The sequence below is a fragment of the Oculina patagonica genome, chromosome 14 (assembly GCF_052425735.1).
Source record: "Oculina patagonica isolate OP01 chromosome 14, crgOcupat, whole genome shotgun sequence".
Lineage (NCBI taxonomy): Eukaryota > Metazoa > Cnidaria > Anthozoa > Scleractinia > Oculinidae > Oculina > Oculina patagonica.
Window position 1 is genome coordinate 14,057,453 of NC_135771.1, and position 70,743 is coordinate 14,128,195.

At 38.3% G+C, this 70,743-nt stretch overlaps 6 protein-coding genes across 6 annotated transcripts in view; 2 read left to right on the top strand and 4 right to left on the bottom strand.

The window, feature by feature from the left end:
* Positions 1-256: 256 nt before the first annotated feature.
* LOC144638465 (uncharacterized) lies at positions 257-15,585 on the bottom strand. The gene is made up of 2 exons (XM_078497664.1): positions 14,856-15,585; positions 257-1,616 (listed from the first exon to the last, which is right to left on the bottom strand). The coding sequence occupies exons 1-2, from the start codon at positions 15,471-15,473 to the stop codon at positions 1,194-1,196; spliced, it is 1,041 nt and encodes a 346-aa protein (XP_078353790.1). The 5' UTR covers positions 15,474-15,585; the 3' UTR covers positions 257-1,193.
* A 44-nt stretch (positions 15,586-15,629) lies between these two features.
* LOC144638464 (RNA 3'-terminal phosphate cyclase-like) lies at positions 15,630-23,437 on the top strand. The gene is made up of 11 exons (XM_078497663.1): positions 15,630-15,769; positions 15,885-16,002; positions 18,925-19,051; positions 19,280-19,403; positions 19,891-19,949; positions 20,369-20,510; positions 21,159-21,283; positions 21,677-21,735; positions 21,919-22,013; positions 22,385-22,489; positions 23,285-23,437. Exons 1-11 carry the CDS (start codon positions 15,674-15,676, stop codon positions 23,372-23,374), a joined length of 1,140 nt encoding a protein of 379 aa, XP_078353789.1. The 5' UTR covers positions 15,630-15,673; the 3' UTR covers positions 23,375-23,437.
* Positions 23,438-23,495: 58 nt separating this feature from the next.
* On the bottom strand, positions 23,496-25,223 carry LOC144638466 (calmodulin-lysine N-methyltransferase-like). Its single transcript, XM_078497665.1, has 2 exons — positions 24,065-25,223; positions 23,496-23,687 (listed from the first exon to the last, which is right to left on the bottom strand). Exon 1 carries the CDS (start codon positions 25,191-25,193, stop codon positions 24,291-24,293), a length of 903 nt encoding a protein of 300 aa, XP_078353791.1. The 5' UTR covers positions 25,194-25,223; the 3' UTR covers positions 23,496-23,687; positions 24,065-24,290.
* On the top strand, positions 25,167-36,916 carry LOC144638462 (ankyrin repeat domain-containing protein 13C-like). Its single transcript, XM_078497662.1, has 19 exons — positions 25,167-25,378; positions 27,641-27,682; positions 28,139-28,243; positions 28,846-28,931; positions 29,203-29,248; positions 30,159-30,225; positions 30,571-30,653; positions 31,108-31,169; positions 31,992-32,038; positions 32,870-32,954; positions 33,118-33,185; positions 33,288-33,327; positions 34,347-34,403; positions 34,517-34,596; positions 34,867-34,936; positions 35,045-35,073; positions 35,449-35,549; positions 35,730-35,833; positions 36,133-36,916. Exons 1-19 carry the CDS (start codon positions 25,267-25,269, stop codon positions 36,160-36,162), a joined length of 1,314 nt encoding a protein of 437 aa, XP_078353788.1. The 5' UTR covers positions 25,167-25,266; the 3' UTR covers positions 36,163-36,916.
* A 7,609-nt stretch (positions 36,917-44,525) lies between these two features.
* Positions 44,526-47,699, bottom strand: LOC144637446 (uncharacterized). Its single transcript, XM_078496505.1, has 3 exons — positions 47,542-47,699; positions 46,184-46,328; positions 44,526-45,289 (listed from the first exon to the last, which is right to left on the bottom strand). Exons 1-3 carry the CDS (start codon positions 47,578-47,580, stop codon positions 44,892-44,894), a joined length of 582 nt encoding a protein of 193 aa, XP_078352631.1. The 5' UTR covers positions 47,581-47,699; the 3' UTR covers positions 44,526-44,891.
* A 9,748-nt stretch (positions 47,700-57,447) lies between these two features.
* The window catches only part of LOC144637976 (AP-3 complex subunit delta-1-like), a 41,553-nt gene continuing 28,257 nt past the window's right edge, over positions 57,448-70,743 (bottom strand). Inside the window, exons 36-46 of the mRNA XM_078497067.1 lie at positions 70,666-70,743; positions 70,150-70,200; positions 69,907-69,968; positions 69,263-69,338; positions 69,007-69,058; positions 62,240-62,328; positions 61,926-62,011; positions 61,712-61,769; positions 60,488-60,557; positions 59,048-59,133; positions 57,448-57,906 (exon numbers count right to left, since the gene is read on the bottom strand). The exon at positions 70,666-70,743 is cut by the window's right edge and continues 120 nt beyond it. Coding sequence (XP_078353193.1) covers positions 57,811-57,906; positions 59,048-59,133; positions 60,488-60,557; positions 61,712-61,769; positions 61,926-62,011; positions 62,240-62,328; positions 69,007-69,058; positions 69,263-69,338; positions 69,907-69,968; positions 70,150-70,200; positions 70,666-70,743 — 804 coding nt within the window. The 3' untranslated portion in view covers positions 57,448-57,810. The remainder of the gene's footprint in view (positions 57,907-59,047; positions 59,134-60,487; positions 60,558-61,711; positions 61,770-61,925; positions 62,012-62,239; positions 62,329-69,006; positions 69,059-69,262; positions 69,339-69,906; positions 69,969-70,149; positions 70,201-70,665) is intronic.

A 70,743-nucleotide genomic window follows, 5' to 3' on the forward strand; every position in this document is an offset into this window, starting at 1 on the left:
AGTCGCACACAAACCTGTCTAGTAAATTGTAATAAATCAATGTGGTGTTCCACAGGGAACCATTTTAGGCCCCCTTTTATTCTTATTGTATACCAACGATCTACCCAACTGTCTATGTCACTCGCAACCGAGAATGTATGCTGACGATACCAGCATTACTTTTGCGAGCAATAGTGTCGAAGAAATAAATGAATGTATAAATTCTGATCTAGAAGAAATTCGATTATGGCTTGCAGCCAAAAAACTTACACTAAACTTGACAAAAACGGAATTTTTATTAATTGGATCTAGACAAAGGCTATCTAATCTACCTGAGAATCCCTCAATCAAAATAAATCAAATCCCTGTTGAACAAGTATCCACTACGAAATCTCTCGGCGTATATATTGATCAAAATCTAAATTGGGAATTTCACATAAAGGAAATTTCAAAAAAGATTGCCTCAGGTGTAAGCGCCATTAAACGCATAAGGGATTTTGTTCCACATGAGATACTTCTCACCGTTTACAATTCATTAATTCAGCCTCATTTCGATTACTGTAGTGTAGTGTGGGGATGCTGTTCAAAGGGACTCAGAAACTACAAAAGCTACAGAACCGTGCTGCGCGTATCATAACCTTCTCTAATTATGATAGAAATACTGATGAACTCTTACATAGTTTAAATCGATTATAAAGTATAATGCTGTGAACAACCCGACTCCGAATTATTTGAGTTCTCTGTTTTTCCCGCGTAATGAAGCCTTGACATACAATCTCAGGAATACTGAAGGAAAGCTATCCATACCACAGCCGCGCACTAATTATTGTAAACAAAACTTTAGCTACAGCGGGGCTGTGTTGTGGAATGGCTTACCGAATGAAATAAAACTATCCATCACACTTAACGAATTTAAGAACAAATTGAAAAATCACAAGTTCGGCTCATTTTGCATTTAAATTATAAGTACACGGCATCCTTGTAAAGCAGGTTTTTGTTTGTTTGTTCTTACTAGTAGTTAGCCTCTCTTAGTTAGTTTAGTTAGTGTTTTATCCCTTGTTCCTTTTTTATTATGTATACCTGAATGGAATTTACCGTGTTTTTAAATAAAGTATTACCTACCTACCTACAGTCGAACTATGATGACCACAGTCATCCCAACTTGACAATGGCAAATATCTACTAAGAAACAAGTCTGATAATTTTGTGACAGCTTATCTTGCACCAATATACAATATTGAACGCCTAGGTACTTTCACTTCTGCCATGAAATGAAATCCCTCGTCATCAATATGCTGGAAGTCTGCTTCCAAAAAGTCCTGTTCATAAAAGTCAGGCTTCATTGTCCATACAAACTGTGAAAACAACTCTACTCCTTCACAAGCTAGATGACTGAGCATGTGCTCATTTACTAAGCTGTACAGTGTTTCAAGAGTGGTTTCATTCTCGTGGTATCTCTTCAAAAACTCTGACACACCAGCAAGTATGTGCTCTCTCCTCTTGCACAAAAGCTGAGAAAGAATTTCAGTCTCATTCTTGATAGACTGTGTTGCTAAAGTAAGACGACCTCCAGCTTCTAATATTTGTGAAACCAGAGAGCTGTTGGCCATTAACTCCTTTATTCTTTCTTGAGCCATCTGCAAAATATCAGACATTATTGATAACCGGTACCCCTTGCAACAACAAAATTAAGGGTAAATGGAACAAATAATCTGCAATGCAGACGTAATGGAGAAACTGTCTAGAAATATTTTGACACTAGCCCTTCTTTTACCTTGTGTTTAATATTACCAGTATTAATACAGACTTCCCATGTCACAAGTAAAGGGGTATTAGATGAAAGAGAAATCAGTATTTTGACCTTTGGAACATTACCTTCGCAAAATAAGAAAGTTTAAGCTCATTTCATTAATACTACATTGTACATCCTTACTGTGCATAATGTTTTGGGGCACAATAAGCGTGCACATTATTGCATATAAACAAGTGCTGTTGCTCCTAAACAAATAAAAAATAATAATTAAAATAATAAATACGAATTTGCAGTGGTATTTCCACAGGGTGACTCTCATTCCACTGTTCCCAATTCTTGGTTTGCATGTGATGTCATAAAATTCTAAACTCAAAATTGCAAGGTCTCCTCAATTTTTATCTACACTAGAATGAAGATAACCTAGTGTCTTTCATTTTGAAAATAAAGCATTTTGGATTTCAGAAGTTTGACCTTGTCAAGTTGTGTGACACAAGGATAGTGGCCTCGAACAAGCTGTCTGAGTGAAAGGGGGTTTTCTCTTAGAGTTTTCAGCACTTTAAAGTCTTCAAACTTAAGCACATGTATACTAGCTCACCGACAAAGAAAAAGGGCTTTCATTGTAAAAGGGAATTTTAGATAGTTTGGCTGATTTGCGGTCGCCATGCATGTTGGTGTACCAAAGTTGTACACCAATATGGCATCAAGCTCTGTTTATTTGTGCAAATGTTTCAGCAAATAACTCAAAAACAGGCATATCACAGAGACCTGTGTTAGTCTTTTATAACATTTCCTTTCCTTGGCTTCTTTCATTGAAGGGTTTCCAATTTAATTTTTTTATGACGTGGCTGCAGTGCAAACCATCAATTGGAATTTGGAAGTGTTGGTTTTTGTGGAGGGGGAAAAATTAAGAACCCAAAGAAAAACCCTTGAGCAAGGACAGAATCAACAACAAACTCAACCCACAAGCGAGGCTCGGTCCAAGATTTGAACCCAGGCCACATCTATGGAAGGTAAGTACTCTCACCACTGTGCCAATGGCCTCTCCTTCTGCTCCTTCCCAACCAAGTATGGGGACCCCCATTAAATAAGATTATACATTTACAGCGCTTCTTACAAAAGCATGAACACTTGAAATATGTCTGAATGTTCTTTGTGGTGTAACCAATCACAAGTGAGAACTTCAGACCACAGAAACCACAGACCATGAATGGGTTTCCATCCGTCACGGAACAATATTTAGTTCTCATTTCACTCCAGTTTACAAGATAACACTAACTGCAGTTCTTTCCTTTTTGAGACATTCCCCGTCCTACTGAAGAATATGTTTGAGCAGCTTTTTATTGAAAAAATTGAAAAAAACTGATGGGCCCGACGCTAGGATTTGCCCCAGTTGCCACTGATTTTCAAAAATGCAACACACGAATTTGTATCTGCAGTTACCGTTCACCAGCAAAACAAGGTGATGGGAAGGAATAGCGAAAATCTAACGATTGAAGTGTTTACTTTGCACCAATCATGCCAACATTTTGAACAATTTTCATCTGGAACCTTTGCAGTTTGCAGTCTTACAATCACAGAACCTCTAATTGCCCAAGGGTTAAAATCGTTTCCCGAAATAAATCGAATCGCTCAAGTGTTGTACCGAAAAATCAACAAGGTTTACAAACAGTAACAAAAATGCAAACCGGACTGTCAAAATAATTCCGGACACCAAATTAATAAACGTATGTACGGTATGTAACGTATATTATACGTAAAAATCGTGAAATGTCAGCTTATTTTTCATATCCAGTGTCTCCAGTGTATTTCTGAAGAGCGCGCAACTTACGGATAATAAACGTTGAATTGTAAGGATAATATACGACGTGGCTATGTTCCCAGGATAACAAGGACAGAGCGCAAAAACGGCTGGACATGCGCAGTGTGCGTCAAATGCTGCCCGCGCCATGACTCCCGCCATTCGATTTTCAAATGGCGGACAGCGAATCAAAAAAGAACACGTCGCGTTCAAAGCGCCGCGCTCCGTCCATCACTATTGCAGTCGCACACACAGCTGTTGTTCATGGAGGACGCATCTAGGCATTGTGAAGACATCGACGAAAAAGTTCTGCATAAAAAGGCTGCCATTTGTGACTCACTTTTGAGGCGAAAGTTACGCTCTTGTTTTTGTCGGGACAAGTGTTTGGCGTTTATTAAGGTCACCGCACCAGTAAGAGGAAAGAAATGTTGAGAGGACTAACCAAAACTTCAAAAATGACTTTTCGTATATGAATATAAACGCTGTTAAAGGAGGACTTCTCTGTGAGTGGCGATGTGTAGAAAGAGAGAAAAGGTCTGCCCGCCGAGAGAGATGAGTACGAAATCGTTGTTTTACGCGAGTTTCTACTCCTCGGACGTAGGAAAACGCAGGACATAGGACTATCTGTTGCGAAAGTCGAAAGTGTAACTAAGGAGAATGAAAAAGATTTGTTCCTGAAGTCGTCGTAATACTTGCATTATCTTGTCTTTCTGTGTGGTGCCAAGACTGCACACGCCATATTTCCCCCCAAACCGCGGCTACAAATCGTCCTTCAAGGTCATTTGCTAAGTGTAAAGAAGCAGCAATGCACTGTGTAAGCTCCCCGAGAAGGTGAAGCGGCTGGGGTCGACTGGTAATGTGTCCCTGACAGACACAAGCACGGGCCTGTGGACAGAAGTGACGCGAAAACGAAAAAAAAAAAAGAAAGTGCCCACCAAGAAGCAGCGGTCCTGTCCTGGCGACATGCGGTGTGATAGTTTTCAACACCATCCCACATCGGTAAAGTGAGAAACAAGCTGGCCGACGAGAGAAAGAAGCACGGGGAACACCCACCTAAAAAGGAACAGACAAGAAGAAGTGAAGGAGCAATCACCAGTCACGCCCATAGTTTGTTTTAATATCGACCGCGCCCAAAGTTGAGGAAAACCCTGACAGGGAGAGGGAAGAAAAGAAGACCCGAGAGGCAAAAAAAAAAATTGGAAGAAGGCCAAAGGAAAGTAGAAGATAAGAACACAATGTTGTTGAACAAAATTGAAGGTAGTTGACCAAGCATTTCATGGCTTCCTAGACATGAAGTTGTCTGTGAAATACTGTAAATTACAATAAATGATAATGACCATACAAATAACCTCCATTTACAGTCCCTTTCCCTAGGTATAGGCCTACAACTAATAGTATGCCCAAGAAAAAGACTGCTAAAAATACTTTTAGAGAAAACAGAAAAATAAAAATATAAGTAGATTCTCCAACACTGATGTATACAATTACCAAGAAAAAAAAAAACAAACACAAAACCAAAAGGTAAAAAACCAATCGACTAGGAAAAAGCAATCACGAGGGTACAAAGAAGACAGGAAAAGTAAGGCATCAGCGATAAATGGGAACACCCAACAAACTCAGTCACCCAAGCAAAACCCAGACAAAGGACCAGAAAAAGAAAGAGATGACAACTGAGTCAAACAAGCGGAAAAAAAAAAGAAAAAAAACCACTGCACAAAGCACGAATATGTTGCCCCACAACACGGAAAACAAAACAGCACAAAAGAAAAAGAAAAGAAACAGGGAAAAAGACGAAGAAGAGAAAAGGCCAAAAAGACACGGAAAAGATCACCAAAAAAGGCAAAGAAAGCGCCTCAACTAAAATTATAAAGAAGACATCAGGCAGAGTGGAAGCCCCCCCAGGTGAAGAAGGGAAGTGAATGAAGTACCCCGACACAGAGAAGGAAACAGCCCCAGCAGCCAGGCCAGAGAGAGGGAACCGCTCCTGCGAGGAGGCAAAGGGACACAGGAGCAGAGCAGAGAGAAGCCAAAGCCCGGCATAATGCCACCAGCGGGAGAGAAAGGGCGCAGGAGACGAGAAAAGAAAAAAGGACAAGGGACAGCATTGCCAAAAAAAAAAAGGAACAAGCGAGAAGCGACGCCAGGAGCACGCTTAGAAAGCAGTTGTGAGAGTGGGAGAAGGAGGACGAAAGTGGAGGCGACAGACTGGTCCTCCAGCTTTTCTTCTGAACCAGGATGATAGAAGAAAAGCGCTATGTGCAGATGGACATCGAGTAATATATGTATGTAGCGTAATAATAGAAAGAATCACTATAGTAGTAAGAAAAAAAAAGTTGTAGCTGGAATGGAAGGGTGGGAGAGAGGAGAAGGGGGCCCAAGAAAGAGGACATAGAGGGCAAAAGGGCCTAAGGAGCCTAAAAAGAGAAAGAGAGAAAAGAAGCAACCAAGACACATAGATATGGCAGGGCCAGTAGAGATTGTAAAATAAAGAATAATTATAGGAAGTCAGAAGTATTAGCTTGAGAGAGATGAGGAGATTAAGCTCTTACATTTGTGAAGCTGTCAGTAGTAAGGGGATCCCCGCGAGAAATGGAGTATCTCCTGTAGAGAGATAAAATTAAAATAGATTGAAATAGAATAAAAAAAACAATTGTGGGTCGGCAAGTGGAGAGAAATGACTGCATGAGAGGGAGAGTGACCAAGAGAAAGGAGAGAGTGATGTAAGAAGGATGAAGATCCAAGTCAATAGCAGAAGGGACAGGGTTCGACAAAAAATATTGGAGCAGAAGAAAGAAAAAATGTGTAAAGTCCAGAGCTTCTAATGATGAAATGGACAGCGATCGCTCAGGTTCTAGTTGAGCCGAAATGTTTTATCCACGAATGACGAACACATGGAGGATGTCCCCGCCACCTACAAGAAAGGAGAAAGAGCTCTTTTCCCTACGAGGATAAATGTTAGGGGCGATCATGGAAGCGATGAAGCGAAGGTCGAATGACGACAGGAACATTCACAACTTGAGGAAGTGCGATGAGGGAGGATGAATCTCACCAAATACGTGCACAATAAACACGTGTCGCTCCAAGAAGACCGTCCGCGACAGCTGTTTCCAATTCGCTCGTCGTAAGCCAGCTGAGAGGAACAAAAGAGACCCAGTGAATCAACCAATCCGAAATAATTAGTAGTCTGCAGGTCACAGGCGGCCTCCCACAAAAATAAAGAAATCATTTTCTTTGATTTTCGTTGAAATTTTTGACCACAGTTCATTAGTTCTATCATGTTTCCCTTACACGCGGCGCTTCGCCGATCCGCATATTATCAATGGAACACGCGAGCGCAGTAAAGGACCTGCGCATTTTTCCTGACCAATCAGCCGTTTTGCGCGTGATAACAAGCGTAAAGGTAACAAGTTTATTGAATCATTTTCTATCAGCCGCCATTACGCTAGAAAATCTCAAGGGCTAAAACGTCTAAATTAATTATGTTTTCGGGCCAAAAAGCAGTTTTGTTAATTGATTAAACCAGAAACCATCATTTCAGCGAGTCCGCGACTTATCTTTTCATTAAACGACCGATATTTTTAAACAGTTCGACACGAACTCGAGATCGATGCGAAGCCATTCGACGGCACTTCACCTACAAGACGTGAGCGTTTCGTCGATGTGTTATTTTATTTCAAAAGAGCTTTTCCCACAGCGAAAAATACTTTATAGTCTTCGGAAAAATAAAACTGGAAAAAGAACGATTTATTCTTCGGATTTTACGTTGCTAAAATTCGCAACGAAACTAGAATGAAGCGAAATCGACTTCACGGTGACAAACGGCGCGAATTTGTCATTCAGTGGCCACTGCCGTGTCACCCGCGTTCGTCGAAAATAGAACAGATTAATTGGTATTCTTCGATTCGGAGTTTATGTTTAAAAGACTTCTTTTCATTTTAAATACACAAGGAAAATATTTAATTGCTTTCCACAACTACTAGTGAACTAGCCGGCCGGTGGTTTGGGTTTGTTTTTCACGGATTTCAGATGGAGACGAAACCTAATTGAAATGAAATCAACAACTTCGATAATCGCAGCAAAGTCTGATTTACTCAAAACATTCGCGATCAAAATTCATAATTTTCAGTCGGAAAATGGAAAAAGAAAAGTATGGCGTATTAACTGAAGTTATTTCCTTAGAAATAAACAGGCAACTCATTGACAACGAACGTTTTCTTTTATTAGATGACAAGATGATAAACACGGCGCGTTGTCAACAAAACTAGTATGCAAATTTAAGTCGAGAAGTCCGAGAGAGAACTGCGTGAATGGGATTCAGTATAATAGCGACACGCTTTATTCGGTTAAAAATCTAGTTTACGTAAATTGATAAAATTAATTCTCTTTATGTATTGGGATAACACTTTACATGGATCCGGAAACTCTTTCGCAAATAGAAGTCAAGAACTTAATGCAGACTGAATGCGGGTTGTTTACTGTGATTTCAGTCCCTGACTATTTACGGCTAAAATGAAAAGTGTGAGACTTACGGATAATAAACGTTGAATTGTACGGATAATATCCGTACGTGCTATATTTTCAGGAAATCAAACGTATACATGTACCACGTTTATCGCACCCAAAGAAAGTTTTCGATCCAAGGGAGAAGATGGCCCGAGTATCGTTAAGTTTTAAAATAAACTTGACGTGTGAATTGGCCGCGTTAAACTTCCAAAAACAGAAAGAATATGTTTATATAGTTGAATAATTTCTTCTCAAACTTTCCAAGATAACCTTTTACAGCAAGTAATAAAAGACCGAAAACTCCAAACTTTTCAACCATCACTTGCGGTCAAAATAGCGCAGTGCGAAGGTAGCGGTTTCGTGACTTCGTGACGGCTAAATTTGCAATCCGGCCTCTTTTATTTTTAGCAAGTTAAAAATAGTTTCATGCACATCCTAAATCAACCAAAAGTTTGAACCAGCCTAAGCAGAAGTATTCTAATTGATCTCAAAGATATGGCTTATCCAAGGTCAATTTTAAGCAGAGCGAAACGAAATCAAATTTAATAACACGGCTGCGAATTAATGATTTGGCGTTTTGCATTGCTTTTTTCACAGCAATGAGTATCGATTAATAAAAATATCATCTTGGAACTCTAATATTCGCTTGTAGTTCCAAATACAGAAGTTCTACGCAGTTTTGAGCCAACTTCTCTCCAAAAAGCGCAATCAAGTTCTTCAATGTGTATTTCTCTTCAACCACGTCAAGCGAGAGCTCGGCCAAAGTTCATAAAAACAAACAAACACATTTCATGGAATTGTTTTATCCTAAAACTTTCTACCAAAGGGACGCCGTGAGTTAATTTTCCTGTATTAAAGCAACAAATGGATTTTCGAACTTCTCAGCGAATTTTTCCGCGGTAAATCAAAAGCAGTGCAAACTGCTGTGAACGTGGACTCCTTCGCTGTGGACACATTTAGCGCTAAAACATAGTTTTCGCGGGAAGAAATTTTCCCAGCTGTCAGCTTTATTAATGTCTGCTTTCCCGGCCACTACTATTAAAAGTCAATCGGAAACCAAAGAACACGTTTTAGCTATAAAAAGGCTAACGAAAAACGGGAAAACTTCGTGAACTTATCTGCAAATAAAAAACCATTCAAATGCACTGGCCATCGGCATGGGAATAAAAACTTTTTTTCTTTAATCAGATAATTGGCTCACCTCATTTATATGTGTTTTACCGGAATTCCAACACAAGAAACATCAAGATTAACTGAATGTAAGGTTCGTCCAATATCCTTTTTCCAAGATTTGCAGTATTGAATGGCAGTTTATAACCCGCGGCTTGGCGTGTAGATTTGTAATAAGGAATTTCGTTGCAGACAGAGCGGCTAGATTTGTCAACATCAGAATCCTACGTTCTCCTCCTCTAGCAACAAAACCAAACAAGCGAAAAAAAAAACGGAAATTCCGTTCTAAAGTTTTCTTCTAATGTGTCCATCAACAAACAACAAGCGCGAACTCCTCGTGGTCAGATCATGCCTTCTGTGGTCAAAACTTCCAAAACTGAGCGAAGATAAACTCACGTAACTAAGCGATTGACATTTGCATCTTCAAATTCTAATCTTCGATCTCCCCGGTTTGATGGCGACGGTAGAGCATGTATATATACAGCACACTTTTCCAACGATTCTAAAAATATAAACCTGCACTGCCTCAGCTATAAGGTGAAGGATCCTCTGAAGAAACACATTTGGCGCCTGAAAGCGCGAGACGTCGTCAATTTCCTGTCAGTAAAGTAGCCAATCACAGAGGGTTGTCGAGATTGTTTTTGACGCATTCGAAAGCCACTGTCAAGTGAACCGCCAGCTACACAGGCTAGCTACCCAGCGCGTTTTAGCTTCGTTACTAGCCGATCCAACCATTTACTGCTCTGATAAGATGTACGATTAATAAGCGTACATCCACCGCGCGTTTTAGCTTCGTTACTTGCAGATCCAACCATTTACTGCTCTGATAAGATGTACGAATAATAAGCGTACATCCACCGCGCGTTTTAGCTTCGTTACTTGCAGATCCACTCATTTACTGCTCTGATAAGATGTACGAATAATAAGCGTACATCCACCGCGCGTTTTAGCTTCGTTACTTGCAGATCCACTCATTTACTGCTCTGATAAGATGTACGAATAATAAGCGTACATCCACCGCGCGTTTTAGCTGCCATCACCGTAACACCGTACCCTAACCCACACCGCACCCCGAAACAGACATACCCCACGAACCCCCAAACCCACCACCCGTAACGCTTACGACATTCAGAGAAAGGGAGAAGCGCGAGAGAGACCGAGCATGAGGGAGATACGGACGCACATTAGTAAATAGCAGGATCCGCCCCGGGTACCGCGGGTAGCTTTCCTTCAGGCAGTAAAGTGGACGGTAGTAAGAAGCTAAAACGCGCTGGGTAGCTAGCCTGTGTAGCTGGCGGTTCACTTGACAGTGGCTGTCAAAAACAATCTCGACAACCCTCTGTGATTGGCTACTTTACTGACAGGAAATTGACGACGTCTCGCGCTTTCAGGCGCCAAATGTGTTTCCTTCAGAGGATCCTTCACCTTATAGCTGAGGCAGTGCAGGTTTATATTTTTAGAATCGTTGGAAAAGTGTGCTGTATATATACATGCTCTACCGTCGCCATCAAACCGGGGAGATCGAAGATTAGAATTTGAAGATGCAAATGTCAATCGCTTAGTTACGTGAGTTTATCTTCGCTCAGTTTTGGAAGTTTTGACCACAGAAGGCATGATCTGACCACGAGGAGTTCGCGCTTGTTGTTTGTTGATGGACACATTAGAAGAAAACTTTAGAACGGAATTTCCGTTTTTTTTTTTCGCTTGTTTGGTTTTGTTGCTAGAGGAGGAGAACGTAGGATTCTGATGTTGACAAATCTAGCCGCTCTGTCTGCAACGAAATTCCTTATTACAAATCTACACGCCAAGCCGCGGGTTATAAACTGCCATTCAATACTGCAAATCTTGGAAAAAGGATATTGGACGAACCTTACATTCAGTTAATCTTGATGTTTCTTGTGTTGGAATTCCGGTAAAACACATATAAATGAGGTGAGCCAATTATCTGATTAAAGAAAAAAAGTTTTTATTCCCATGCCGATGGCCAGTGCATTTGAATGGTTTTTTATTTGCAGATAAGTTCACGAAGTTTTCCCGTTTTTCGTTAGCCTTTTTATAGCTAAAACGTGTTCTTTGGTTTCCGATTGACTTTTAATAGTAGTGGCCGGGAAAGCAGACTTTAATAAAGCTGACAGCTGGGAAAATTTCTTCCCGCGAAAACTATGTTTTAGCGCTAAATGTGTCCACAGCGAAGGAGTCCACGTTCACAGCAGTTTGCACTGCTTTTGATTTACCGCGGAAAAATTCGCTGAGAAGTTCGAAAATCCATTTGTTGCTTTAATACAGGAAAATTAACTCACGGCGTCCCTTTGGTAGAAAGTTTTAGGATAAAACAATTCCATGAAATGTTTTGTTTGTTTGTTTATGAACTTTGGCCGAGCTCTCGCTTGACGTGGTTGAAGAGAAATACACATTGAAGAACTTGATTGCGCTTTTTGGAGAGAAGTTGGCTCAAAACTGCGTAGAACTTCTGTATTTGGAACTACAAGCGAATATTAGAGTTCCAAGATGATATTTTTTATTTTTAATCGATACTCATTGCTGTGAAAAAAGCAATGCAAAACGCCAAATCATTAATTCGCAGCCGTGTTATTAAATTTGATTTCGCTTCGCTCTGCTTAAAATTGACCTTGGATAAGCCATATCTTTGAGATCAATTAGAATACTTCTGCTTAGGCTGGTTCAAACTTTTGGTTGATTTAGGATGTGCATGAAACTATTTTTAACTTGCTAAAAATAAAAGAGGCCGGATTGCAAATTTAGCCGTCACGTAGTCACGAAACCGCTACCTTCGCACTGCGCTATTTTGACCGCAAGTGATGGTTGAAAAGTTTGGAGTTTTCGGTCTTTTATTACTTGCTGTAAAAGGTTATCTGGGAAAGTTTGAGAAGAAATTATTTCAACTATATAAACATATTCTTTCTGTTTTTGGAAGTTTAACGCGGCCAATTCACACGTCAAGTTTATTTTAAAACTTATATTAGAAATTCGATACTCGGGCCATCTTCTCCCTTGGATCGAAAACTTTCTTTGGGTGCGATAAACGTGGTACATGTATACGTTTGATTTCCTGAAAATATAGCCACGTACGGATATTATCCGTACAATTCAACGTTTATTATCCGTAAGTCTCACACTTTTCATTTTAGCCGTAAATAGTCAGGGACTGAAATCACAGTAAACAACCCGCATTCAGTCTGCATTAAGTTCTTGACTTCTATTTGCGAAAGAGTTTCCGGATCCATGTAAAGTGTTATCCCAATACATAAAGAGAATTAATTTTATCAATTTACGTAAACTAGATTTTTAACCGAATAAAGCGTGTCGCTATTATACTGAATCCCATTCACGCAGTTCTCTCTCGGACTTCTCGACTTAAATTTGCATACTAGTTTTGTTGACAACGCGCCGTGTTTATCATCTTGTCATCTAATAAAAGAAAACGTTCGTTGTCAATGAGTTGCCTGTTTATTTCTAAGGAAATAACTTCAGTTAATACGCCATACTTTTCTTTTTCCATTTTCCGACTGAAAATTATGAATTTTGATCGCGAATGTTTTGAGTAAATCAGACTTTGCTGCGATTATCGAAGTTGTTGATTTCATTTCAATTAGGTTTCGTCTCCATCTGAAATCCGTGAAAAACAAACCCAAACCACCGGCCGGCTAGTTCACTAGTAGTTGTGGAAAGCAATTAAATATTTTCCTTGTGTATTTAAAATGAAAAGAAGTCTTTTAAACATAAACTCCGAATCGAAGAATACCAATTAATCTGTTCTATTTTCGACGAACGCGGGTGACACGGCAGTGGCCAGAATGTGAATGACAAATTCGCGCCGTTTGTCACCGTGAAGTCGATTTCGCTTCATTCTAGTTTCGTTGCGAATTTTAGCAACGTAAAATCCGAAGAATAAATCGTTCTTTTTCCAGTTTTATTTTTCCGAAGACTATAAAGTATTTTTCGCTGTGGGAAAAGCTCTTTTGAAATAAAATAACACATCGACGAAACGCTCACGTCTTGTAGGTGAAGTGCCGTCGAATGGCTTCGCATCGATCTCGAGTTCGTGTCGAACTGTTTAAAAATATCGGTCGTTTAATGAAAAGATAAGTCGCGGACTCGCTGAAATGATGGTTTCTGGTTTAATCAATTAACAAAACTGCTTTTTGGCCCGAAAACATAATTAATTTAGACGTTTTAGCCCTTGAGATTTTCTAGCGTAATGGCGGCTGAATATAGAAAATTTATTTCAATAAACTTTGTTACCTTTACGCTTGTTATCCTGGAAACATAGCCACGTACGTATATTATCCTTACAATTCAACGTTTATTATCCGTAAGTTGCGCGCTCTTCAGAAAAATACACTGGAGACACTGGATAATACGAAAAATAAGCTGACATTTCACGATTTTTACGTATAATATACGTTACATACCGTACCATACGTTTATTAATTTGGTGTCCGGAATTATTTTGACAGTCCGGATTTTTTCTGACACAGTTTTGTATTTTATATTCAGTTTATGATGTTTATATCTTATGTCTAGACATGTCTGCAACATATATACTGAACCATGTCTAAACGACTATAACGTCGCTAGAGTAACTGTCCTTTTGGCTTTTCTTTCAAAAATCCCTGAAACCATGTTCTGGATGTGGCCTTCAATAAGAACAAATAGCAGTTCTTTAAATTCCTGAAAAAGACAGAGTGTGTATCCTGAAACAAAATAAGAACCAAAGTTGCTCCATGACCGATGGAACCCATTTATTGTTTGTGGTTTCTGTGGTCTGAAGTTCTTGCATGTGATTGGCTAAACACAAACATTTCAGGCATATTTTTAGTGTTCACCCTTTTAATAAGATAAAGAGCCAATAGGCAAAGTTTGACAATAATATAATTCTAGTGCTGGTTCTATCTCAGAGCTTGTCAAAGGAATGACTGGAGTAACCTTGCATTTTGTTTATCCACCCACTGCTCCCAGCTGATGTGTTCCTTACAATGACTTTGCCAGTGAGAGTAGGGGGACCACTAGCCTTAGACCATCAGACATGAGTGCATGTCAAGAAAAAGACTATTCAGTTTTTCTTACTGCTATAGACCTTATTAACATTCAGGGGCCGCCAGTAAAGTTGCTGTACTGCCCACCATACCGATTTTTAAAAATGCAATCTGCCGGAAACTTTGCCTGGACTAAATTCTTCAAGCAACTGATTAGTTACATGAAGAAAGAGTCTCCTATTCTAAACCAAAACTCTCTGATTACTATACCCCCCAGACTAAACTGCCTGAAAATTATACCCTTCACAGTGGCGCATACCTCTATAGCCAAGGGGGAGCTCCCATATGATAGGGGGATGCTCATCATTTCGCTTTATAGGGTGTAAATTTGGATTTTTGGTCTCACTTAGGGTTTCCAGGCAAAACCCCAATATTTTTAGCCGTCAAGGTATGGTTAAGGGTTGCACATGAAGAAATATACAAATGTTAATTCTACTTTTAGTGTTTTGGCATCTTTAAGGGGTCAAAAAAGGGAGCTATATAGCTCATATATGGGAGTACCCCCCCCCCCCCCAAAAAAAAAAAAAAAAAAAAAGTTCGCTGTTTTGAATAAACAAGGACTACATCAACACAAGACTTGTTAATGTTGAGATACCTCCACAGCACAGTGAATCATCTTCTCTGGTGTATATGACAAAAGTGTCTCTGTTGCTTCCTTCCACCTTTCCTCTGCAACATGCCACAAAGCACTGGTAATACTACAGTCTGTATCATTGTCATTTGAAGAAGATATACAGCTTGGAACACCTTCAATGTTATTAAGACATTTGTGCTGTAAACCCAAAGCTGATTTAACAATCCTTAGTAGTTCGCTTTCTTGAAGACGTTCTGGTGTATTTTCTTCAATTAATTCTTTTAATAGCGTTCTTCCGTAGTCAAAAAGGTTTTCAGTGGAGTTACTGTCTAAGCTCATGTTTTTTAAATGATTAATGTTTTCTGTCGGTTTTCTCTCCTGAGAAAGGGATCCAAAGTTCTGCAGTAGCATTTGATTTGCTCGGTAAGATAACTGAGCGGTTAGATATGTTGTTCCTTCTAAAGCAAGCCGAAAAGTGGGGACACTTCGAGCGACACAGTATATCTTCATCAATTTACCTACAGTTGTTTCAACCAGAGGCGAGCTGAAAAGTGCTTCGCTAAGCATTGAATGCCTGCTGGGAAACAAGCTCGGGTTTGTGTCCATCGACGGAATTAGGCTCTCACCAGTGCAGGACATCTTTTCCAAAGCTCTTTCCTTCAGCTTTTGAGGTTTTTGGGACAACGTTTAGTAAAATTCCGTGACAAATTCTCCACTAACACTCGTTGTTTACAAAAGGAAGAAAGGCGTGGTTACACATTGGTCTTGTCCCAGTTCTCCATCGGTAAAAAGTGACGCCTGTCGGTTTTCGCATAATGCAAGACTGAAAACTGAATCGCATGCAAATCGGAGTTGTGGAAAAAATATCTGAAATGGCTGCAAGTGAAGACGGTTCAAATGGGACTATAATAATAGACGGCAGCATAATGGAAGGGGTAATGTAAATATTTGCATACAATCATGTTTATTATTTAAACAGTTTATTAGCAAATACCCATTAAAGTCAAACCAGCAGTACTTTTGTTTTAATTTATTTTTTCTGGTTTTTAGGGTGGTCAAATCCTCAGGAATGCAGTGAGCTTTGCTTGCTTGTTAAATTCTTCAGTTTGTGTCCAAAATATCAGAGCTGGCAGATCTACACCAGGGCTGCGAGCTCAGCATATGACTGGTATTAAATAAAGTTATTGTATTGTTTATCTCCATATTTCAATTCCTTCCAGATGAGATGCAAGTCAACTCTGGTTGTCTGGTTTCCCAAGCAATTTTGTCAGTATCCATTCTGATCCATACACCTGGGCATAGAGGGGCACTGTTTGAGTTAACATGTACTGTCAGTCAAATCAGGGTCAAATGTAAGAGTGCCCATGCCCCCACCCGACCATCCCCGGGCATGGCCCAAACATTAAATTTTGACTTGAGGTTATTTCTTTATAGTGGAAAATTTGACACAAGGCTTTGCGTGCCCAGTCAGGCATTTGCTATCAATAAAACATTAGTCATGGGCAGTCTCAAGATAAATGATTTTGTAATCCTTTCATTCCCTTTGAATGTTCACAGTACTCATGTCATTCCACGATTCCACCCAGTTTTCTTGTTGTTATTTATCCTTGGGTAAAGAAAGGCACTGTCAGAGATCAAGTGCCTTTAATTAACCCAAGAACACAACACTAGGACCTAACCTGAGGTTTGAACTACGGTATTCTACTATGCTGAACTCTTGAACTGATGTCTGATATCAGTGCTCGAAACTAGAAAAAAATCCAGGTTGTCCTTATGGCAAATGACGGACAACCTAACCCCTGATCTGAGTTTTAAGTGTTGTATGTTTTTTGGTTAAAATTTTTGTTCTCAGGCCATAACATTTATTTTATAATTCACAACGGTGTAAAACAGCTCATCCTAAAATAAATGCAGAATTCCTTTTTAATAAATGAACACAACACTCACTTACTTTTAATGTTAATGAAAATATTTCTTTGTATTTTCAGAAGCGGTATTAATAGCAAATATACACACAAAAACACACCAAACTCAAAGCAGCTAACTATAAATTATTCCCAGACAACAGCCAGTCAAGATGGGTCTCAGATTACACATGGGTCACGAATCTGTTCGCTTAAAAAAGCCAAAAATTCTGAAGTATAGATTGAAATATGAGAGAAACCTGAATTAAACTTTGCTCAGAATTGAATTTCACTCAAGATGAAGGCAGGAAATGCATTCAAAAGCATCAAAATGTTTTGAATTTTGAAGTCATGCAAATCTGCATGCGTGCACCAAAATATTTCGACGAGGTCTGTATGTGTTTTATTATTAGAAGACAACACGGCAAGCTTATCCTGGCTTATTGAACTCGACTATTAACTATTTCAATCTTTGATTTCCTTTTTTGAGAATTGTGGTGGATTTCATCGATTAGAAGAGAGCTATTTTTATGTTTAAATTTATAAGGCTGCATTCATTATGTATCCTACAGGGGGGGGGCAGAGGATTTTAGGGGGGGTTCTCAAATTTTTAGAGCAAAAAAAGGGGGGATATGAAAATTGTTTAAATATCTCCGGGGGGATGCTTATTTTTTGTAAGGTTCTGTCTCGAAATGATAAGTACAGCAGCTTCTTTCAAGAATTGTAGGCAACAAGGGTACCTCTATTATTCTGAGAGACTATAGTAACTATTTTGAAGTTTTTAAGTAGTGTGCCTGGCCTGTAGATGTAATGTTTCGATACAGTATAGAAAGTAAAACATCTAAAACAGAACCATTTAATGCAACCTCAGAAAAATGATAAGATAAGGAGAATAATGGCACATGTCGCACTTGAGAGGAATGATGCTGAACGGCCGGAAAACGAGGGTGAAGAGGATGGCGACAGCGGAAATGAATGCATGGATGAGTGTGATAGTGAGAGTGATGATAATGATGAGGTTGTTGCTTTTGTCAACGAGAGTTACAGTGAAACGCAGGTTCCTGTCAATACTCCTGGTAGTACTGGTACTCGAGCTGGCAGGCTATCTATACCTAATTCGCGCTACTTAGACTGGCTCGCATAGGTATGACATAAACAGTCAAAGCACTCTCGATGTTCTTATTAAACATGTCTCTTGAAATTTCAAACATATGTAGTGTACTATTACCTTATTCTTACTAATTTTCGCGTGTACTTAATTTCGCGAAAATTCGGGAGCCGAATTTCGCAAGTATTAATTTTCACGATTGCAAGAAAAATTAGAGCAAAAGTGTATTAAATTTCGCGATTTTGTCAGTGTTTTATTGATCAGTCGTTAAATACTATGGAACTACTGGGAATACAAAGGTCTGGCTCAATGTAACTACAAGGAACCTCCAAATGTAAACTTTATTGACTGTTAGTGTACTAAAGAGGTTTTGGCCAATTTACAAGTTGAAGAACATTTATCAGAGGAAGGGTGCTTGTCGAAAACAAGAAGGAAAAATACTTCAAGGGTAGAAAGTTGTTTAAGTTCTAAAACATTTAAAATTTTTAATTACTTTTACTTAACAATAAGGTATTAATTTTCGCGTGTGCAAATTTCGCGAAATATTTTTTTTCGCGCATAAAAATTTCGCGATTATTTTGAAGTCGCGAAAATTAGTACTCGCAAAAATTAGTAAGACAAAGGTATACAGATATTTATTTTGATATCAGTTGAGAGGGAGGAGGGGGGGGGGGGTATTCATTTTTCGGCTGATTGCTTGGGGGGATTATGAAAATTTGTATGGGCCTTGGGGGGGATATAAAAAATGGGCCGCTGAAAAAAAAATCCTCTGTCCCCCCCTGTAGCATACATAATGAATGCAGCCTAACTTCTTTGGTTTATTCTGTTGGGTGATCACGGTAGTGTAAGTTTTTGGGTTTGTCCGGCAGTTTTTTCTCCTGCAACCACGCCTTAAATTTTCTAAAAAACTGGTTGCCTTAATGCACTTTTATTCGTCTTGGATGACTGGACAACCGCTAATTTCGAGCACTGTGATATGCTAACAGTGACTTTACATTTTTAACTTACAGTTATTTACAATAAATTGACATAATAATAAATAATAATAAAAATAAATATTAAATAATTTGTATTTTAGGGCTGCAGCTGATTCGAGACATCACTTCCGGAAGACTTGATGGTGACAAAATTGGTTCCACGTCAGTTACTCTTCATCCTACGAGTATTGGATCAGGGATATTCTCTGCAGATACTCAAACAGCTGGGTAAGTCAGTGTATTAGCTGTCAGTAGTGGTTTTAACACAGGGTACCCAGACTCAAACAGCCTGCCTACTTACTTGACTATAGACACCTTGGAGTCTTGTTGTAAATCTGGGTACCCTGTTTTTTTAGGCAGCTGCCAGCAGTTATTTGTAGAAATAACTGACTCATGTATAAGAAATAAGTGTATAATATCAAACATTTTTGTTTTTTGTTTTTCTTGAATGAGCAGGAGTGTTTGCCTGCTAATGCAGTTGGCTCTTCCTTGTTTGTTGTATGCACCTGAGGCATCTGAGTTGATTCTCAAGGGAGGAACAAATGCAGAAATGGCCCCACCTATTGAGTACATGACTGATGTAAGTTAATTTGTTCACGTCGTGGCCTGAAATTGGGCGATGAAATTTTATTACCTAAACTTTCAACTTCGTTAATTTGTCTTTGGTTTCTACAGAGACCAGGGGAGGTGCAGTGGCCAAATGGTTAGCATGCTAGACTCAGGATCAAGCAAATGGGTTCCAAACCTGGCCATGGTCTCTGCATTATGTTCTTGGGCAAAATACTTTTCTATTAGGGTACACCTTTTTTCAGTGAAAAGTATACAAAAGAGGGTACCTTTTCTGTCAAAATGGCACATAAAAGGGTAAGGGGTTGGACCTCGGGGCAGAGCCTCCCTGTACAAAACTTTTTAGAGTAGCCCCCCAGGATACATGCCTTGTGTCGAATTTATTGCTGAAGGTAACTCTTGATGAACTTTCATCCCATTAATGGCGGAGTAGTAATATTGTTTAATTATTCAAGTTAAAAGCGCATGTTTTGTGTCTTTTTTTATTTCCCCTCCTACAGGTTTTGAGACCCACTGTAAAAAGATTGGGTGTAGAGTTTGACTGTGACATTGTAAGAAGGTTAGCTACATGTTCAGAAAATAATAAATTACAAGTAAGCAGCAATAAATGGAAATGCCTTTGGTTTAGAAATTTTTTAAACCAGTTTGATTAAATTTATTTCCTTTTGTTCCAGATGATGATAATTAATATGAGGCAATAAAAAATAAAAATAAAACTGTTTTGAAAAAATTTAAACCAAACATAAATTTAAACCACAACATTATAAACAACATTCTCACAGTGCCTCTATTCGCCCAGCAGTAAATATCGCCAGAAAACTATTAAAACATGAAAAGATGCTATAAAGTGAGGGAGGAAGATAACCTGTATGGACTACCATGTAATCCATCAACATTCCTAGATGTCTTGCTTCATGTTATGGAAACAAGGATTAATATAACTTCATTTGATATGCTCATTCCCATTTTTTCATCAAGAGGTTACTATCCCAAAGGAGGAGGAGAGATTCATGTGAAAGTGAACCCAGTCAAGCAGTTGAAGCCATTACAATTACTGGAGAGAGGATCCATAGCAAGGATAACTGGTCGTGTTTATGTTGCTGGTGTGCTTCCCTTCAGGGTTTGTCATCTGCAGTGTTTTGATTTTAGTTAGCATTTTGTGTCTGCCAATGCAAAAGAAACTTTCAAGTAAAGCATGGAGCGATATAAATACCGGTAATATATCTGTGACATTTTTTGAGGCCTGAGCCAGGATGGCCTACATACATAATGTAAAGACTGCACATTCACACCAGCACTGGAACATGTTAGAGAAACAATGTTCAAAGGAGACAAGTTTCCCATAAAAACTTGTCATTGGCCTGGTATGAGTGCAACACCTGGGAAATACAATGAAAGAAGATGGCTGTGAATGGTCTCTGCAAATGATTGCTGTTGTCTGGTCACACTTAAGCTTATATACAATTAGTATTTAGTATCTTAATTGTAGGAATTAGATGTAAATACAAAGAGTGTTGGAAAATGTAGCATAATTTAATGTAAATAGACCAGAATCGTTTTTGTACTTATATTATATTTTAGTTTAAACAGTGTCCCCGATTAGTAAGCTTAAGGCTAGCTAGAAGACTAGACACTTAAATCAAGTTATTATTATTATTATTATTATTATTATTATTATTATTATTATTATTATTATATATACTATATAGAGCTGAAAATATACCCTATTCCTCGCTAATGTGTTTTGATTTGTAATTGATTCTAATAGATAGCTCAAACTATGGCCAGAGAAGCTCACAGGCTGTTAAAGAAAAAGTATCCAGATGTTGAAATCAATGTAGAGCCAGCCCAGGAACCTGCTGACAAAGCTCATGGAAATGGAACTGGGATAATGTAATAAAAACATATTAAATAAAATATTTACTAATAAAATTTTTTATTGATAACTTAAATTTTCACATACGCATTTAATTAATAGCGTGAAACAACAGACAAGATAAGCAGAGCTCTGGTTGTGCAGGCTGGTTAAATACCCATCACAGTTTAATTACAGTTGAACCCTGATGAAACCCAGTGAAGCCCAACGGGCAAGTGTTACAAAGGATATTCTTTAGCCCAGTAATAGTAAAGATGTATGGAAAAAACCCTAATAAATTACATTTATAACCTCTTCCATAACAAACACATTTTTTTAGTCCCATGGCACTTTGTTCTATCGGAGTTCCACTGTATATTATAACTATTTTAAATTTATGATTTGGCTCATTTCATAACTAAATTTTTCAGGGTAATGGCTGAATCTTCAACTGGATGTCGAATGGCTGGCTCAGCAATTGGAAGGAAAGGTGATCTAAGATGCAACTTCTAGTTTTCCTATTTTTCTAGTAATACATAGTACAGATTTTTAATGGTGGCAAGTACAAAACTCCACTGGTAATGAGAAACAAGGGAAAAAGTACCAGTTATCAGTCTCCTTGCAACCTGTGATTTATGTAAGAAGAGAAACTTGTTTGCTTTGCCGTCTGAAGGTGTACCAGCAGAGGAAGTAGCAAGAAATGCTGTTGAAGAACTGACCAATAATCTCCAATATGAAAGCTGTGTTGATGAACATCTTCAGGATCAGGTGACTGTATTAAGAGAACCACATGCATACACAGTAATTCACTGCAGTACTACTAGTACTACACTGCAGAGGAATGCTGGGCTCATTGGTTAGCGCACTGGACTCCAGATCATGTAGTCTGGGTTTAAGCCCTGGCTAGGGACTTTGTTGTTCAAAGACACTTAACACTCACAGTGCCTCTATCCACCAATTTTATAGTTGGCTGGTTGAATGGTTGGAATAACCTGTAATTGATTAGGATCCCACTTGGGGGGGGGGATTAGACATGCTCCCACCCAGTAATTGCACCATGCTCTGGGCTTGAATGCAGACTTTTCAATTCTTAACATATTCAAACAGTCCTGATATTTTCATCTTTTATTCATCTTCAGCTAATCATATTTATGGCACTTGCTGCGGGTCACTCGTCCATCAGATGTGGACCACTCACAATGCATACACAAACAGCGATACATGTGGCTGAGAAAATAATGAAGGTACAGTGTTAGTAGTAAAGGTTCTCAAACTTAGAGAAGTGTTCTCAAATTGTACTAGAGTGCAAACAGATTCTTTGCTGTTTTTTTTTTTCTCAACTGGTACAAGAAGATCCTTTATATTTCTGAACAAAGTAAAGGTTTGAAACAACACACATTGAGCATCTGTTTAAACATATGTTTTATTCTGGTATTGAGAACATAAGTCAGGTACTCCTCAAGGATCATTCAGGCAATTTAAAAAATATATGTGTCAAAGAAACAGAACCAGATAAAATAATGATTTAAGCACTCCAGATATTGATGATGATGATTGAAGTACATGTATTTGCGAATAAAGATAAAACATAAGAAAGTCCTTGGTGTGGTCTTGCAGATGCTCTCCTTATCAGGAGTTATTTGGGTCATCACCTCCCACATTGATCATATCATCATATCCCACATTGATGTTTATGTCACTTGCGTGAACAAAACAACATAATTATTGACATAGCTGGAACATCATGACATAAACATAGTGACATAAGATAAACTGCATCAACCTTTTTTGGTGTGAACCAGGCATAAGTGGGGTAGTGTGTTGGTGGAGAGGAGCATTGTGTGACATCCCTAATAACGGCTGCATGAGACTTAGATCCAGTAGGTTTTCTTGGACTTTTTATTTGTCAGATGATGTAAGGTTGGCACACAATGGCTCCAACCATTTCCAAAGGACAGCCTGGAAAATCTTTTTTCTTTGCACATTGAAGTAAATAACAATATTGACTAAATTCATTAACTTATCTGTTTTTCTTTTAGGCAAAGTTCAAGGTTCAAAAGATTTCCGACAAGAAAGGATGTATTATTGAATGTGATGGAATAGGTTTACAAAACCCAAGTCTAGAATAATCAGAATGTTATATTATTTTCTTGTAAATAGTTAGTTCACAAAAATAAACTTTTTCAAAATGGTGCGTGTCTTCCTCAATATGGCAGAATGAGTCCCAGCTAGCTGTACATGTAAACCTGAAAAGTACCATTTACTGGCAAGAACCAGTTGAGATGACCAGTAAATAATGGTAAAAACTTGTTTTTTTTTTTTAAAATCAGCAAACCAACTTATTGTTTTGCCTTGTTGCAAGACTGGAAATTGGAAATACAGAATTGTTGATGATTTGTACCAAATGGGATGAAAGGACTACTTTAAAAAATACCATATTTTCTCAAATAAACGCCCCCGGCGTTTATTTCAAAACTTGGCTTTGTGAACCCGGCATTTATTTGAAGCCGCGTAATCGGGGCCCGGCGTTTATTAACGGACTGCAATTTTCTGCCAATTTTTCAGATTGATTTATTGTTACTGATCTTCGAGACCAAGGGGCAGTTTGTCAAGGCGGGATGATTTTTCTCTTCGTTCTGCCCCGAAAAAGTGTCCCTGGGTATCCAAAGGTGATTATTTTCCAACGGTGCACTATTACGGATTGGATAGTTTATGTTGCAATCGAGATTTGTGTTAAACAGAATATATTTACTTGTTAGCTTGACCTCAAATAAATGCCGGGACCTCGAAGAAATGCCCCCGGCGAGAAAATACGGTACGGTAAGGGATTTTTGTTTAAAGTTATTTCAAACCAAAATTCCTGGAGAATTGCCACTTCATTTGCTTTCCAACCATACTGGTATTTTCTGAGATAATTTTACACAATTCTTATTTTTTTAGCTTTTGGGAAAAAACAAAATTTAGAGAACATGTTTTGGTGGATGGCAAGCAGTCTAGTGCTACCCAAGTGTTTTTCAATAATCATTGTGTTAATCTCTTGTATAATCAAGAGAAACTGCTGTCTTGTTTCTTTGACAGTAGCAGTAAAACTGGGTAGTGTATGTCTTCATCATACATTGGGTCTTGTTTCTTTGCCTGCTGGTGCCTTGACCACACAACTGAGTCATAATTTTCAATCTCCACCACACTAAATTTGGATGCTGCCTTACTACAGAATAACTTTAGTGTATCTTTTCTTTGTGGTGCCATAAAAATGACAGAACCATTGTCTTTGAGAAGAGTTTCCATAATATGAAGCAAACCAGAGTGACACTGAGTAAAAAACAAACAGTCTGCACTGATGATAAAATCAAACTGTGATTTCAGAGCAGACAGATCATAATGTTCATCCCACAACAACCTTTGTGAAGACACCTCAGATGAACCAAGCAATGGCTTATTTTGGCAAATAATAGCTTCCATATTTTCCACACAGTCTTGATTACCATCTGTCAGTAATACTTTAGAAGGATTTCCAAAGGAAGCTAAGAAAATCCCAGCTAAACCTGTCATACCAGCGCCAAGCTCACAAACTGCCTTCCTGTTAAACTCATCTTTGTGTTTCAGCACATAAGAAGTTAGCACTTCTTCTGATGGCCACAAGCACACGTTCCCAGTGTTATCAAAGCCGGTTAGATCTTGCAAGACGACTTTTCTACACCGCTGCTTTATAAACAATGGTTGATCAATGGCGGCGGTTTTGACAGTTTCTCTATGCCGATAGTCTAGCCATTCATAATCAGTTTCACATTCGTTGTCAATATGAACGACCATTTTAGAAAACAAGTTAAATCCTGCAAATCTACGTACAGAAATCTTATTATCCTCTTTTTCTGGACACTGTTTCTTTATAACTGACGCCAAAATCTTCCATCTTTGGCGAGCTCTTTGCTGCAAGGCGTCCGCCATATTTGCTCACCTTCCCGTGGATTATGGGATATACCTGACGTCATCAGGAAAAGTAACGCTGCGCTGTGCAGTAATGGAGTCGTTATGTGATCAATTTCCTCTTCACAAAGCGGTTTTTGAGGGGAACTTACGGAAGGTTTCAGGCTGTTTACGGACCTGCGATATAGGTGAAAGAGATGTTCACGGTAAGGATCCTTTTTGTCGTGATTTTATTCAAAATGTGTCAAACTGCGTGTTTATTTTGCCGCCCATCGCCGGCCGGCCGGTTACGAAGTATTTAAACCGGCTGACTTTTGTTAGTTTTATTTTAAAGGTTTTCCCAAGATGTTAGATAAGCATTGTCACTTTTATTCTAAAGGACTTAAGTTTATTGAACACTAACTTAAGTAGCTTTCTCAGGTTTACTAGTTTTTATTGCCGGAAGCACGGTGACAAGTTATGCAAGGAACAACAGAAAGTCGCTTCCAACCAATTTTTAATTTAAGCTTACCTGTTTTTGTATGCTTACATGTTTAACTGCGGGATTGTTTTTATATGTAATTTTGTATCTTAACTAAAAAAGTTTTTTTCTCTGAGTGTTTTTTTTTCTAAGGAATTTGATAAATTTTTTGAACTATTTGCCAATAAAATAACCACGAAGTACTTGTGGTAATTTTGCTCCTTGAGCGATGACAGGAATTGTTTACCTAAGAAAGTTGAAAATAATCATCAATAATGAATTGTGATTTCTATTGATCACAGCGGTGACATGATGATTATCTGTTCTGTTGGACATGTGATTTCACTTCTTGCTACTTAAACAATGATATATAAGAACGTACATGTACAAAATCACAAAGTAATGTTTTGCAATCAATAACGATTTAAATATTGTTTTAGTAGGCTAAATACTAAATCGGTGTATATCCAAGATAAAATGAAATGATTACTGTTCTTACAGATTGATTGTAGAATACCCCGCCACTTTTTTGCCTAACTGAAATGACTGCCACCACGGTCCGCAGTCACTATACAAATATCAAAATTTCACGCTGAACTGATTTTAATGCCACCGCGGTCCACGGTCCGACACAAAACGTTTGGTGTTTAGATTGCCTGCCACCGCGGTCCGTAGTCAGGTATTTCTTGTCTGCCACCGAGGTCCGCAGTCCCGTAGTGAACACATGGGACAGAACGTTTTGTGTTTAGAGAAGCCTTATTTATTTCGGTTAGCCTAATATGCACTTTGGTTAGCCTGTTAACGGTTAGCTATCTATATTTGTAAGGGCAACACTATTATATATTGTTAACATTTAGAATTCTGGGTACACTATGGACCGCGATTAGGTTGCTTGCAGTTAGCCTTTATATTGTGTTCAGGATATCTACTGTTCTAAAATCCACTATGTGACTGTGGACCGCAGTGGCAGGCAATTTAAACTTGTTCACTACGGGACTGCGGACCACGGTGGCAGGTGATTGCAGACTTTGTATTATTTTCAAATAAAACACTACGGGATTGCGGACCGTGGTGGCAGGATATTATGACATTTAAATCCAATTTTGATCAATGGACTGCATGGCTGCGGACTGCGTTATGAGTGAAATAAAACTTAACAACAAAATTCCACTGTGGAACGCGGACCACGGGAGCAGAAGAATAATGTCATACAATCGTGGCGGGGTATTCTACAATTGCTCCCAACATTGAAAAGAAAAAGGTTAACACTACATGAATTTTTTACCTAGTGAACTGTACAGAATCTGCTGAGTAATCTAGTGGATGAAAACTCTGACTTGTTTTTGTTTATATATATTAACTTGCTATTATTTGTATGTTAGGGGTGGTGAATGGTCCTTCAAAAAATGTGTGTCTCACAAAATTATAGCCAAATTTCTGGGGTCGTGTCTTCTCAAATTTTTCTTTGATGCCTTCTCTGAGTCTCGATTTCTTTTGCAAAGCTAAAAACAGGCTTGCAGAAAAGATATCAGTCTCGCCTTCTTGCAAAGATTTGCATTTACCATTCAATACCCCTTATATTGTAAGGGAAATGTTAGGCGATCAAACACGATCAAACATTATTTGGTGACCAAACCGATTGTCGGTGAGTAGAAGGCGGTTTCTATGGATACAAGTCAAAGAGGAACCCCAGAACGCATGCATGCACAAAACATGACTTGTTTGACGTACTAGCCGTGCAATTGAACAAACTCTTTACGGCATTTGATCAAATGTTTGATGACGTTCAAATTTTTGGTCACCAAACAATGTTCAATTGTGTTTGGTCACCAAACATTTGCCGTTTGGACAGGCCCAGTTGTTCAAAAAATAGTTAAATTTATTTGGGTCAGATGTAACCAGGTTTTTTTTTTTTGGGGGGGGGGGGTGAATGATTGTTTGTTACTTAGTTACCATGATTGTCACGTGATCATAGCTTCTAATTTGGTATGATGGATTTGTCCTTTAGGAAATACACCTCTTCATTTGGCAGTTCTTTTGGGGCATAGAGGTAAGCAACAGTGTAAAAAATTTCCTGGGGAGGGGAGCTTTCTCTATATTAATAACTTTAAAGACATAATTTCTGGGGTTACAAAACACACTGTACATTAGTTTACATTGTGGCCCTTAAGTAAACAAACAGAATAACATTGTAAACAAACAAAAAATAAAAGGGGAATATAGCTGTATAAAGCTATACATGTACATGATTACTAATTTGTTTCTTTTAAGTTTATATTTCAGGAGGTGGGAGGGAGATGGGGAGGCTGTATGAGAAGCAGGAGGAAAAGAGAAAGCATAAGGAAGGAAGTTCAGATCCTCTCCCTCCCTTCCCCTCCCCTCTGGAGTGCAACAGCTAAATAAATATAACTGGGACACCTTGCAGAAAGAAAAAAGAATTCCAACTTCAGTAACTGTTACAAGTCTTTAGGGCAATTTCATCTGAATGATGTTATTTTCATTTTAGAGTGTGTGTACCTACTGCTGGCTCATGGAGCACCAGTGAAGGTTAAAAACAACTTAGGTTGGAGTCCACTTGCTGAAGCCATTAGTTATGGAGACAGACAAATAAGTAAGCTGTAACTACTGTTAATAATTACAGACTAAGTACACATACATGTACAGACTTCAAAATATCTTTGGTTTGAGGTCATGCCATGCAGACCATACACAATTTAGTTCATGTTGAGTGACCATGGGAGCACGGAGAAAAAGAAAAATTTTGAGTCCCCAACGGGAATCAAACCAGATACCAGTTGGGCACTCTTACCAACTGAGCTACCATATTTTTTTCTTTGTCCCATGCTCACGTCATTGTTGAAAAATGCATCTTTATTATTAATCACAGAGCTCAAAATTTACCATCTTTATTATTTACTACACACTTGATGTAGGAGTTGTAACTCTAAAAGTTTAAATCTCTAAATAATACTTTTGAGTATAAATTTACATGTATACATATTTTCAGGAAATGCAAGTCATCAGTCAATCTTCATTTCTGTTCAGAAAATGTCTGTGATAATCCTCTTGTAAGGGACTCAGACTAACTATTTTTATTATCAAAAAAGGCTAGCTTGGCTCTGCTCACATCAAACACACAGCTGTTCAGTTAGTATATATTTCTATTTGTAAAGTAGTTCATATCAGGCCCTAATTTTATTTGTATTTTTTTAGTCACGTCTTTATTGAAGAAACTCAAACAACAGTCAAGAGAAGCATTAGAAGAAAGGAGACCTCAACTGACTGCAGCTTTACAAGAGGTTTGGTTTTCAAGAATGATCAACTTCTTACTTCTTCTACAATGTCAACTCACTGTCCAGTAAAGAGGTTATGAGAATAAGATAATCAGGGAAACTGGCTTCATGTACCACTAAATCCTCAGAACTCACAAAAAAGAACTGTACAGAATTTAGGTTTTTATTTTGAACACATTATTGTATGTTCTTGATGTTGTTATAGATACATGCATTAATTTTTTTTTAAATAAATTGATAATTGATGCTAATTTCATTTCCTGATTCTTCTTTCCAGCTTGGAGACTTTTATGTAGAGATCAACTGGGATTTTCAAAGCTGGGGTACAGTTACTGTATGATTATTAGCTTTGATTACCGTAATTCAGCTCCACACACACTGAAAATTAATCTATGGCATGCATCTTAGAACATCAAGTGAGCATTCAAGTCAAGCCAGTGAATGCGTTTTCATAATTTAATATTTTTGACTGAGTTAGTTTGGGTCAGACAGGAAATAATTTGGCCTTCAATCCTTTTGCATAGACATTGGTGTGCTCAGTCAATTCAACACAACCGTGAGCTGAACATTTTCATATCCAGCCTTCCCAGTTAGTCAATATTAACTCTTATAGTTCACCACTAAATTTTCTCCGATTCTGATTGGTTTAAATTGAACATGTGACGCGATAGTGCCCGTCCGCCGGAGGGCACTATCAGCCCATAGTGCCCTCCCGTGAAAAATGCCTGGATCGATAGTGCCCGCCCGTGACTGTTTTTTGTAAACAAGCTGCCTGCAGACAAAAAAACCCAACCAAATTCACTGCATTTAGTGGGTTTCTCGTCTGGTTTTGTTTCGTTTGTTAAATTTCGGCTTTCAATTGAGTTTTTTATCCTCAAAAGTAAAAATAATTTACGATGCTTGTTTTTGTATGTGCGCGCGGAAGAAAAGTTAGTGGTGAACGATAAAGACAATAGAGTGTTTTGTCTCGGAACTATCGGTCTGATAGTTGCCCCTGGATTTGATGTTCTTAAAACTAGCATATTTTCCCTCGAAGCTTCGCTTCTCGGGCTAATATTTGTTTTAAGAACATCAAATTTCCGCGGGGCAACTATCAGCCGATAGTTCCTCGACAGAAACACTCTATTGTTAAAATAGTACATGTATTATCTTTATTTCAAATACCGGTACTTTGACTAGAAGACTTGATGTTGGAGAACTTAACATAGTCATTTTCCTACTGTCCTTTTGCAGTGCCACTATTGTCAAGAATATTACCATCAGACACTTGTAAAATGTACAAGAAAGGCTGCTCCATAAGGTATGGTCTAAATCTTGTGTCTTGCAATGCATAATAATTCAGTGACATAAACAATGTGTCCCAACTAGTGTTTTCATTATTGCACTGTCAATCTATATTAATAATTACAACAACAATCAACAAAACTTTACCTTGAAAAAAGGAACAAAATGGATTAAAATCTCCCAATCACAACCCACAGATGTGACCTTAAGGCTTTCGAATTGGTTTAAGTAAACTTCTAATAAAAGATGTTTGACAGGGGAGAAAAATGCAAAATGTTGATTGAGGAGAGTTTGTGTTATTGAAATGCACAGTAATCTTAATCTCCAAGAGTTGTCATTGGTACACATTTCTCTTCAACAGAATGGATAGCACGCTGGTAGATTTTTCTGACATGAAGTGGCAGCGAGGGGACTTAACATTTATTTTTAATGGTGATGCAAAAGGTAGTGTTTAACGTTGCTTTGTTACTAGGCTTTACACAAAACTAGTTGTGTTTCAAATTTAGTTTTGGTTTGGAAATTTAAGTGAATATGAGGCAATGCCAGGATATAAAAACAAAACAGATTTTGACCACAAGTTAACTTTGCATTGTTTTCTTTTTTTGACTTGTACAATATAGCTGTTTTGTCATATGTCACGTTTTATAATTACATAACTTGATCAAAGTGACATTATTTAATTAACATTTTATCCAGAGAGTCAATAAAGGAATTAAGCAAGACATTTTCAGGATTTAGTTTATTCCTTTTTCAAAGCAATATTAATAATAAATTATTATATGCAGAATTGGTGGAAAGACATAGTAAACCTGGACAAAAATTAAGTTTCTTAAATTTGTATTTTCTTAATATGGTTTCTTAGTTGTTAAAACTTAATTCTTTTCCTCCTCCATTACAGGGAAGCACTCCTTTGCTGTGTTAGACAATGAGAAAAAAGTCTTTCAAAGACTCAGGACAGAAGTGAGTTGTTTTAAGTAGTGAGGGCAAAGAGAATTATGGTGATTACTGTTTGGTGGGCAGCTTAGTAGCATGCTGGACTTCTAATTGAGTGCTGTGGGTTTAATCATTGACCAGGGTCATTCCATGCATTGTGTTTGTGTGTCTGTGGGCAAACTTTTAACTCTAAACAACTTAAAGTGATTTTGAGAAATGTTTTGATGACTGGTCATTTTACAGTAAATCCAGAATTGAACATGTACAATTTGGCGTTTTCCTTTCTTCTGGTGTAGGAAATATGTTACAATGAATATAAAACAAAGAAAAACACCTGATTTTACAAAGGGTAAAATTGAACCACAAAATGTACATCACGATTTTGTTCTTCCCTCATGCAATACAATATAGTTACTAGTAACAGGATTTATTTAATGACACCAATCTGTATTAATTACTATTAGCACGGTTCGTATGGGTCGTGGAAAACCTGGAAAGTCATGAAATTTTAGAATTTCATTTTCCAGTGAACAAGAAAGTCATGGAATTTAAGAGTGTGAGCCATGGAAAGTCATGGAAAATGACATTGTTTGTGCAACATAAATTATTCAGGTTTTTTGCAAAGGTAATTTTTGAAAATTTCCAAGAAAATATAAGTTAGGTCATGAAAGTCTTTGAAAAGTCATGGAAAAAGGTCATGGAAAGTCATGTTTTTTTTTTTCAAAAGCTGTTCAAGGAGTACAGAACCTGTATTACAGTATGCCAGATGGGAACTAGCTTGTTTATAGCATGTTTGGACATAGATAAAGAACTAATCATGATAATCAATACATGTCTCTTTTATTTCAGGACACTGAGGCTGAAATTGAAGAAGAAGTTGACCTGCTAATGAGCAGGTACATTGCGTATTTATTGCTTATTAATTGCTTATAAATCTTATTAATTCACATGCTATACAAGGGCAAGTCCAAAAATGTTAGGACATTTTCGAGTTTACCTTTCTCTACATCCTTTAAATGTCCTTTTCATTTAATTATCTTTAACATTTAATTTTCCTATTAAGTCCTCTATTCTTTACTTCACCCACATTCATTCATAGTCAGCTCTTATTAGTTCAGCAATGTTCGATATTCTTGACCAGTACATTGCCAGATATGATTATTTTAAAGTCCTTAAAAGAGTTTGCCATTCTTTAATACTAGTAAATATTTGTTAAAAACATACTATGCACGTCATTTTTTACCTTAGCAGCATATTTTTATGTACTTTGACTTGTGGTCACTTGTGTGTACTTTAAGACAAAATCATGACACCCTTATATTTCATAGACAGCCGCATATTTTGTACTTTATACCATGCCATAGAAAATACAGCCAATCAGAATACAGGAAAGCCGTTGTATATTCGACGGTATTCAACCCAACCTTCCCATCGTGCGCTGCGATTGTATTCTCGACGAAATTTAGAAGGCGTATTTTCTATGGCATGGTATAAAATAGTTACACAACACTTTCTCGTGGTATACTATGGAATATCCCACTTGTCACTTGTATTTTCTTGGTATACACACGAGCCTTTAAATACAAGTGACTCGTGGGATATTCCATAGTATACCACTCGACAGCGTTGCATAACTAGTATGTAGTGAATGTGATATAAAACAACTGTTGGGTCAGGCTGGAATGAATTTTATTGCCCAAAACTAATCTGTAGTGACATGTTTGCAGTGACATTGTTTCAGCAATGATGTCAACCAAACCCATCACCTTTAGTCGATCACAGGCTGGGTGGATTTGGCGTGCAGATAGAACAGTGAGTAACTAATAATAATTTAAGGAACATTGTTGAACATTGTTATTTATCAAGCTCTTTGCACGCATTGCGTCATATGCCACTAGATAATTTACACATAGTACACACTTGCATTTTTTATTCATTTACTCATATGTGTTGCTTTATTTGTTTTGCTGTGTAGGAAATGGTTGGACCCTACCTGTCTGAGGTGTACTCAATTAATGGAATGCTGCTTATCTCCAGAAAACGGTAATGATTAAGACTCTATAGGATAAACTGACATGTCCAGCATTGTTGGGCTTGGTTTTCCGGTTACTAAACAGTATTTACTGTTATTTACTTTTTTATCAGAAGGGAACACCTGACAGAGGAAGATGTTGTGAAAAATAAGGTGAGTTGTTTTACTGTATCATTGAATTTATTAATAGATAGTTCAACTGTCAGACATTCGTGTTTCGGTCGGTACATGATTAGAGCAACAATCATGACCGAGAGTTTTCTACAACAGTACTCTAACTTTGACTATCATCAGCCCCCTGGTCAACAAGGATTATCCCCTCATTTTAATTCTCATGTTTGTTACAGTTGACAAACGTCATAGAGTAAAACAAATCATATTAAATAAGGGGTCATTGCCCAAAGCTCTTATGTGCACAGCTTTCAGTTGTTGGTCAAATAAGTAAAAGCTCTTGTCAATAAAAATTGGTTTACAATCAAACAAAAGCAAGAGTTTGAACTGTTTAGGAAAACTTATCATTAATTTTGTTGCAACATTTCTTTTTCACAAATCTGCCTGACAAATAAAACCAGGATGCCATCAGCTTAAATTTGGAAGTAGCTGTTGCTATGCTAAGACCACAAAACTAATGACATTTTGCTATTACAGTAGAACCCTGGTAACTCGAACTCTGAAGGGAAACGAAAAACCGTTCGAGTAAGCGGGGTTTTGAGTTATCGGGGTAGATTGAATATTTAATTTGCCAAGTTAATAATTGATAGTTTACTGATTTTTCAGCACTTCAGTATACAGTACAGTGCAAATTAAACTTATCTCGTCAAAAACTCTAACACAATCATAAATTCTTAGGATAAGAGTGGAAAAGGCTGTCAAATACGTGATCTGTTTTGTTGCTCTAATCAATGGGCAACAGTGGCGAGTTGCAAGAACCGGAATTCGAGTTATCGGGGTAAATTTGACCCAAATTTTGATCAAGAGAAACGAAATTTAGTTCGAGTTAGCAGGGTTTTTGAGTTATCCGAGTTCAAGTTAACCGAGTAAAAATGACTGAAAAGTGAGTTCAAATCCAAGGGAAATGGAAGTATGTTCGAGTTAGCGGGGTTGTTCGAGTTATCCGAGTTCGAGTTACTGGGGTTCTACTGTATTTTTTTTTAATGTCCCTTGCCTAACAGGCCCTGATTGACAATCTAAGTAAAGGAAGTGGAAATATCATGGACAGTCTTCCTGAGGTGAGAGAGATTGAACTTCCTTATAGTTTCTTCGGGATTTAGAAAACCTTCTGCTTTATATTGACATTGATTGTAATCATAAAATGCATTTGTTTTTGGACTGTATTTTTCAGACTTCGCGGCGAAATTCACTTCACCCTCCACCAAAAACTAGCCTAACGTGGGATGAATATCTGCTGTATGACTCTGACAGGTAATGATCTTCCTGATGACATTGAATAACACTCAACACTGTAAAATTCAGGAATTGATTTGTTAACTTATGGCAGAAAGAGATGCGGGTTAATCAAGAATAGGAAAATTGTCTATTTTGCTAACTTCCTAATGGGCTCTTGTCATTTGTTAAGTACTGTTCTATAAACTCAAAAATTTCCTTTAGTGATTAGACAGCAGTCTGTTGTACTTTTAAGTAAAACTACAAGTGGGATAAATGTAGTAAATATAACTTTCTTTTTATTCACAGATTGCCCCCAATAGGTCGACCCATGGTGCTTAAGGAAGACAAAAAATCTGTTAAAGCCCATGTAGCAATGGTAGGTCTCAACCCAACGTTTTTCCTAAACACGATTTTTCTTCTTCTTTTTGGTCTGCAACGACAAAGCTATTCTAAATCGAACCGGTTTTTTTTTTTGCTTTTACAGAGTGAAGAATTCCCCCTCTCTGTAGACCTGTAAGTATGTTTTTTTCTGTACTATGTTCAATTTTTGCAAACAAGGATTTCAAAGCTTGGTGTGATAACCAGAACATTTCTGTAGCTACTGTAAGTCGTGCTAATTATTGTTTTGCTATGCATACAAAAAATGGTCTGAAAGCGAGTTACTTCTGCAACAGTATGAAGACAAGAAATTTATCTGGCGGGATAGAACTGGGTGTGCAAAAAAAACTTCATACGCCAGTTATGTTGAATTAAACATTTTTCTCACTGCAATTTTTGAGAAGCAGCTAACATATAAATAATATTAAAGAATGTACATAGTTTTGTGTAATATTTGCCATGTAATCTAGATGTTAGCTAGTCCCATCAATTTTCTTTCTTTCTCTGTAGCATCCTTAAAGTGTTAGAGGTGGTTGCTCCATTTAAACACTTCAACAAGTTAAAAGAGTTTGTCGCCATGAAACTTCCAGCAGGATTTCCTGTCAGAATAGGTTGGTGTGGTTTTGCATTAAGCTTATCAAGTCCAGCCGTTACTTGGGCGTCACGCAATGAGAAAATCGCACAGCGTTTCTCCTTGCGTGACGACCCTCATATCGGCTGTGAAGCAGTTTTTTTCGTAGGTTTTCTTATCTATAGTTGATCTTTTAATGATATTTTTTTTCGTTTAACAGAGATACCAGTGTTTCCGACAATAACAGCTCGTGTAACATTTCAAGATTTTAAATCCTGTAGCAACATTCCTTCTTCGATGTTCTTTATACCTCGAGATTACAAGGTCAGTTGAGATATCAGGGAACTCTCTTGGGGAAGGGTAATCGTCCTGGCAAGACACTTCTTTCTACTTGTCGCTCAACCTTATAAGAAAAGACTACATGTCTAGCTTACCTGAGTATAGTCTTTGGGAGGGGAGGGTCAGGCTATTCACTGAAGATAGTTCCTTAATTAATGCATCGCAATATTGTATCATTCCCGAGACGTGTCCAATTTCCAGGAATTTATATAGCATTGAATTGATCAGCCATTTATCTTCAGATAACCAGTCTCTTACTTATCTTTTTCTTTTTTTTTTTGCAGGAGGATCCTAATCGGTTCCCAGATCTATAGACGAAATGAAATTTTACGATCGTTGTTGCTCGTACATTAATTTACAGAAATTCCTGATCACCGACAAAAATGGCGGTACAAAGACAGGCTATAATTTTAATATTTAGTTTCTTACAACTTCCCCTCAACTCCCAAGGAAGTATGGTTTCCTTTTAAATTTCAATTTTTAAGACTGTGATGTTCTTTAATTAATCTCATCACAAATTTTTGCAATCGAAATGCCTCTTGTTAGAATAGTTAGAAAAAGTAATTTATTTGATTTTCATGCAGGGAAATTTGTAGAAAATCGAAAATAGCTAAGTCCGTATATTTCCAAAGCTGTAAAAAACATGGTTTTGTTCGTTGTACATTTTAAAATTTCAAAGCTGTAAAACGTTGTTTATTTGTTAAGGAATGTTTTGAACTTCAATCTACGTTGTGTGCAAACTCGATTCCAAAAGTAGTCGGACGATATTTTTTGGTATATATTTTATTTTGCGTTGTATAAAATGCTTCCCGCTCGTGTAAAATATAATTTATCAGTTGAATTTTCGGATATTTATAACGACCATCCACGCTATACACCGTGCAGTTGTGTTTTTAATTCAAAGGAATGTTTGGAGTGTTGTATTTAGTGAACAAAGGAAAACCTATTTTTATATTAGCATTATAGTAGGGCTGTTGTAATTCTCCAAGTAGAACATATATTCCCAGCCAACAAGTGCTTGTGAATTATGTGGTAATGATATCCTTATTAAAATAGTTTTCCGATTGATGTACGGCATTTGTGTTTGTTCTTCTCTTGCCCCCTGCAACCAACCAACCAACCCCCACTTTTAGGCAAGATGCTTTGTTTAATTTTCGTTCTCTTTTTCCATCGCATGAGATACCTCAGTGTAAAAACAGATGTAGCGGCTTGGAAAGAGTCAAGCTTGATGACACAGTCTCTCTCCTCCGCAGAGGCCTTTTTTATTTTTCGTACTGCTGGGAAATGGGCCGGTCGTTCCCCGGGTTCCTCTATTTTTCTTTTTTTAGCCTTTTCCCCTTCACTGATGGAGCCTGTGACATAGTTGTACTACCTTGATTGACTATGGCATGAAGCTGAAAGAAAAGAATCTGTTTTTAGGTAAACCCTGGGCACGAGATTATCTTCTATCAGAATATGATTCCTCTCTAAACAAGGCCCTAACCTGTTGTAGCTTTCCCGTTGTTCAGATTCGATAACGATTTTGATATATACTTTACAAGCTACCGACTAACTTACAAAAAAACATCCATATTTTCAATAGCAACAGTTTGTTCGGTGAAGGACGAGGGGACTGATTTACTGATTACCTTGTATGCGGAAAGAACATGTTTGTGGGATGAAGCTCGTGGCTACATGAATAAGGACAAAAAAGAAGTAGTGTACTTTCAAATCCAAACAAGCTCTTAGAACAACTAAGAACAGTTTTCAATTGAGTGTCGATAATTATCTGGAAATGCTTCGTTTTTGCTTTACCTGCGCCTCCTTCTCAACCAATCAAAGGCAAAATCAAAACCAAATGTGACTGGGTCACACATGTTTTTCCGCGTTTGGTCCTGGTTGCGTGCTGGGTTATGCCGTGTATCGTGATTGGTTCCACCTCTCTTTTGTTCACTGCGTTATGTATGTTTGTTGTCTGATCTCTTAATGCACAACACCTATTTTCGCCTTTTTTCCACCGTGTAATGATTTTATGTTTTGCGGTGTCTACCCCGGCGACCAAAAATATGCACACTTGAGGTCATGCGTGGCACTTTGTTTCTTCGTTGAGGTCCCCGCAAACAAGGAAACATTGTTGCCACGGACACGTTGTTTGGATTGTTTCCCCGTTTGGACGCTTACGCAACACGGAAGCAGAGTGCTTCTGAGAAACAAAATAAATTTGTCTGGATTTTTAATAAAATATTTTGCTTCCGCAGCAAATGATTCTTGGTTTGCACAAAACGTTTCCAGGCGTTCGGTTCGTTGGGAAGCGCGAAAAACGGCGAGCGAAAAAAATAAGGGGAGGGGGGCGGGGAGGAGGGCGAGCGAGAGAACGCGTTCTCTCGCCCCCTCGCCTTAGTCCCCTCCCCATTTTTTCGCTCGCCGCTCCTCGCGCCGCTTTCCAACTAACCGAACGCCTGGAACAGGCTAACCCTACCCCTGTCTACCCCTAAGGGGAAGCTGTTGCAGCCAACCTTGCTATCAACTTCCCGTAAGCAGACACCCCACAAAACTAAAATAGAGATTGACAAAGAGCTGAGCTATGTTGACCTAACAAGTGACACAGATGAGCAGATAAACTCTGTTGTTCATGCTGTCTGATCTACTCTAGATACGACAAGCTGATTGTTAGCCCCTAAATCCATGAAAAGCTATGAAAATAGATGATTTCATAACTTGAGAGAACATTTCTACATATAGTACAATTTTAGGCGAAACGGCCCTGGTGAAAGCGACCCCTGAAAACAAGAAATTAAACTGGATTTGAAAACAGGACTGTATTAACGCCCGCCGAAATATAAAAGAGCTGTTGTTAATCCAGGCCAGTATTTGTCACGTATTATTGGGCAATGGTGCTGTAATCCAAGTATTCAACCGGCGGGCGCATGCTGTGCTCGGAGCAAAGGCCTCTTCTCAAAACAAAAATAATGTAAACATGAAATGATAACTAGCACGAACTGAAATTATTGCGAAATCAGGAAGACAATTAGCGACGTCATTAGCCTGCAGCAGAAATCTTTCAGCTCGATGACAATCGATCGCAATCGAGATTTCAGCGCCGATAAACCTTTATTGGGATATTACTAAGGATGAGACTCATGAAAGAACTCTTTGATTGCAATGGAACCCTACTCCAGTCGTATAAAATTAAGTAAATATTTTTCTCAAAACGGATTAGGTTGCTCAGTGGGCTGAAACAAGAGCTTGCGTGTAAGTGTCAAAAGTCTTGCGTGAGACGCGCGAGGAGCACAGGCGCATAGAAATTCACGATAACGGATTTCTCCAAGATTTCTGTATTTTAAAAGCAGATATCGTATAAACTTGAAAACGCGAGCTGGACTCATGTTTCAATCCACGTCAATCCACGTTTGCCTTCTTATGGTTCTTTTCATATATTGTTCACGATACTGTTCTGCAAAATCAACTATTATTGCTGGCTTTGCTTTGATCTTGACTTCCTTTTGTGCTTCAGTGAAAACTTGTGCTAAAAATTGAGATACAGGAACTCTTTAAGATTAATATTACGACCTTTCCATGGTCACAGTGTATCTCAAAATAGCACTCTAGAAATGCAAGATATGCGCATGAACGTAATCCTCGTGGCGAGGGGGCCCAAAGATGCGAAAATAGGGGGTGGGGGAGGTAGCACGTAGCAAAGTCACGTGACAACGGAGAAGTATACATCCATTAAAAGATACCTCGGGAAATCTTGCTAAGGTATATATTGTTGATACTGAAATTGGAAGATACTGAAGTAAGTTATGTTAGTAGGTCAAGTAAGTTTTGTTGATATACACGTGTGATTTACCGTGCCTGGAAGACCACTCGTGCCGGCTGGTCAGTGGTATCTTTACCCTGGGGCTTGAACTGCAGGTGACATTTTAGGCTAGCCAGAGAATGTGTCACTCATTAGTTGCTTCCTACGCGCACACACTCGTTGTGTTCAGTTCATTCTGTGGGAGCATTTGAAATGAATAAACCAAGAACACACCATACATACTCTGACCTGGCCAGGCCAGTTAGCAGTGGTGGCCCGTCTGAAAACCTATGAACCCCGTGGAGTTCACCGGCTTTTGTCTGAATAAAATAATAAAGTGTGACTATTTTTATAAAAGCAAGGCTATTTTAAAACTGTGCCTGGAAAATTTAAACAGCAGGAAATCTTTCAGTCATCCCTAACTTCCTACCTGCGCCCTCATCACGCACACATCCTGTCTTTGGGGTCCGTAACAACACACAGGTTTGTGAACTGCGTGGGAAGTTATCTTATGTTCAAAACTTCCCACGTGTATCGCAAATGGGTAGTAACGAAAACGAAGACCCCGAAAACGAAGACCTAAGACCTAAGACCCATACGAAAACTAAGACCCGTACGAAAACTAAGACCCGTACGAAAACTAAGACCCATACGAAAACTAAGACCCATACGAAAACTAAGACCCGTACGAAAACTAAGACCCATACGAAAACTAAGACCCATACGAAAACTAAGACCCGTACGAAAACTAAGACCTAAGACCCATACGAAAACTAAGACCCGTACGAAAACTAAGACCCGGCCAAAACCAGCGTTACCCAGAGTTGCGTGACACTAATTGCCCCCGCAGGGTTTTGGCCCAGAGGCCAAAACCCGAGGAGGCACCCTAGGAATCCCCGCGTGTATACATACAAGGACAAAGAATATTTGTTGAAAAAGTAAGAAATATGTTTGTAATGGGCGAAGCGTTCTCGATTTGACAAAACTAGGCGCGCACGGTCGTGACGGGTAATATTTTAGCAAGCGCGCACGGTGGTGTCGGGTACTTGCAACCACGAGGTCGCGTTTGGTCACCTTCGCGTTTCGAGCTTCGCCATCTGCTAGCAGCGTTTTGTTTTCCGGTTTTGGCCTACGCGTGTTCACAGATTTGTTCGAGCGGTTTCTCTGCTTTGGTTGTGTTAAGTGATATTTAAAGCAAATGTTAGTAATACGTCGAAAGATTTCGAGCAATTGGTTTCGTGTTCTTGGCTACGTGCCCGGCGGCTACCTATGTTCCAAGCGTTACATTTGTAAGGTTTGCTTTCGGAGGTTTGTTGTATCGTATACATCTTACAAGTTACAACGAGTAATAAACAAACGCGTGAACTTTGTCATGTAGTACAAGGTACAACGTAATTCGTATCGCTAACAAACTGTCAGATTATTTGATCCAAAGAGTGGGTTGTTTTCTCGAATCTTTGAATGTGCCATATTTTGTTACTCGTGGAATTTTTTAGGCTTTTTGGCCTGGAAATTATTGTAAGTTTATTTTGAATGTTATAAGCCCGGGAATAAGCTTGTGTGTTGTCATCACGAATAATGTGTTATGTGTTATTTCCGCTAGGTGTTATTTCCGCGCGCTAGGTAATATAATTCGACTTGAACTTGTGAATATTTTTAGGACGCAACGGTGTCACACAACAAGAAATTCCGCATGACACAGTAAAAAAGAAGCCCAATTGTGCAGTCCATCGGCATATATAATTAAAGGCGACAAAAAACAAATTATAAAAAGGCGGGGGCAGCTTTATAGTGAGAACTATTACTAGTAATAATGACAGAATAATATTATATATATATATATATATATATGTATTTATAGTGGTCATGCACTTAGCTTCATATCTCAACGAGATAGCTAGTTTACAGGCATGCCACTGAAACAGAGGAAACAAATAATTTATAAATGAACATAACAAGGTTAAAAATCCCAACTGGCAGGAGGCAGACCAGTTGGCTATTTACAAAGCGTGGTCGAGGATTTGAACTCGGGACAACCGAGAAACAAATCCAGCTAGTGGCAAGGGCAGGCCTCGAACCGGTGACCTCCGGATTACAACACCAGCGCCCTAAACCACTCGGCCACGCTTGCCTCCCCCGAAGCAGACTGAGCGTACTGAGAACGTACTACTGATCAAAAGTCTAGACTTGATCGAAAACTAAAACCTGATCGAAAACGGTTGCTTCTGCGTCACAGAAGAGACAGCCAAAGTCCCCCAGCAGTAATGCGCCGTATCGAAATCTTCTCGCGCACAATACTTGCTTAAATAAACTTCGCTACCCGATTATTATTTCTCGCTTTACATCCGCGTAGAAGGGTGCGGAGTCTGTGTAGGCCTGTCATCTGTTTTTTGCTTAGTAAATGAAGTTTTTGTTAGTGCTTCTTATGTGTAGTCATATCAATAGTGACCTTTCATTCATTTGCCGGGGACGACAGGCGTACTTGCCAAGATGTTTTAATTTTACTCATGTAGCGCGTAGCGAGGCGTACTCACTTCAAAATGTAGGATTTCAATGAAACTTGATCGATACGTTCTCAGTACTCGTCTGCTTCAATATTATTCCAATCCAACACTAATTCGTAGAGTACAAACATCGCGCAAAACGAGTACAAATGTCACACGATATTTGACCATATTTGTACTTGTCTCATTTCCCCGACCAAAAGATTAAAAACCTTGGCAAGTCATGTGTGACCTAGGCTCCCGCAGTGCTATCAGAATGGAATTTTCAAAAGGAACAGCATCTTTTCATTCCGTTTACGTGTTGAAGTAACTGTAAAGTTCCATTTGTCGAAAAATTCTCACCGAAAACTCCATGTAAATGTAAAGCGCTCATTGATTTTCGATTTCAGTAGTACGTTCTCAGTACGCTCAGTCTGCATTCACTATTATTAAGGTCACGCAACTCTGGGTAACGCTGGTTTTTGCCGGGTATTCGTTTTCGTATATACGGGTCTTCGTTTTCGTACGGGTCTTAGTTTTCGTACGGGTCTTAGTTTTCGTATGGGTCTTAGGTCTTAGTTTTCGTACGGGTCTTAGTTTTCGTATGGGTCTTAGTTTTCGTATGGGTCTTAGTTTTCGTACGGGTCTTAGTTTTCGTATGGGTCTTAGTTTTCGTATGGGTCTTAGTTTTCGTACGGGTCTTAGGTCTTAGGTCTTCGTTTTCGGGGTCTTCGTTTTCGTTACTACCATCGCAAATGAGTCCATATTATCAACTCCACAGCATTCTATGAACAATCTTTCAGATTTTAAACAAATGTCAGATGATCAGGATGATCCTATCAAATAACTGAAATAACATGACAACCTGGCAGAGGGTCCTCACTTGGCTGGCAGAAATTGAAAGAAATGTACTATAAAAAGCCCAAACGCGGCACACCGGAACACCCCAAACAAGGCCGTTTAGGGTAGTTTATGGTTAGGATTAGGATTAGTGCTAGTTGGTGGTTATCGTTTGGTTGTGATGGTTTGCTTTTTATCAAGGTTGCTCAATTTCGGGATATTCTGGGCTGTTGTGGCTTTAACCGTTCCGGATTTTAGCACTGGCTGAAATCGAAGTGCTTTGAAAACCCGCAGAACCGGGTAGTGGTGTTGTAATCCAATTAATTCACAAACGAAAGCCGTCAGTGAGCGTCAGTGGAACTGACGGGAGCTTGATGCACTCTGAGTGGCCTCTCCCTCGAAATCGCCCAAAGCCGTCGATTGGATTTCATGAAAGAATTCTTTGATTGCAATAAAACTGTACTCCAATCGTATGATTTTTAAAACGGATAAGCTGTTCCATGGTCTGATGCCAGAGGGCACGCGCAAGTGTCAATATTCTAGCGCCAAGCGCGCGTGGAGTGCGGAACCCACGCGCGGAAATTCACAATACAATAATGTGACCTAACCATGTCTGCTTCCTTTGATCATAGTTAGTAATGGTTCTAATTACTTGTTCATGGTACTGTTTTGTTAAAATCAAACAATTATTGCTGGGTTTTCCATGTTCTGATGATTTAGACTTCCGTTTGAGCTTCTATAAAACCTTGCTAAAAATAGACACCACTGGAAACCTTTAATTATATAACACCACGCAAGAATATCCGTAACAGCGCAAGAAAAAAAATGTATTATATTACACGGAATACCTAAAAAAACCTAAGCCCTTTCACTCCGAAAACTTGGCTCTCGATTTATCCTGTTATGTTTTTGTTAGGTTTGGAAATTTCACCTCTTGCCTCAAGTTCATGGTTACCAGTAAAAAAAAATGAGCTATTTGATTGTAAAACTGAAAGTACACAGATGTAGGTTCTGGTTCTTCCCCAGGGTACCAGAGGGTTTTTTTCTTTTCTGCAGGAAAGGGACTTAACCCTTTGAAAATTTGGGAAGGGGTGTGTGGTACAATTCCAGAAACCCTTACCCTATCTTAGGCTAACTGCATGCGATTTTCCCTGCCCTATTTAAGAAATGCTATGGTTTGTGTAAACATTTGAGGAGATACAAATTCCAAATATTTTAAATCACACTTTTCAAGGCACAAAATATAGTAACTCAGGAGCCCAGAGTAACTTTATTTTTCAGGAAATGTTTTTTATCATATAGCTGACCAATGTGCATGAACCATACCCTGTTTCAGGCCAAAATGGTTAAAATCCAGTGAGGTCAGGCAGCAATAACAGATAAAAATTGTGCCATTATTAAGTCACAGGAATAGATTGATTGACTTGAATCTCACTTTTCTTTTCTGATATTTCCTGCAAGGTTGAAATTTAATTCCTTTCCACCCCACCCCTTCCCTCCCGTCCACTAAAAGCCAAACATATTTCTTGTAAGTTCCCACACACACTCACAGATTTCGAGACTCTGAAACAACACATTTTTGCAATATAAAACCTATTCCTTTTATTTACAATTTTCAATAAAACTTTCTATGTTACACTATTACCAATATGGTATATATTTGCACAAATATTATATACAGAACCCAAAACCTGAAATTGTACTCTTTTTTACATTTTTTGGATTTTTTTTCTTTCCATTCTATGAATGTCTATGGATAACGGTAACAAAGCGAACAAGCAATGGCTTTTTAGAGTGAATGGCGACACACTAAACCTTTTAGCTTACAACTTCAAAACTTTGGAAAATTCTGATACAGCAAGCTTAAGTTTAGACTAACAGAACAAATAACAATTACAAGTATGAACAGTCGGCGAATGTCTCTTGAGATTTCAAATCAATCTCATAGCACACAAGGTCCTGGTGTCTCAAGACTTGGGTCCACTGCGTACATTTCTGTCCAGGAACACCTGCGAGGGAGGACACCTGACATGTAAGGGTAGTCTGAACCTTCAAGAAGCACTCTTAGTCTCATGGCTACTTTCCGACTGTGAACAGATCCACCAAGAAGCACACACTGCACCCCGTACGGTCTCCATGTGAAATTGTTCCCTGTAAAGCGATGTTTTACTGTTGCAAGTGAAGATGGGATCTGAAATCCAGGTCTGTCTGTCACCAGGAGAAAGGCATCTGCCTCGGCAACTTTCCTTTCTAACACTTTCAGGGGCTCTTCAAATACTTGGCACAGGCAAGCTTGCGTGTCTTCATACATCAACAAGGGCACACTAACATTGGCACATTCTACAAGAGAACATCAAAAGAATCCATGTAAGAACGATATCAGAAATATCATACATGCCATTTTAGTTGTGCCTTGTATTGCTACCGGAAGCCAAATACACAGTAATTTTACTGAGAATACTAGTACACTTCCGGTTATTATTGCTACGTGGCAAATCATAATAGATCCCTTTGTGATAAACACCATCGGTTTAAGTCGGCCAAAAATTTTCTACAAGTCGAAACTTCTTATCGAAGAATAGCGTAAAAATCATTGGAAATCAACTTCTGCCTTAACAGAAAACGATTTTGCAATAACAAATTTCGTCTGACAGTTGGCGAATCAAATCGAATGGGAACCTGTCAAACGCTTCACAGCTGTCGGTACATGCAACGCAACATATCCGTTTCGGATATATGGAAACAATTTACGGATTGGGAAACAAATATTAAAACCTTTCCAATTTCCAAAGCACCAGAAGAAGAAAGGAAAATGATGATTTGATTTTAGGTCGAAAAACAATATATATTTTCTTTGACCAAATTCATTGCCGCGAATTTAAATTGCTAAAATCACGCTGTCGGCGTGTTTATCACGTTTTCAGATGACGAACTCTCAATGTTATTTTATATGGAAATTACAAAGAATAGCAAATTTTCGCAACCTTCTGCAATTTTTATCGATTGGCTCTAACGAATCTATTTTTTCCTTCACATGAATAAAGTTCGATTAGTGAAAGCTATCGGAAATTCGATGTGAAACCCATATTCTAATGATCGAACAATTGTTTATCTTACAAGGGTTGGATCACGGCCAACTTTGAAAAACAAATTTGATATGCCAGGGGCTTTTCCCTTTTGAAGCTAACGATAAAAAATCCTAACTTTAAATGCGCTTAATCAACCTTTACTTACCAAATAGCGTTATTTGATGTCCTTCGTTGCAAAGCTGTTTCAGCATATACTGAGCTTGGTTTAGGCCATGGTTGCTGGATACAAAATCCGCGAACAATACTATCTTCATACTGTTTGCAGGTTTGGAGTTCTGTAAATCCCAACCCTGCAGCAAAAAGAACAACATCGAATGAGCAATGAGACACAAGCTTTTATATGTACATTCAACTTAATCGCTGCAAAACACTAGAAAGATTGCATCATGAAACCGACATTCAAATGACTTGTCACGGGATGTGAACGTGCAGAATAATTTTTCAGCTGCCAAATATAAACTTGATCTTCTCCAACAACAAGTCCCAGCAAAAGCGAGAAAAGGACATGCAAGCGAAAATTCCCTGTAGATATGTTTTCAAATCACCTAATATTATGGCTTTCTTTCATTAAACACTATGCCTAAGTGTTAATAATTTAGTATTTGTCAGAATTTCGGTCACGTCCGCGATCCTAAAAAAAATTATCGTACCTAAATAGTCCAAAAGTCAGCTGCAGCGAGAACTTTTGCAGACGAAAAAGTTTTCCCAGTGCGATCACCAGGCAAAATATGCTTGCCCGTAATCTTTAAATTCGCCAAAATAGTGGATTTCGAAAGTCAAAGTGAAATAAACGAGTAATATCTGAAGACCTCCACGCAAAACAAGTTCACTTCGCGAAGATCCGTGCGAAGATCCGTGATCGAATGCCGTACGCGCGAGGGCAGAAATCAGTCGATGAAATTTAAACCAGCTTTATTTTAAGAACAAGATCTCTTTTATCGGGTTATACAGTTCTCAGCAGGTCAGCAAATTGCTCCAATCAACACATATGTCTATCATCTGTTGAAACTCGGCTGGTCGATTGCCAAAATCCTTCACCGTGCTCAATAACACGAGCTAAATCTTCGTCACGTAATTTTGCTCCTGTTGCACAATTTAACTCAAGAAACCACGCCGAAACGAAAATCTGCACAGTTAACCAGCTTAGTTGGCACGACGTGCGAAGAAATTGCAAGCGCATGACTTTTTTTCAATCGAATGTGCTAACAAAGCGCTTTCTAAATGACATCGCTAAAGCTCGCAGTTCTACCTCCGAGGTTTCTTCCCTGAATCGAATAGAGTCGCTAATATTCTTCGTACCTGAAACTTTTTCTTTGCTTTTGACTTCGTTTTTCGCTAAAACCGATCGTCCAATACTACACGGCAGCGTTGAAACAAACAACTGAGCGAGCGAGCGAGCGACAAAGTACGTGCTCTGACAATGGCGCATGAAAATCTACCGAACACGAAGCGCTACGGGATTTTAAATTGAACCAAGAATTTAAACCGAAAGCAACAACTTACCAGGCTAGAACTAGGCACTGCTGTGTTTCCTTTGCACATCTTGCTCAAAATCAGCTTGTTCAATTCCTTTCCTGTCAAAACGAACCTTCGCTACACCGTGCAAAACAAGAAGCACGAAAATCTGTTTGTTCGTCAGGACTTTATACGCTTTGACAAGCTCTGTGACGTCACGACTGAAGCTCATCATGCAATATCGCACCTAGCACGTTCCGATTAAAATCTCGCCTTCTGATTGGTTCGTGCAACAATGGATCTATTGACGTTATTGACTTAAGGGCTCAGGCCCAGATGACGGCAAGGGCAAGCCGAGTTAATGATTTTTATAATGAGAATAGAAGAATAGTCTGGAATATTCATGATTTGTCTGAACAAAGAAATCACTTCGAATACGGGCGCTTTGTTATTCTGTGAGCATTAAACAAAAGACTTGTGATCTTTCAGAAAAACAACATACAAAGTGAGAGAGGTAATTAAATGTGTGATCTTGAAGCTGATAGGCTGGTTCGGAAACAAAGCTGAGTTGTTCTATCACCTTTTGTGACCGAGATTAATTTCGCTAATAAAGCAGATTTAATTTTTTTTTCTTCTTTAGCTTCCTTGAAAAAAAGGTAAGAAAAAAATACTACAACTATTGCGTTGATCGATTCTTTCCAAGATCACATTCGCAAGCGTTTCTATGAGGAGTTTTGTTGTTTTGCATGATGAAGTGCACACGCGATATAAATAAAGATCGTGTACTCACGTGCTGTAAAGTGCGAACGTGACAATTAGTTTGGTGTCCCGGTGACCGAGTTTCTTTGCTGGAAATTGACCTAACTTCCTTCACGCGCGCTTCAAATTTGCAAGAGGTTTGCATTTGTGATACTATTTAACCATTTGATCTTACTCTATAGGGATTTAAATCTTGGCAAAATTTATCAAAACAAGTAAGCGCTGCATCAATATCAGATGTACCTTGTTTTTTTCGGTGATATTGCCTCCCACGAAACTTTTGTTCGCTCTAATATTTCGCATGGCCGTTGCCGAGTTTTAGTTCGTTATCCTTTGCTTTGCATTGTCAGCAAAAATAAGACAGAGCCGAGCTAAGCCAGAGGAAGAATTAGTCATGACTTGTTGATATTTAAGACAATTCTGGACTCAGGCCATCAAACATATTAAAAATAGCTATGCACAAGTGTAATCGCGCGCAGGAAATTTTGGTTGACCGCTTGTTGCATCAATCATGTTCACTTCCCTCACTCAAGTTGTGGTTTTTAATCATTAGATGGCATTGTTCTATCATCGTAAATTAGCTTCAAAACAATAGGGTTTTCCAGACCGTTTCAAAGTTGGCGTTTTGCCCTTTCAACTGTTTTTTGTAACTAGTCTAGGTCGCATAATAATATCGAGTTTATCAAAGGACCTGTGTAGTCATGTGATTCAGTACACCCACAGTTTCCACCCATAATTCAAACGCTACGGAAACAACAGCCTTTTCCTGTCTATAGTCCGATGTTTGAAGTTTATTGTTAAACACTTTTTCTCTCTTTTGTTGTCGAAAAACAAATCAAAAACAGACAAAAACAACACTGATCAATAACAAGGACAAGTTCGGACAAGACCTGCAAACTCTTGAGGACCAAAATATGTCACGTACTTTTCACTCGATTTTGCTAGTATCAAGTTTAAAGAAAATTTTCTTTGCATTCAATGTCGTTGCTGTTTAGGCTTGGCCCGACTTCTTGACACTGTTGGGTGTTTAAAAATAAAACTTCCTACACAAAGAATCCTTTCACTAGAGCTGAAATAATAGGTGAGATTTAAACCTTTTTAAATCGCTTTTAAACAAAAGGTTTTGTCGTTACGATTGATCATTTATGATTATTGTTAGCTTTGGAAGCTTTATTCACGGAAAAATTTTATAAACCAGTTTCCAGCCAAAGCTAGCAAAAAAGAACCTTTACTGGATCAGCAGGGCGAGACCGGGGGTTTTTCCCTTCCACACTAATTCAATCGCCCTGAGGGATTACTTCACATCATCGCCTAAAATAAAACAAGTCTTGAACCAGGTACTCAAAATTTTTTACCCGAAATTTCTTAACAGCAAAGTGCTTACGATAGCACTATATGATGCAATAAGTGGTCCTTCTAATATCAGCGTTTCCACGGTACTTCATGGTCTTACGAGCGGCACGGTTATTGTTTTACGCAATTTATATCACCAAATTTCCAGAAACAAGCAATCAGCCAAGGATTCTGACCGAGCTTTTCCCATCACTTTATGCAATATTGGTTCAGTAAGTATGAAAAGCAAACTGAACATTTAAGGATCCATTGTTCTTAGTGGGACTAACAGGAAAGATTAAGGAAAGAAATCCCATATTATAAAATATATTAAGTCCGTTTTTCTTATCCAAAACAACACAGACTGTTTTTGACATCAATCAGAGTGAAACCACGCTTGAAAAATAACTTTTCAGAATGTTGTTTGAATTTTTTTTCTCAGTCACCAAGATTGTGTTTTAAATTGATAAGAACTGAAGGTGTACGTGCGGTCAACTTTTTATCCTCTGTCACTTTGAAACACTGTTAGAGTGCTGCAAATGTAAATTTTGAAGTAAACTTTTTTTAAATCTCCTTCGCATCTAACAGCTTTTAACTTGAAATTTCGAGTTACGTTGTCAAAGCGAACGGGGGAGGCGTAAAGTGTCCCAATCGCTAATTTGTCTCCGGATAGAGAGGTCTAGAGTTCGAGTGCCAGAGAACTGTGCTCGCGTGCCGTGTTCAAGTGCTGGGAAAGACACTTTACTTTCAATGGCTTTCAGCGAAATCACGAGGAAACCTTTTATATAGTACTGAAACCTTGTAGCACGGGATGCCGAACAAAAGTCACTTCATTAAACTGGAGTTTAGTTTCGGACTGACGAGCCACTGGCTAGGAAAACAAAACATTCACCGCTACGTGATGCTGGAAATACAGCTGTTGTCTTTAATAACTACAAGTTTCAATTTTTATTGACTCATTCAAAAGCTTTGTAAGTTCCGACATCACGGACTCGCGTTAAACGTTTTGATTTTTCGTGCAGTTAGACATGTCCATTGCCATGTCCAAGGCCTGGGGTAAAACCACACATCAATTAGCAATTCAATTCAAACAACTGACGTCAGTTAACGCAAGTGAAAACATTTTCTCCAAGGTTTTGAGCTTGTTTGCGTGCAGATGAATTTGGCGTTACTCTTTTTCCAAACAAGCTCACATTCACAGTATAGGAAACAAAAAATACCACACATGGCGACCGACAAGTGCATCACGTTGGCTCGACATAAATCACGTATTAATTCAAAAAATAAATTAGTGGTTTTTCGAGATCGTTTCTGAATGACTTTTAACTGTAACCTTTATTTTCAACACAGATTCACTACTAAAACATAATTTTTTTAAAAAAATTGCGCTTCCATTTTCGTGCCAAAACGGAGACAAATTTTAGTATTCGGCGTCAATGACGTCAACTGAAACAATAAGTGTAGAGCTATTAAAGCCAAAGGGAGTGAAAAATTACTTTTTCCAGTCGTCGAACTGAAGAAGCTACTTTATATCCTGGGTGATAATGGTTTGAATTGTAGTATAATTTCACACAAATTTGCTTTCCGTGTGATCTAGGCTCCACCTTGTTAATTGTTGGAGAGGCTGAACGCCTGGCTTGTATTAAATCAAGTTGAGGCCCAAACAGTACATGTTACTTTTTCAATGCCATCGCCGTGGACAACAACAACGAATGTGAAAAACGGACAATTATAACTGCAATTAATGGTTTTTCAACAACTTAGAAAAAATGCGTTCCTTTGATCGTGAGCACGCGCGCGTGCTTCCATGGAATGGATCCCGGCCGGGTCACGTGGTCAGGCTGCACTCAGATCACGTTTTCGAACAAGCGGAGAAGTGAAGGTTGGGTTTATAATGCAAAGTTTCACTTAGCCTAAAGAGCTGAATTTGCCCATACTGATATTACGTAAAATTGAAATTTTTCGTTTTCCAGACTGATTTAAATCACCTAATCTAAAACATATTTAGAAGTCTGCGTTTAAATGTACTGAATGTCAGATTTTTAGCAGTGTGCGAAAGTACTAAAATGCCGGTAAAGGATCCTTCACGAACTAAGATAGTAAAAATTGCTTCATTTTGCGTGTGCGTTGGCTACGAATGATAATGAGCTATTGCAACTTGCTGCACCATATAATCAGTCTTTTTAACTTTGTCCGTTGAATGTTATTATTTTTAAGAATTTCATTTGTGTTGAGCTATTGGCGTGCAAGCAAAGTCGTAAGCCGGGACATATTCGTTGTCCCCATAGTTGAATGTTCATAAACCTTCAATCCGCTGTTTATAAATCCGTTTTCTCCCAGTATATCTTCCATTAATCTGATTTAATCAAAACATGCTACACCAAAACAGTTCAAAATATCAGCACTAAAAGCGCACTGAGCAGTACAAACACAACTTCGTCTAGTCCAGTCCCTGAACTCTCTCTTCCGCGCGCCCAATGTAGGGGTTGAAAGGGCGCGCGGAACTTCGTCTCATTTGCAAAAAAAATCGCACACACGAAATTACTGAAATTATGCATGGTAAAAATATGCATTCCATACCAGTTTATTTCTTTCAAAGGCCCTTACGTTAGGGAGGTAGCTTTTCAAAATAATAACTCTGTGGTTCAGTTTTAGGCCAATTTTTTTAATTGATGGTGTCCTTCGTGGTTAGAATTTCTAAAAGGACATAACCTGCTCTTAATGGGTATGAAGCTCAGTTTGTTTATATTTTACATTTTTTGGTCCAACTAAACCGCTTATGTAACTAAGTGTTGCAATGCTTTGGGTTTAAAAAGAAATAAAATTAAATCTCTGCGTGCTGGTACGCAAAAAATCAAGTGACTCACATAGAAAAACAAACACAATTCTTTTATGTAGTTTGGCACAATGACTTGGATCGCAACCGAATGGGTTGAAATTAAAGTGTACAAAGAAAGATAAATATAATAAAACAACTTTCCCGTAACTTATTACTCGCTCTTGGTATTAAAAAACATTGTTTAAAAAAACGGCGTGTTTCAACATTAGCATGAAACACACTGAAACGTAAGCTGAAAAGCTTTTAGGCCTTTGAGAACTCCAACCAGAGATGTTTCCGTAGATAAGCCGCACCCCCGATTTTTGACTTGAATTTAGAGGAAAAAGATGCGGCTTATACACGGAACTTTACGGTAAATATACTGAGAGCAAGAGTCATTGAAGATCGTGATCTGAACTATCCCAGACATGTTCCACACCTATTCATTCAAAACGACAGAGTTGATGAGTTTAACACAGCAATTTATAATTCTGCAACTGGCAGAAAATTTGTCGTGAAGGCAGTCGATAACGTCATTGGTGCTCACTCTGAGGAATTTAAGGCGCGACTATTGAAACAGGTTCCAGATGATCCACGAAAAACTATGCAATTAGCAGCTTGTCTTGCAATTGCAGAAAATGAAAGGATTGAGGTCTGTCAAAACATCAGATTAGATGATGGGCTTACAAATGGTAGTGCAGGCTTAGTGAGATTTATTAGTCTGCTAAGTTCTGAACGTCCTGATGGAATTGTTTGGGTTGAATTTGATCATGCTAAAGTTGGACAGAAAACTCGGAATGAAAATAGAAACCTTTACAGCGATAATATCCAGCAGAGTTGGACACCAATAAAACCTGTCTGTGTAACATTTTTTGTAGGGAGAGGTAAAGCTGCTCAGATCGTTCGAAAACAATTTCCTTTACGGCCCTCTGCAGGAAAAACCATTCATCGTTCTCAGGGTGACACTGAAACCGAGGTTGTAGTTGATCTTAATTCAAGAAGAGCTATTCCCCACATTCACTATGTTGCATTGAGCAGGGTCACTACAATTGATGGACTGCATATAAAGAATCTCAATGAAAAAAAGATAACTGTGAGTAACAAAGTTAAGCATGAGATGCAGAGATTGCGAACAGTAGCTTATCTTCAGCCATCTTTGATATCCCTCACAGACATTGGTGAGAATTTTGTCAAGATAGTCTTTCTCAATGCACGTTCACTACACAAGCATATTTCAGATGTGAAAAATGATTTTAATGTCAAGGCAGCAGATGTAAATATCTTTGTTGAAACTAGATTGTGGGTGTTCGACCAAAATGAAGAATTTGAAATTAATGACTTCTCCTTGTTTAGAAATGATGCTTGGTTTGATAGACAGTTGCATACACAAAGACCATTCTATGGAACTGCAGTTTATACAAGAGCTCAATGTAATGATGAATATCCTCAATGTCAAAATATGCATGGAGTTGAAATAACAATTATTAGAGTTAAATGTCTGCCAGATGTTGTTATTGCTGGAATTTATAGATCACCAAAAGTGTCAATGAGGCATTTGCTTCAAGCATTGAGAGAACTTCATTCCATTATGTCAACAGATCGTTTTCATATAATACTTGGTGATTTTAACATTGATTTTAATGATGGTGTACAAAACAGCAGTATACATAATCAAATGATTGTAACATATGGATATAAACAACTTATTTCAAGCTTTACCACTGATAACAGAACTACAATTGATCACATTTATACAAATCTAAATGAATCAAGAGTCCAAACTGGTGTTCTCGAGACATACTTTAGTGACCATAAAGCTGTGTGGATAGCAACCAAAAAAGAGTAGAAACATGTACATTTTTGTAGGCTATAATGACTAGTAAATGATTAACCTTTTATGCCCCATCATCCACATACAAATTCTCCTTACTGATCTCCATACATTTTCTTATAGCGTTGTTTGGAGAATTTGTTAAAAGTTCAAAGCAATTTCCCTTTGGTGACCTTTTTATTAGTGTAATTCTCCTAACCTCTTCTCTTAATTTAGTATTGACATTGTGAGGAGAAATTTGTAATGATCACTATAAGGTCTTTAGGAAGCATAAATTACATGTAAAGTATGTGTTTCAGAAAGAAAGAAAATTGAAATGAATTTAGTATCTTCCTGTGTTACATTTTAAAGTGTTGTAGTTCATCAGCCTTGGCGTCTAAACAAATTTGTGTAAGGGCTCCTTTGAGTCCCTTGTGACCATTTGGGTCACAAACCCCTCCTTGTGACCCTTTGGGTCACAAACCCACCATATTGCAACTGTACATATTAGGTAAGTATACGAACAGTACACAATGTAGTTATTTGTTGTTCTGGTCCATGTAATTACACATGTATGTTAATAATGATTGATGTGACATCTAACAGGGATGTTGCTAAGAAAACACTAAGCTGGCAGTTAGCGACATCCCTGCATCTACATGTACATGTAGTCGTGGTATGTAAGTTATAAATATGTTACCTCACAATATTTACATGTGCATGTGTATTAGTTATTGTTAAAAAAATATTAATATTTTTAATTATTGTTTTTTTCTTTTTTTATGTTTACAGAACAGAAATGTAAAACAACAAGACAGTGCACAAGATACAGTCTTTAGAGAATCCACTGACTGCCATGTTATGTCCAACACTTCCAATCTACATTTTGTCAAGAGACACTATGTATGTGTGATAGTGTCCATTGCATTGAAACTGGCTAGAACTTATTGGTCTCTATACAATAGTAAAAAGGCCCAATCCTCACTATGAGTGATTGCTATATTCAAACAACACACAGCAAAAACCATGTAGCAGTAACATTCAAGTCAAAAAGAAACTGTGTTAAACATCTCCAGATTCACCAATGAAAAGACCCTTCAATCAGAGGTCTCCACTGGCTCACCACTGTATCAACTTTACTTCCTGGACTCCACTTGTACTGTATGTGTGTATCACCTCCAAATGATAACATATCTTATTGGACATATCTTGCATCACGGATTGTACAGTCAGTGTAGACAACTACATTGTATCAGCCGCATTTAAACAAGGGTACATCAAGATACTGTATCAACCTTACTTGCTGGACTTCACTTGTAGTGTGGTATTACCTCTAAAATGTAATAACAATATTTTGGACATATTGGGGGAATTGTCTTATCCTGCATCACAGATTGTATAGTCAGTGAAGACAACTATCAGCTGCATTTACACAAGAGTTAATCAAGATACATTATTTCAAGACAGTATTTTTCTGCCAAACTTGTAACAGCTTCCTGGCTTTCTAGTACAGTTGCATACTACTGTATGTTGCTTTCCACTTTATAAAGTGACAACAAAAGACATTTAGTTAGCATGGTACAATTTTGTGATTAAAGCAGTTCAATGTTGCATTCCATTGTCAAAAGTTGTGATAAAAGACATCTTATTAGAATTGTGTACAAATTAAATTGCCAATTTTGTGATCAAAGCAGCTTATAATTTGCCTTTTATTAATTAAAAAAAACATTGGTTAGAAACTAACCTTACCTTGAAATCCACAACTAAAAACACCACCAGAAAACCATGTACTGTATTTTAGAATTATTTTTACCTAACAAACCCATTTTTTCTCCTGGATAGCAAATGACTCAGTGTCTCAAATTTCGACTTACATTGAGGAGCCCCAAAGGGTGACCACTTTAAATGTATTTACATTCTTCCTTGCAGATTTTATCCAATCAGAAGCTTTTCACAGCTTTTGATTTGAAAACGACTGCATGAAAGAATGTGAATTAATTAAAAGTGGTTTCACATTTGGGCTCCTTGGTGTAAATTACACTGAAATCGACGATATCAATTTTGGTGTTCAATTACTTGGGTATCTTTTGGACTCACATTTTCACTCAATTGACATTTTTGGCTTTGTCATTGAAAATTGCCCATTTCAAAATTACATGATGCTCCCCAGAGAACTTGTTTTTAACTATCTGAATACCAAGAGAATTTTTCTGAATTTGAAAGAAGTGATTCTCAAGAGTGATGTCACAGTCTGAAATAGGACAACAAACAAACAAAGCCCCATAGGTCTATTCTCAGTTCTTTGTCTGGAATTTTTAACATACTGACTTGCTTTACTGGAACGTCCTCGCCTTAGTATGCATTGCATACCAGTTATTAATAACAGTGGACTGTTATTTTCTGGTTTCGTGCGACATAAATACATATAAATTTTGGCTGTTCAAAAATCTGGTAAAATCCGTGACATAGTCCCTTTAATAAAAAGATGACGGTTGGTCTCTTCGATTATAAACCCTTATTTTTTCTCCCTGCAATTTAAAAAACAATGCATTACCTAACAACACAAGTAACACTACTGAATCTTTTTAATTTCAGAATTTATTTACTATCATCTACGAAACAATTTCAGGCAGCCATTTTACAGTTGGAAGGTGTTTAAGGCAATTAAAACTATTAAGTTAATTTCTGAATATAGGAAGAACGGGAAAGAAAACTGAACGTATGCTGTTCACAAGAATTAACAGACTTCCGGTTAGCTCCACCTGAAGGCGCGCGTAGCTCGTTAATTAGTAACCAGGCCTGCACTGCAACAGTCAACGCAGTCAAAATGACGCTGGCAAAAATGACGGCAATTTGTATGTTGTCGAAGCAACGAAACACAACCCTAAAAACTCTGTTGGTACAAGCCAAGGTCAAGTTTCAATTTTTTTACTTCAGGCTACCTTTTTCTTTTCTCATTCAAGAATTTAATTTGAAATGCAGTTCCTAACTGAAAGTATTGTCAATATAAAATTAGTTTTTTATTTAGGCCAGCCGCTTGGTCCTAGGGGTGGGGTGGCTTGCTGTATACTGCTTGAAAGACTTCCATCCGACATTTTATCGCCTATGAAAATAACTCTAAGAAGCCCCCAGATAACAACACTGCCTCACAAAAAAATTTGAAAAGCACTCTCCTCTCCCCCACATTCATTACTGTGCTTTATGGCAGCTACGCTGAAAGGTCTGGGAATGCATATTGTTTAATTATCGAGCATTTAATTCTTTGTTTTATCTTACACTTATTTTGCACTCCAGTTATCGGCAGTTGCTGTTCGCTAACGCCGTAACTCTCTTTTGGAGTGGATTTGTTTTTTGACAGATAGACATCAACGTGTAAGTATAAACTCCCCCAGACGATTTCAGTTAAGAAACCTTAAAAATTCGCATTGAAATTAGTTGATTATTTCGTCCCCTGATATCACAATTAAAATGTTAATCTTTCTTTTGGAGCCCAGTCGCCTCGCTGACACTCGGGCTTTGTGTGCCGCGCACGGCCTGGTGATTCACTCTTTGTATTTCGTTTCTTTTCATTTGTTAGATTTCTAGTCGGCTAACAGTGTCATGGCGGCGTTTGTAGGAGGGATTTCATTTCTTCCAGGACACTGGATACAAGAGAGGAGTCTGTGCTTTTACCATCTACAGACACCGAGTGATCCTGTGAACGAAATAAAAACAACATCTTAAGGGGGGTCCTTCGTAACTACCAATTTGTTGCTAAGAAAGATTTCTGACCTTCAAATTTTGGAAACCGAACTTCTATGGATGAGATTTTTGCACAACTTAGTTCTATTGAAGAGTCCTTCAAAAGTTTCAAAACACGGCCATATTTGGTAAGTCACGTGACCAGAATAGAAAAAACCCTAAAACTGAAAGGGCGTTTAGATATAAGAATTAAAATCAGTGTCAACAGATAAAGAGCGTCCATGTGCTTAATGCTTCGTATGGTTTTTAGAAAATTCGCATTATTATTAAAGTTATGGCATAATAAAGACTCGTATTTTTGGACTTTCTTCGGTAGCTTTCCTTTCTTAAATGTAAATGATAATTCCATACGAAGGATTATGAAGAAAGATATGTTATCTCTAATTCTTTGAAAAAATCGGAACTTTACTTTTCTCTCAAAAGTTTTAGGGATTTCAAATTCTAGCGCGCGGTTTGGGACTGGCACTAGTTAATCGCGGGCAATATCATTTTTTTTTTCAATTCAGTTGTCCTTCCCACCAAAAATGCACCGTTAAGCATTGCCGAACGCTTCAAAATAGCTTGCCACCAAAAACCATCTTGAGAAATTCCTTAGCAACTGCTCTAGATCTGTAGTTAAGAAGGATCCCCTTAATCAAAAACTCCTTTCTGCCTACTGCCTACAAGGAGACACTTGATGAGAAAATCATGATGACATCATTATTTACAAGCTCAAGCTCAATTGGTTAGCAGTCGTCTTCGTTGCGGGTGGGAGGAGCGGTGGCCTAATGGTCAGTCCGCTGGACTCCTGACTGAGTGTTCCGCGTTCTAGCCGCTGCCCTGACCAGGGTAACTTCGTTGTGTTCTTGGGCAGGACACTCTACTTCCATATCGCCTCTCTCCACCCAAGTGTATAAATGAGTACCGGAGAATTTAATGCTGGGGGTAACCCTAGAAATACTCCTAGCCGCTTCATGCTACTGAAACTGGGATAAGCTCCGGCCTGGTGGGCCACTGTAAGAGCGTGAGAGGCGCGTGAAAGCCTGGGGCGGGGGGAAGGGGCAAAGAAACAAGCTAAGAAAGATTGTGTGGCGCGGTATATATCATTTACTGACCGGTAGCTGTTTCACAAGTGCACACAGATGATGTCCTTGAATTGAAACAGCGTATAGCGATGCACTGTTATCCACTTGTTCGACAACTGAAAAAAAAAAGAAAAAAGTAATTTACTTGAGAAACAATACACTTGACAACAAATCCCTCCTGAATTGACCGCGCGGCTACAAATACAAGGACTGGGAACTAGGCAAGAACAAAACAAGTCTTCTTTCAGTTAATTTGGTTCCTCATAAATTGTTCATACAATCAAGCGAAACCAAAATCAGATAAAGCCGCTCTAACGAACCAAAAACCTAGGATTAATGGTGAAAATTTAGCAACATAAATTCTATTAACTTCAACTTGATTTTTGGTCCTTTCATTAGCAAAATAGGTACATACTTGATTCTTAAGTTTGAAGCTCGAACTAAAAGAAGATAATAGCGTGATTTGGCTAAATTAGGACTAAATTTGGGTTGTTTTTCAGTCCTATTTTAGTTTATTTTTCAACTCAGCAGAAACATACTCAATATTAACAATAAGGCATTCACAGAGAACTGAACCTGATCCAATATACTGAATGCTTGTCGAGGCAAAACATAACAACCTAAGCTGGAAGCCTTCCAGTGCATATCAAGAGACACTTGAAACAATTTCCTTTTCATAGGATGCGCAAAGCGGATATAAAAAATCTCTTTACAAAATACAATTGAATATGCAGAAGTAAGAGATTATGGCAACTAATGCCAATCTTTCAAAGATATAAAGTTAAGATCATTAAATTCTTCTATTAGTCAGTCGAATGCATAATCAAGAGATATAATGGTCGAGATTGTACATGAACAATTTTTGTTTGGTTTATTTGTGGTGAAGTGACAACCTTAAGGAAAACGCTTTTAACAAGTTATCTGTACCAACTTCAGATTCGCCAAATTTGTGATATGATTGCAATATAACGAGATGACTTCTGAGTCGAATATCTGTTCTTTTTCAGTTTTGTTAAAGTTCATACAAATAGAGTTACTAATCCATCAACATCGTACGCCAATACTGTGCACTCAACAGGCGACTTAGTGTCTGGTTTGAAGTAAACACTTGCTGGTTGGTATGGGGTAAAAAACCACTACTGCTTCAATTCTAAACAAGATCACAGTTGAAGAACTTCCGAAGACTTCAAAACAGAAAACGATCTTCATCATAATATGATGGCAGACAGTGTGTCTCTTGATAAACCGATTGAGAGTAAATCTAAAATGTAATAAACAGTGGTTACAATATAGCAGAATACATTCAACTGATTTTACTCTTGTGACCTCGAGGGCAACTTCAGTGGGCTATATGCAGTGTGAGCCACTTGCATTGATCGAAACCAGACGCGCGTGGAGCGAGAAACGCGCGCGTGAAGCGTGAAACGTGCGCGTCATCGGAAAGAAGGAAAAATTGATGACTGATTTTACCTGCAAAATGTAACAGAACACAAATCCTGGTAATTATTGAGCTGAACTCTGTTGTTTCTGGAGTTGTAACCTGGAAAACAAAATTAACAACTTTAGAAAGAATGAAAGGACTCCTAGAAACATCTCAGTTAACCGGAGATCAAGCAAAGAAGCATTATCCTTTAAATTAAAGCCCTATATCAACATACATATTCTCCTTAGACGTTTCCACGTATTTCTCATACTAGTAAGGTTAATCTGGTCAACTGTCCTTTTCAAACTACCTTTCTTTAGATATCCCTGTCTTAATTATCGCAAGTGTATGTATGGCTATGTATTGTATTTTTCACATGCACAAACTAAATTTTGTAAAAGTAAAACAAGAGACCCTTTCTTAATTTCTACCATCTTTGACGATATTCGCTCGACAAGATCTTCAAGCGACAGGAGAAAAGCGCGAGGAAAACCAGACGACGAGAAAACGGCAACTATTTTTACACTACATTTCTGGCTTCCAATCCAAATTCTTGGAGAAAATCATGAGCTGCCAGTAGTCTAGCTACAATCAGGCCAATATCAGCCTATGATCAGGCACGCAGTTCAAGTGTTTGCAGAAAACGCTAATCACCCAACACACGAAAACAACAAAATGGCGCCAGGGTATTTTCCTTGGTGCTCCAACCGGAATAGAAAACACAAAGAACCGGAAGGATGCAGGAGCAGGGAAATAGAGTCAAATAATGTACAAACAACAAAGCGGCTGACGGCTTCAATTCCACAGATAACACATGTGACGTTCAGTGTCGATTCAGCGTAAGATGCTACGGTTTCATAAAAACCAAGGAACACGATAGTAATTCATTTTGCAACAAAACGGGGCACAAATTAAACTCAGAATCCCACCAAAACAGTAACAATACATTAGCTAAGCTTGGCAATGTACAACATAACTTAGTGAAAATGCAAAATGGCTGAAAAAACAAAAAGTCTCTTAATATAACAAGCAGTGAATGTGGGTTTTCTTTAAGTTAGGACTGAATCGTAAGGTTTTTTCAGCAAGTTATAAGCTCGAATAAAATTTCAATGCACTGGACTCAAGTCCTAGGTATTACCCAGTCCATCGCGCTTGTAACAACTTTAATACCCACAGTGCACTTCTGCTGAGCTTTTAGGACGGAATCAATCTCGTTCCCACGGCCTATGGAAACGAGGTTAAGAGACGGGATAAGAATCAACACAACAAACCTTAACTGAACTCTTGTTAGCTAGAGTTCCACTTCCTAGAAGATTCGCGAAGTCAGTGCTGTGGAAACAACACAAAATTAACATTGTACTGCAATACATTAGATAAAAATGAAATGAAAATAACAAAAAAATCTGAGAGACAAGGAAGTGATAATGACAACAAATTAAGAATCAAAAATAACATTTAGAATTCACAAGATACAAGCCTATATACCTTGACAACGGCGTGGCGATCAAAAACGAAGAACAAGGTAAAAAGACAGAAAAATCCATCTTCTCACTCGTCGAGCCTTCGTCATCCTACACAAAAAAGATAGAGAAATAATATTGAAACAGGAGAATGGTACATTGTATAAGACTTCTGACCACGTCATAGTAAAAAACGTTTTGTACAGGCCAAGTTTGAACCAAAGGTCTACCAAGGGAGCCCTACAAGCGTTCACTAATCATCTCCCTTCACCCTACCCTACCAACATCCCTCTGTGGGACAGGACAAATTCCTGAAAATAAATGCCAAGATCAAAGTACCTTTATAACGTAAGTTAGTGTTCCTCGTAGCTTCTGTGCCATTACTATACTCTCCACAAAGAAAGCAAACTGTCCTTCATTTGAAGATCCTGTGAGATAACCAAACACGTGTTCAGTTTGTTATCGCTGATCAGCTTACATGTCAACTAGTTAGGGCGATCTGTGTTCACGTGAGTGTTGTTTCATCTCCTCATTAGCATAAATTAACCATAACAAAGTCCCCACCTTTTATAAGGCAAAAGCGTAGCCGAAAGAATAAAAAAATCCCAGTCATGTTACTAGGCACGCAAACCATATAGTTTTTTTCTCGAGTAAAATTATCAGGCCAATAAACAGATAGGTGATGGCTTGAATCCCTCTCCCAAAAAGCTCCTAGTATGGTTGTTGTTGTTGTTATGACCACTTCCTTAATTAGTCAAACAAGAAGCTCTTAGAGCTTAAAACTGCGCTGGTCACGTGACCACCCTAGGGGTAGCTACGCGGGGAGCATAAAAAAATGCACCCCCACCCCCTTATATCCCCTTTATCTGCGCCAAACAATAGTGCGACTGACAAGCATAATGGTAAGAAAACACCTTGTGGGACATTTCATGGTTGACTAGTTCCATCCGCAATTAAATAGTTTTCTTATATGCTAATGCTGGCCAAATCTAATTGCCACGATCCTGATCCGTGAAACCAAAAAATCGCTTATCGGGACGACGGGATTTTTCGGGCGAAAGTTTACAACAACTGCCCCTGGGTCTCCTCCGAGGATGAACTTTACAATTGATAAGTACGTCTGGCTTCACGCCAGGAACGTAAGTATCCGTGAGAATTTCGACAGTATTCTCCATTTGCATAAAACTGAAAACTGGCCCAATGACAATGTTTCGCAGTTTCTATACTGTTCGTATTATTTTTGAACATCTTTCACAGTTAAAATTTTGCCCCTCTTTCGGTTTTCGTATTACAATAGGCGGTTGTAAAAATGCAGCGACTGACAAACTTTGTGTGACATTTCATGGTTGACTTGTTCCAGCCGCGATTAATTAATTCTCTTATATGCAAATTCTGACCGAATTCCCACGCGCGGACTCTGAGGCTGTTTTTAGCACAGAGGGTATTTCCCTACCATACCGAATTACGTAAGCGGTATAAGTCAGGGCATGTTTGTGAAGGAAATTTTTCTTCATATCTCTAAAATCCTTTCAATGACACAGGCAAAAAAAATAGATTACTCTTAAAAGAGAAATACTTTGCAATAAATTTGGATTTGCAAAGATTTTAAAAGTAGCTGATAATACCTTAAAAACATTACGTGACTCGAGGTCTAGACGATCGAAACTGAAACTTGTCATGTCAGCACATTCTTTTCCACCATCGTAATGGTATTTATTCATAGATTCTGGCCCGCTAAATTATATTTCTCTTTGAAAGCGTGGAAATTTAGTATTTTCCATGAACCAAACGCTTCAAAATCGAATAGTTCACACTAAGCATACTTTATAAAGACAAAAAAGAGAAAAATTTTCCATTTGTTACTGATTTGTAGCTTCTAAACATCGCGTGATTTCAAGCTCGACCGAGTGGAGGTCTGGGTCTGGTCACCGACAAAACGAAAAAAAACAAGAGCTCTTAGAGCTTACAACTGCGCTGGTCTCGTGAGCACTTTAGGGGAGCCATGTGGGGGGAACAGAAAATGCACCCCTTCCCTCCCTTTATCCCCTTTACCTGCGTCGAACAATGTTGCGACTGACAAACAAGGGTAGTCGTTTCTGGGAAACTGCCCACCTACCCCTCCCCAAACCTAACATTTTGCCCAAAGAAAGAAGTCAGTGTTAATGTTAGGTTAGGGGAGGGGTAGGTGGGCAGTTTCCCAGAAACGACCATTGATCCCAAACAAGATGGTAAGAAAACAGCTTGCGTGACATTTCATGGTTGACTAGTTCCATCCGAAATTAAACATTTTTCTTATATGCTAATGGTGGCCAAATTTAATTCCCACGATCCTGATCCGTGAAACAAAAAAAATCGTTTAAATCAGCATCCAGTGTTGTCTTGAATTACCGTTTCAAGATTGAATAACCAGCTCCGAAAATGGAATATTGGAGCAGATAATTAAATCAAATTTAAGAAGAACACTAGACCTGTGTTTTGCTGAATGGGAATTCCCCGGGGAATTAATCTATCAATGACATAACCCTTGCAAGTCAGGGCATGTTTGTCCATCAGATTTCAGAAATCCTATAGATGACACAGCTCCAAAAATAAATAACGCTAAAAGGTCGAACATTTCACGCTTAACATGCTAAGTTTAGATCTAGACCAGAGGATTTGTTCAGTTTCCGTTTGTAGCAGATTTAAACCTTTCAGAGCATTGCGTGATACTTGCCGATCAGTGCCTTGTGAAAGTAAAAATTTGTTAACGCCAGCACATTCCAGGACACAAACGTAATGTAAATAAATGTAAATTCTTGCCCGCTAAAGCGTATTTATTTAAAGCGTGAAATTTTAGTATTTTCTTTGATTCAAACGCTTCAAAATACTTCACACTGAATTTTGTAAGTAAAGGTTAATGGATTCTCAAAGATTTGAAAGGTAGCTGATAAAAGCTTTGAAAAATAACGTGACTCGAGGTCTAGCCGATCGAAAGTGAAACTTGTCATGTCAGCACATTTTTTATTCACAGATTCTGGCCCACTGAATTACATTTCTCTTTGAAAGCGTGGAAATTTAGTATTTTTCATGAGTCAAAGGCTTCAAATTCGAATATTTCACACTAAACATTCTTTGTAAAGACAAAGATTAACCATTTGTTTCCATTTGTTACTGATTTATAGCTTCTAAACATCTCGTGACATAACCTCGACCGAGTGGAGGTCTGCGTCTGGTCACCGACAAAACTAAAAAAAACAAGAAGCTCTTAGAGCTTAAAACTGCGCTGGTCACCTGACCACTCTAAGGAAGCCATGAAGGGAAACAAAAAATGCACCCCTCCCCTCCCCCTTATCCCATTTACCTGCGTCAAACAATGTTGCGACAAGGTAAGAAAACACCTTGTGTGACATTTCATGGTTGACTAGTTCCATCCGCAATTAAATATTTTTTCTTATATGTTAATGCTACTAAATTTAATTCCCACGATCCTGATCCATGAAACCAAAAAAATCGTTTACATCGACATCCAGTGTTGTATTAAATTCCCGTTTAAAGATTGAATATCCAGCTCCGAAAATGGAATATTGGAGCAAATAATCAAATCAAATTTGAGAAGAACACTACAGCTGCTTTTGCTGAATGGGAATTCCTCGGAGAATTAATTTACTAATGACATAAATCTTGCAAGTCAGGACATGTTTGTCTCAGTGGTCTTCCTTCAGATTTCAGAAATCCGTAGATGACACAGCTCCAAAAATACGTAAAGCTAAAAAGTCGAACATTTTATACTTAACATGGTAGGTTAGTTTCCATTTGTAGCAGTTAAGCTTTCAGAGCATTGTGTGATTCTTGCCGATCGGTGCCTTGTGAAAGTAGAAATTTGCTAACGCCAGCACATTCCAGGACACAGACGTAATGTAAACAAGAATCTGCAAGCAGTTTACAACCGTGCGGTTAGTGAACCACCTCTTTCAGCTCTTTGGCTAGAAAGGCGCGGCGCCGCACAGTAAAAAATCTTTAGAAAAGCAGTCACTTGATAAACACACAAGTCGTGTTTGGGTCAGTCACGGAGTGTGCGTGACATGAATTTCCTTCAGCATGACTGGCCGGAGAAATGTCACCTTACGCATGCAAATATTTATTTTGTTCCGAATATTCAATAAAATAAACCCAAACCAGTTCATGAATGTCACTAAAAGAAGTCCATTTCATGCCAAAATAAAGGAGGTCGTTTCTATCCTTGCCTGCGCAGGTAATTCCCCTGGCTCGATGACATGTATCCCGTGCCTTGACACATTCTTGCTGAGCTTGCAATACACGTTTCGATTCCCAGAATAAACTCAAAACAAAAATTGGATATCCCGAAAACAAGTCGTTGTTTTGCAATATTCAACACATGCCGGGTAAATTGTACGACTTGTACTCGCTCCGAGCCAAACGCCTGAATAACACAAAAATAACTATTTCACTCAGAGTGCAGAGTGTTCGTAAATATTTTTAAAATAGGTGAATGATTATTTATAGCTACAGGCGAGCGATCGCGTGGCATGGGTCTGACATAGTGTTAGTTTTTAAATAGCTTGGACATGTCCAAGCAGTCATCATATCTTGCGTGACCGTGACAAAGGAGCCGGCTGGGCCGCGTGGGTCTGGAACGATTTACCGACAAAAAAACTACAAAAAAACGAAAAAACGCCGGCCAGATTATGAACCGGCTTCGCACGGTTAATAAATGTAAATTCTTGCCCGCTAAAGCATCAAATTTTAGTATTTTCTTTGATTCAAACGCTTCAAAATACTTCACAGTCTTTAAGTAAAGACCAAAGGATTCGCAAAGATTTCAAAAGAGGCTGGATAGCTTTGAAAAATTACGTGACTCGAGCCGATCGAAAGTGAAACTTGTCATGTCAGCACATTCTTTGACACCAACGTAATGGCATTTATTTACAGATTCTGGCCCACTGAATTATATTTCTCTTTGAAAACTGACCCAATGACAATGTTTTGTAGTTTCTATACTGTTAGTATTATTTTTGCCCCTATTTTGGTTTTCGTATTACAATAGGCGGTTGTAAAAGTGCAGCGACTGACAAACTTTGTGTGACATTTCATGGTTGACTTGTTCCAGCCGCGATTAATAATTTTTCATATATGCAAATTCTGGCCGAATTCCCACGCGCGGACGCTGAAGCTGTTTTTAGCACAGAGGGTAATTTCCCTAGCATACCGAATGACGTAAGCGGTACAGGGCATGTTTGTGAAGGGAATTTTTCTTCATATCTCTAAAATCCTTCAATGACACAGCCAAAAAATAGATTACGCTATAAATTTGTTTAGTAAAGACCAAAGGATTTGCAAAGATTTGAAAGGTAGCTTATAATAGCTTTAAAACATTACGTGACTCGAGGTCTAGCCGATCGAAAGTGAAACTTGTCATGTCAGCACATTCTTTGACACCAACGTAATGGCATTTATTTACAGATTCTGTCCCACTAAATTATATTTCTCTTTGAAAGCGTGGAAATTTAGTATTTTCCATGAGTCAAATGCTTTAAAGTCGAACATCTCACACAAAACATTCTTTGTAAAGACAAAAATAAGAAAAAAATTTCCATTTGTTACTGATTTGTAGCTTCTAAACATCGCGTGACTTCAAGCTCGACCGAGTGGAGGTCTGGGTCTGGTCACCGACAAAACGAAAAAAAACAAGAGCTCTTAGAGCTTACAACTGCGCTGGTCTCGTGAGCACTTTAGGGGAGCCATGTGGGCGGAACAAAACATGCAACCCCCCCCCCCTTATCCCATTTGCCTGCGTCTAATAATGTTGCGACTGACAAACAAAATGGTAAGAAAACACCTTGTGTGACATTTCATGGTTGACTTGTTCCATCAACAATTAAATATTTTTCTTATATGCAAATGCTATATGCTGGCCGAATTTAATTCCCACGATCCTGATCCGTGAAACCAAAAAATCGCTTATCGGGACGACGGGATTTTTCGGGCGAAAGTTTACAACTACTGCCCCTGGGTCTGCAAGATCAGTTCATAAGAACGTCTGGCTTCACGCCAGGAACGTAAGTATCCGCGAGAATTTTTCCTTATTTACATAAACTGGCCCAATGACAATGTTTCGCAGTTTCTATAAAGTTAGTACTATTATTGAACCTCTTCAACAGTTCAAAATTTATTTGACCCTGTTTCGGTTTTCGTATTACAATAGGCGGTTGTAAAAATGCAGCGTCTGACAAACTTTGTGTGACATTTCATGGTTGACTTGTTCTAGCCGCGATTAATAATTTTTCTTATATGCAAATTTTGGCCGAATTCCCACGCGCGGACGCTGAAGCTGTTTTTAGAACAGAGCGTATTTCCCCAGCATACGGAATGACGTAAGTGGTACAAGACAGGACATGTTTGTGAAGGGAATTTTTCTTCATATCTCTAAAATCCTTTCAATGACACAGACAAAAAAAATACATTACCCTTAAAAGAGAAATACTTCGCAATAAATTTGTCAAGTGAAGAACAAAGGATTCGCAAAGATTTGAAACGTAGCTGATAATAGCGTTGAAAACTTACGTGACTGGAGGTCTAGCCGATCGAAAGTGAAACTTGTCTTGTCAGCACATTCTTTTACACCAACGTAATGGTATTTATTAACAGATTCTGGCCCACTGAAATATATTTCTCTTTGAAAGCGTGGAAATTTAGTATTTTCCATTAGTCAAACGCTTCAAAGTCGAATATCTGACACTGAACATTCTTTGTAAAGACAAAAATAAGAAAATTTTTCCATTTGTTACTGATTTGTAGTATCTAAACATCGCGTGAGCTGAAGCTTGACCGAGTGGAGGTTTGGGACAGGTCACCGACAAAACGAAAAATAATAATAAACCCCGTGCAGAGCAAGAACTGCGCAGCGCAGTTAATAATAATAATAATAATAAACCGCGTGCAGAGCAAGAACTGCGCAGCGCAGTTAATAAACCCCGTGCAGAGCAAGAACTGCGCCGCGCAGTTAATAATAATAATAAACCGCGTGCAGAGCAAGAACTGCGCAGCGCAGTTAATAACAATGCCAGCCCAAGACAACTGCTGGCAGCAGTAGCTTGGTGACCACTCACCTGGCAAAAGATGGAAAGGGACTGGGACACTATCATGTGAAGAAGATCCGATCTGTGAACAGAATAGAGTCATGTCAAAACACAATATCAAGGAATATTTTTAGACAATACTCGATAAATACTAGCCTGCGTAGCAGGCGTCGAAAGGGGAGGGAGGGGGAGTTGGGAAGAGGGAAAGAAAGAGGAAAAAACGTAGTCTGCCACGCAGGCTAGATAAATACTTTCATTATTTTTAATGACCACAAGTGATACTCACCGGCCGTACTAATTTAGTATTGAGGGAGTCTAACACGTTAAACTCCAACGACTTGATATGACGATCCGTCAAATTACTGTGAGATAATTTCAAAAAAAGGAATCAAAACAGGAAAAAATAAAGGGAACGAAAAAAACAAAACAAATAAGCACAAAATACAAAGTGGTTTTTAACTGGGCTGCCGGGTTGCTTCATAGGATCTAATAACAACTGTTGGTAGCATGGCGCCTAAAATTATTTTTGCTGAGCTTATCTTGTAGGGCATCCATTAAACATTACATTTAAGCTGCTACACAAAATTAAAACTACATTGTAAAAATAGGCAGATTTGACGAATCACAACAAACACTGTATTCTATATTTTTCAATTAATCGGGAGCAAACAGAATAACTTGACAAGGCCTACATTTTCTAACGCTTCCAAGGCATCAACTAAGTACTACATGCTTTCCCTCCCTTAGCACTAGGTTGCAGGTTTTTCCTTGAGTTCTGATTTGCTCCATTGGTTAGTTGACTAAATGTGATTACCTTGGTTTTCTTTGGAAACAGGCAATATAACTTCATAGGAAAAGCACTAATACATACACCACATAAAACAAATTACTAATAAGCAAAATTTATAATATACAAGATTAAATACAAACCTGAAAATAATAGATATTACTACTTGGTTTCTATGTTGAGAAGTAACTCTTGTCTCGTACATCTGGAATAACAATAAAGCCTCTTAGTACGAAGCTCAAGTCTCAATACTGACTGACCGACAGTTGGTGGTACATCATGAAAGCATCTATTAGTCGATGATATTCTCATCACCTGTTTGCTTGACATTGTATTTATATTGTAAGGAGAAATTACATGCTGATCAGTAAAATTTAGCTCCTTACCAGTCTCACTGAGCTGCTTTCTGAAAGAACTTTGTAAGTTGTGATGACAGGCTGAAAGAGAAAGGAAATGTTATACAATAACCACAAAACAAAAAAAGTAAATTGAAAGAAAAAAGGAAAAAGATAGTTTACTGTCCCTTAATTTGTACACTAAATGTATATGGCACATGCCGCATTCAACTCTTCTCTTTAACAAACTCCTCCTTCCCATAGTGGTAGCCAAAGACAATTTCGGACACAAAATTATGTTTACAAACTTCAGGAGATTTATGACTTTTAGTACTCTTAAAGTACTGTAATTATCTCCTCTCTCTCCCCCCCACCTCCTCGCCAGTTTTCATACATCCTTGATGAGTGAACTTGATAGAATTTTAACAATGTCACAATTTTGTTTGACATTTTTAGACAATTGCTCTAAAACAAACTGAATGAAACACTGTCAATGTTATTTGTTTTATATTTTGTTTCCCAAGTTACTAGGGTAGCGCACTAGGAGAGAGTGACCTGGTATCTAACCTGTTTTGTCTCTTCCTTTAGTTCCATGATTGACGGCTCATCCTGTTTTTCTGGTTCTGCTGCTGGTGTCTCTGTTGT

What these genes read in the sequence shown, in the direction of transcription:
- LOC144638465 (XM_078497664.1), bottom strand. Translation starts at nt 15,473, where the DNA reads ATGTCCTGCACTGGTGAGAGCCTAATTCCGTCGATGGACACAAACCCG. An exon ending in TGATTCACTGTGCTGTGGAG is followed by an intron (nt 1,617 to 14,855) that starts GTATCTCAACAT and finishes GATATTTTGCAG; the next exon opens with ATGGCTCAAGAAAGAATAAA.
- LOC144638464 (XM_078497663.1), top strand. Translation starts at nt 15,674, where the DNA reads ATGCAAATCGGAGTTGTGGAAAAAATATCTGAAATGGCTGCAAGTGAA. An exon ending in ACGGCAGCATAATGGAAGGG is followed by an intron (nt 15,770 to 15,884) that starts GTAATGTAAATA and finishes TCTGGTTTTTAG; the next exon opens with GGTGGTCAAATCCTCAGGAA. An exon ending in ATGAACATCTTCAGGATCAG is followed by an intron (nt 22,014 to 22,384) that starts GTGACTGTATTA and finishes ATTCATCTTCAG; the next exon opens with CTAATCATATTTATGGCACT.
- LOC144638466 (XM_078497665.1), bottom strand. Translation starts at nt 25,193, where the DNA reads ATGGCGGACGCCTTGCAGCAAAGAGCTCGCCAAAGATGGAAGATTTTG.
- LOC144638462 (XM_078497662.1), top strand. Translation starts at nt 25,267, where the DNA reads ATGGAGTCGTTATGTGATCAATTTCCTCTTCACAAAGCGGTTTTTGAG. An exon ending in CTGGGATTTTCAAAGCTGGG is followed by an intron (nt 29,249 to 30,158) that starts GTACAGTTACTG and finishes GTCCTTTTGCAG; the next exon opens with TGCCACTATTGTCAAGAATA. An exon ending in TTATACCTCGAGATTACAAG is followed by an intron (nt 35,834 to 36,132) that starts GTCAGTTGAGAT and finishes TTTTTTTTGCAG; the next exon opens with GAGGATCCTAATCGGTTCCC.
- LOC144637446 (XM_078496505.1), bottom strand. Translation starts at nt 47,580, where the DNA reads ATGTGCAAAGGAAACACAGCAGTGCCTAGTTCTAGCCTG. An exon ending in CAGTGCCTAGTTCTAGCCTG is followed by an intron (nt 46,329 to 47,541) that starts GTAAGTTGTTGC and finishes TTTTTGCTGCAG; the next exon opens with GGTTGGGATTTACAGAACTC. An exon ending in ACATCAAATAACGCTATTTG is followed by an intron (nt 45,290 to 46,183) that starts GTAAGTAAAGGT and finishes GTTCTCTTGTAG; the next exon opens with AATGTGCCAATGTTAGTGTG.